Raw genomic sequence first — 72089 nt, 5'->3', positions numbered from 1 at the left:
ATATTGCTGAATACATTCTAATATTGTAATTCAGTTTTAACACATATTTGCAAATTTTTCCAATAACATTTAAACTTTGCAATATTATAAATTCTATAGATTAACATTATTAAAAATTGTATTTGCATTGATTTTAATATCACAATATTGTATATCCAGTAGTTATTCTGTAATATTTCTTGTCTCACCTGTTCTATTGTACTGAAACACTATAAATACTATCTGGAAAAATTGTGGTTTTGCATCGATTCTTATATACTATTTTAACGTTCAACATTCAATCGCAGCAAAAATTATATATAAAACTTCTGTCATTTCAGATCCATATTTTTTTTCATAATTATTCGTCAAATAACTTTAAATTAATATTAAGAAATAGTGTAGCCAAATGTGATATGTGTTGATAAATCAAGAATATATTTAACATTTTAAAAAATTTTTGTTGCGTTTCAACTATGTAAACTTTAAGCTCATAGTTGTTATACTTTTTGTATTAAACTGTTCAATGTACTGCAATACTACACGAAAATTACATAATTGTAAAAAACATCACATAATTCTAAAAAATTGATGTATAATTATATCAACAATTTAAGACTTTTATCATTAGTGGAAAAATTTGTAATGACAAATTATGAAAAAGTAGGAGCAACTCTGAAAAACTTAAAACTTTTTTATAATTTGTCATTGTATTTGATTCTTTTTTGCTGTGAATGGTTTTGTTATACGATTTTTTTTTAGTAAACATTTTATTTTTATAGCATTATTTGCATAAGTCGCCAAAATGTATTAGATATTTCTCTTATTAAATACAATATTTCTTCATAATATAATATTTCAGGAAATCGATTCTTCAGACAATAGAAATACCAACGAAAACATTACTCTAAAGATAAACGAAAATATGGAAACTGAACATGTTGACGAAAACATACTCGACATTATTAGAGAAAACAACAATACAGAAGTGGTTAATCGTATTGAAGAGGCATTTTTTAAGGAAACTGATACCACAGATAAAGACGAGGTGCGCAATATTTCATATATAAGAACATAATATTTTTTTTATTAAGATAGCATCTTAGATAGTAAGAGAGATCGTATGAGTTCTTATAAGAGATTTTTCATTAGGAAAGCTTCTGAATATTTCTATGTAGAATAAAATTGTTATGTTTAGCAAATATATAATATTTAGTATATCAATAAATTTCTAACAATAATTTTATTAATATTAATATACATATATGTATATACATGTACATATATATGGTAAAATTAAGAAATATTATTCTAGATTCACTGTACGAGAAATGAATTCATGGAATTGGATACAGATTTAATAAATGATTTAAGAGATGAGAGTAGTGAAAAAAATGTTAATCAATCACGTAATTTGCAAGATCTGGTGTTAAATAAAGATTTTCAAGATTGTATTGACATTTCTCCGAATAAATCACCAGGTGAATTATTTTTAATGATTGTTGAACACGCCTTAAAGTATAAGTCATCTTTAAGTGAAATTTCTGATCTATTCCGACTTATTAACATAATGTTTCCTCGTCCAATATTACCCGATACACGTTGGATACTGGACAATATTCTGAATCCAAAAAGTCGATCAGAGTTTCATGGAATTTGTCCGAAGTGCTGTACTTATGTAGGAAGAATACAAGATTTTAAATCCTTTATTACTTGCAGCGTGTGCTCTGAGATAATTGATCTGAATAATCCATCGTCCTCAAATATTTTTATAATTATTGATCCGACGGAAAATATCAAACTTTTAATAGAAGAAAATGAAAAATATTATGATCATATTGTAAAGGAAAGATTATTTAATGGAAAAATAAGAGATATTTTTGATGGTAAATGTTATAGAACATTTATAAGAAATTTACCTGCAAACGAAAGATACAGCTACGCTACAACAATTTTCAACACTGATGGTGCACCACGGTTTGAGAGTTCACGATATTCTATTTGGCCCATATACTTACAAGTAAATGAACTTCCTATTCAAGTAAGAATGAAAAGAATAATTACATGTGGCATGTGGTTTGGTAAAAACAAACCAGAAATGACATCATTTTTACAACCATTTACCGAAACCATGATTCGATTGTCGACAAAGGGGTTTAAATGCACTATTAACAATGAGATGTGTTTAATCAAAGTATATACTCTGACTTGTTGCGTTGACTCACAAGCGCGAGCACCTGTTCAAGGAATAAAATTATTTAACGGTAAATACGGTTGTAGTTGGTGCTTACATAACGGCGAGTGGTATGAAGGCAGTATGAGATATCCCATTCTTGAGTTTTCTCCACAACAAAGAACTAAAACAAATATGATTGAGTTTATGAAGAGACTTACTGATGAAAATAATCCCGTAGAAGATGTTTATGGAGTACAGTATGTGACACCTCTCATAAATTTACCTCATTTCGATATCGTACATGGAATTGTGCCTGATTACATGCATTGTTGTCTCGCTGGTGTTGGAAAGCAAATAACAATTAATTTCCTCAACTGTATACCAACATCAACAGTAGATAAACTGAACAAATTACTCTTAGAAATAAAAGTCCCTCACCAATTAGGACGTTTAACTAGATCTTTTGAAGACATACGTGATTGGAAAGCAAAGGAATGGGAAAATTTCATACTGTACTACAGCCTACCTCTATTTAAATTAGTTTTAAATAAAAAAATGGTTGAGTATTGGACTTTATTTGTTAATAGCCTCTACATATTACTGAAATGTGATATAAGTTTCGATGAATTAAACGAAGCCGACAAGGATTTACATAAATTCGTTTTTCAAACAGAACAGTTCTTTTCAAAAAAGGCGATGACATACAACGTTCACCAACTACTTCATATTGCGGAAAGTGTAATGAATTGGGGGCCTCTTTGGGCTCATTCCTCTTTCCCCTTTGAATCAGCCAATCACGAAGTACTCCAGGCTATTCATTGCGCAAACGGTGTAAATTTGCAAATTGTTCGATACATTAATATGCAACATAGTGTTCATACTTTACGTCATTATATATACCCGCATGCTTCACCCGTAGTACTAAACTATTGTCAAGAAATTTCTGTTAAAAGGATTAGAAAAAGTTTGAAATTATCATCAGTAACTTATTTTGGAGACGGAGTACTTATAGATAAGAAAGTTGCAGTAAAGTATGGTTTGTCTGTAAAATGTACACTAATTTATCAAAAAGCTGTAAAAGACGGTTGTCTCTTTACGTCTTCACAAAAGAAAAATACGCGTTCTGATAATAGTTTCGCACTGTTATCAGATGATACTTTTATTAAAATAATTTATTTTACAGTTGATCAAAAACATAAAAAAGAATTAACCCTTTGTAATGTTGTTAATACGTCAACTCCCGTGTGCAATTCTATTAATTTGATCCGTAGTATAGGAAATGAAATATATAGCGGTAGAAACTTATCAAATTGAACGTATTTGCGTTTTCATAAAAATAGAAAATGATTGTTATATAGCTGTATTGCCGAATTCTTATAATTACTAGATTAGACTTCCGATATGTATATAACATTAATATTTACTTTTTCATTCTTCCTATTTTTACTATAACTTTTTTACGTTTGTATTAAAAAAATACCAAATAATTAATAAAAACTATGTATAGTATTATGTATAACATTTAGAAAAATTTATTTCGGAAAATAAAATTTTTTTTATTGAATTAAAAACATTGTCTTTACTTCAGAAGATATACTTATATAAAATATTTCTTTCTGCAATTATTTATTTTCTACATGTTCTTTGTAATTTAAAAATTCAAAAATATTTATTGCTACTATCGTTTACGCATTTCTTTATGATTTACAACGCAATATTATAATCATTGAAAGAACTTTTGTATTGATTTTTCATATATCAATTTAAATTCTTTTGCTATATGAGATCTCACATGAGAATTCATGTGAGAACACATGTGATGTTTTGGTACGAGTGTTCACATAAGTTTTCACATGAGTTCTCACATTAGTTCTCACATGAATTGCCACCTATATTACCACATGAGTTTTCATGTGAGATTTTTCAATAGGGCGGCGTCCTCGCGCCGATTCCTCGACGCGCCGACGACGACGACGACGACGGCCATGACCACCACGACGACGACGGCCACGACCACCACAACGACGACGGCCACGACCACCACGACGACAACGGCCACGACCACCACGACGACGATGACCACCACGACGACGACGACGACGACGACGACGACGACGACGACGATGACCACCACCGACACCACCACCACTACAACGGCGGCGACAATGACGCCGAGACGATGCGGCGAACGCTGGACGATGCGGTCGCACGCGCGACTGTCACTGACACAACGACCAACAACGACGATTTACCGCGGCCGGGAGTCAGGACGATCTACAGCGCGCGCGGCATGTCAACTCTCGCGCGGAAATCGCGGGATCTCAGAGCCGTGCCGTGCCTCGCCGTACCTCGCCGACGTGCCGTGAGCGTGAGCGATCTCGAAAACAACGGTCCGCCATCTTTTTGGTCGGCCAAAACACCCGTTTTGCGACGATACGTGCGTACCATTTCCCTCCTACACAAACTGACGCACGTGCAAGGGAAGACAGAATCACGCTCGAGGGAAACCTAACCTGAAATCGCCGTGAGCTGAAGTCGTGCGCCCGGCGCGCCACAGTGACGAGACTGGCGGACCAGCCCCGGGTGCTTACTGGCGGATAAGCCCCAAACATAAGTTTCAGGTTTGATCGCCCACGAAATATTAGACATCAACGATAATGAAAAAACTACACTGAATTCGTGTTCAGCATGCATTACTCTTTATAATCACGTACCTCGAGATTTGGAGAGCAAACATTATTGCAGATATTACAATATTTCCACGCGCAGAAAATTTCACTTTCACCTTCCGAAAACACGTTTGCCCTCGTAAAAATCATAACACGGCAGGTAACCTGCCGAAACTCCGTTGGTCACATGGGTACCATAAGCAGCGTTTACAATGTTAATAGCGAGTCCGCACAATATACAGGTTCCGAGATATAATATATATATAAGGGCCGGACTCAAATAGTTTCGGAGATACAAGCTGAGAAAGGATAAAAATAATAAATACAAATATTTATGCATAAAAGGGGCCTGCTCTCCGATTTCAATGACTTCGATATATGTTGTGAAGGTCATGACCCCGAGTGACCTTCAGAAGGTTTTAGCCGTCGCTCGTTATTCGTTAAAAAGTTATTAACAAAAAAGTTTGGAAAATATAATAGCAGCTATTTTGAGTATTGGAAGGCATAAATGACTATAAATAGTGGTTCCAGAATCAGTGCGAGAAAGTGTTTTACGAGAACTACATGCATCACACTTTGGCATAGTAAAAATGAAAATGTTGGCGAGGTCTTACGTATAGTGGCCGAATATAGATAGTGATATCGAGAATGTATCGGCAGCATGTAAAGTGTGCGTGCAGGAACGGAAAAAAACCTCCGGGTGTTTCGTTAACACGGGTGGTGTTAACGGAACACCACGTATTCTGATAGATATTGGAGCAGAATCCATTCAGATTTTCTAGGTCCGTTTTATGGTCACATGTTCATGTTGATTATCGATGCTCATTCCAAGTGGCCCGAAATTATTAACATGCATAAATGTACTCAGGTGCCAAGAGTAATCGAAGAGTTCAAGAAAGTTTTAGTTCGTTTTGGTTTACCGAGACATTTAGTTACAGATAACGGTACTCAATACAAGTTTAGAGTTTCAAAAGTTTTGTAAAAATAACGGTATTAAACATAGCTTTACAGCACCGCATCACCCAGCGACAAATGGGCGGCGGAAAATTTCGTTGAAACGTTCAAGGATAAAGTTGATAAAATTATCAAAAGTGGTAAATCACTTGATTACGCGGTAAACCTTTTCTTGTTTGATTATAGATCGACTGAACACTGCACGAAAGGTAGAATGCCTGCATTTATGCGGTGTACAAGCGAGAATTAAGAACAAGATTTGACTTATTAAAGCCAGATGTAAACGACAATGTAATGGTAAAACAGTTGGCACAGGTAGCGAGTAGGAAAGGTAATCGAAATGTTGATTTTTAAATTGGCGACACGGTGATGATAGATGATTTTAGTGTACGTGGAAATAAACGTAGTCAAGGTACAATAATAAAGAAGTTGTCACCGGTAACGTTTAAAGTCGAGGTCGCACCTGGGAGAATTTGGAAACGACATGTCGATCAGATAATTCATTTTAAAAACAACGATAACCTGACCGCTGTAAGGAAAACGATAGTTAATCAACCAAGCACTGTATTGCGAAGATTTGAACGTTTAAAGAAATCTATGTAGTAGCGTTAATTGAACGGGGAGGAAGTTGTGATGTATTGGCGACAGTGTATATTCCGGTACAATCCCTCGAAACATATAGCGACACGAAGGTATATGTAAGCAGGAGCGTGAGATCGAGTCAGTCGTCCGGTAGTCGTCAAGCAGAGCGTATCAAGTCTCATTATACTTAAATAAACTATATCATTTAAGCTACATCAGTTGTTAAGAACCCACATACATAACAAAAATAATGTATGAATTAGCGATTTTTCTCTTTTCCATTTTGACCCAGAAAACAATTGTGCAGAACAACAACACAAATTTATTCTTTATGTTTTTTTGTACTTTTAAGTACCCTGCATTAAAAAACATAAAAAAATTACGTCTGGGAGTTTAAACGATTTCATGTCTTTCCGCATTTTCCCTCGTTTTCCATGTTTTCTCCGCTATAGACATAATTTTTATGGTCATTTTCGGATTCTACGACTCACAATACGTTTTGTTTTATTGTCCTGCACAATTGTTTTCTGGGTCAAAATGAAAAAGGGAAAAATCACTAATTTTTACATTATTTTCATCCATTTGTATCATGTCTACGTGTTATTTTAAAAAAATTGGCAATTATACCGTTCAATAAACCAAAGTTTCAGCTTTAAGAATCTGTTTTTTGAATTGCGATACAATGATTTTTTTAAGAGTTATGAGCAATCAAAGTCAAAATCCTCATTTATTATTCAGTCCACAATAACTCAGTAACAAAAAATCGTAGAAACATTTTTAAAAAAAGATTTTGCAAGGAAAACTTCAAGCTTTCACATTAGAAAGTCGAAAATTTTCGCATTTTTTTGTGCACGTGACAGGCCCACAAAGTGAGAGAAAAATTTTCTATTTTGTCCAGCTCGTAGTTTTCTATATGCAAAAGTTACCAAACTCACAGAAACTAAAAAATAATAATAACCTTTCGAAAGTAGAGGTTTTAAGTTTTAAATTTAAATTTCGTTCATTTTTAACAAAGTTACAGCTGCTTGAATTTTGTCTATTTTTAAAGTATATTTAGTGTTCTTTTAATTTTTGTGAGAAGTGTATAATTTACTTTTACTTAAATATTATTAATTTTTATGTAAATAGTAATTTTTTGTAACTAATTACTAATTTGCTAATTCAATAAAAATTTAATTTGTTATTATTGCTAATTTCGTGAATAATTAAAAAATAAAAAATAAAAATTTTTTGCAGATCTTTGCTTATTAACACTACAAAATGGGTGATATCAGTACAAAATTACCTTTTTCAAAAATATTTAATTAAAACAAAATAAATAAATTTTTCTTGTAAAAAAACTTGGCGTTGCTAGATTTTGAAATTTAAACATTAGTACTAAGATTTTTGATTGAATAAAAAAACAATAAACATAATTTAGGGAAGAATGCGACAGGAGTAAAAAAACACCGCCAAGTTTTTTTACAAAAAAATTTATTTATTTTGTTTTAATTAAATATTTTTATTTTGTACTGTTACTTCTTTAATTCTTTGTAATTAAAATGATTCTTTGTAATATTAAAAATTTGTTAAAGAGAATTAAGAAGCTATTACCACTTGGGTTGGAATAGGAAGACCCTTGAATAGGAACACAAAGATACCACTTGGGTTTTATTTTTTTAAAGTAGTTGCACAACAATTATCTTTTAAAGCAATATACATATTCTCTTTGCAATTGGCGCAATTTAATTTAAAGATTTCATATCTTTTTTTGAAATGCATGTCACTTGAGTTAAGTTAGGTAATATAATTTTGTGAAGGAGAAATTAAAGATTTTACATCTTTTTTTGAAATACATGTTACTTGAGTTAAGTTAGGTAATATAATTTTGTAAAGAAGAAATAAAGCTACCACTTAGGTTGGATTTTTGAATTTACAAAATATATTGCGTGTACTTGGCGCCTTTTTTTTTACCTTTTTTGATAATATATACATATGTGCAATTACAGCCTATATTTAATTATACAACAACAGTAGATCTGTTTAAATTGAAATGTAACAAAAAAATTTTGATTTATTGTCAAAATTAATGAAAAGACGCAAGTGAATGCACATTAGGAATGACACAGCTCACATTAGAATGTGAATGTGAGGTACATTACGAACAAATATTCTGTCTCTCGTGAAAAATATAATAAGCAAAAGTTATTGTATTATTTATATCGACATAGAATCTCTACAAATTTCCATGAAATTATGGATAAGCACAAAAATGAGTAGAAAAATATTGTTGCGCTCGCCGCATCACACTAACACACACTCGCACTCACGCACTCGCACTCCCGAAGCTCGCGGGAATTAGAGAAATACCGCGGTTATAAGGAAACAAACAATCTCAACGTTTATTATTATCTCGATACAGAAGAGCGCGGACACACGTCCGAACAGTCCAGCAACTCAAGACAAAATCTGACAGTTGACAGTAATTGATTCGCCGATCAATACATCCCGTCGTCAGGGAACGCGCTTCGGCTTGAAGCTACTCGGAAGCGAAGCAACGGGTGTCTCAGCGCGAAGGCGCAGTGCCGCAACACTGCCCTCCCTCCTTTCTAGGTTGTCGTCCCGACAACCAAGGAGTTGAGGCCTTGGTCCTACGGTTCATGCCGATTTATCCTTTCGCATTTTCTTGCTCTACCCTGGACTGCTGTCCAGGTTACCAAGCTGCGCGACGCTATACGACGAGGACTCCGTGGCTCTCTTCTCTCTTCGCCGCTGCTCACTCTCTTCAGAAGTTGACTTCTTCTTGAAGTCTTCGGATAGGGGGGGGGGGAGGGAACTACCGTGGACCCAACGTCATTTAAACTCCCCAAATCCCTGTCTCGGCATTCGCCCTTCATCCCACGGGAAACCACGGCTCGAAAACCGTGGGCGAGACAGTCTTCTATAAACTTTAATTTCTTTCCTTGTCAAATCCTCCTTCACGTTCTCCTCTCCAAAAAAAGATTTTTCATTCTATAACAGAAAAAATAATCTGGAACAGTAACCGCTTATTAAAAGAAAATTTAACATTAAACAGTTTTTTTTTTAAATAAACTTTGGGACTCTGATGTATACTTTTCCCTATAACCGCCTTTCGAAATAGGACGCCAATCTATCTAAGTGAACAATTTTATTTCTATGCCTATTTGAACGTCGAATACAATATACCACATCACTTAATTTCTTAACTACTTCATAAGGACCTTCCCAATTGTTCTGTAATTTCGGAGTTTTTCCTTTCTTTCTGCACGGATTAAATAACCAAACCTTTTGTCCCTGTTCAAAGAATAAATGTCTAGCTTTTTTATCATATCGCCCTTTTATCTTGTCCGACTTTAATTTCATTCGCTCTCTCACATCTTGATGAATTTCATCTAGTTTTCCTCGTAAATTTTGAACATATTCGTCAACAGTATCAGAATAACCAAAATTTGGTGGAGAACCTTGTAGTAAATCCAATGGAAGATTCAAATCTCGTCCGAAATATAACTCTGCGCGAGTCACATTAGTAGTCTCATGTTTCGAAGATCTGTAAGCTAGAAGAAACATTGGAATCCATCGATCCCAGTCCTTCTGATTTTCCTCAACAAACTTTGACAAATATTGTAAAATCGTCTGATGCTGTCGTTCTACCTGACCATCAGATTGCGGATGAAGAGCAGTAGTCCTAGTTTTCTTGATCCCTAGCAACCATGACAATTCCTGTAATAACCGAGACTCAAAATTTTTTCCCTGATCCGTATGTAGTTCCAGAGGAACTCCATACCTTGATACCACTTGATTAACAAATACTTCCGCTACTGTAGTGGCTCTGACATTTTTTAAAGGAAAAGCTTCCACCCATTTGGAAAAACAATCAACAACAACAAGAAGATATCTATTCCCGGAAGAAGAAGAAGGACCAAGGGGAGAAGGGAAGAAGAAGAAGGGGCCAAGAACGTCCATCTGTAATCTCTCAAAAGGAGCCCCAACATTAAAAATTTGTAAAGGAGATTTTCCTTTATCCGAAGGACCCTTTTTTGCCACACAAATTTTACAAGACCTAACCAGTTTTCGACGTCGCTCTTACAAGTTGCCCAATAGAAACGTTTACGAATCTTTTCCAAAGTTTTATTTATCCCAAAATGACCTCCAGAAGGTGTGTCATGAGCCTTTTTCAAAATCTGTCTAACATTTCCTTGGGGAACAATTATTTGTAAAAATTAGATTTCAAATTTGGAGCTTCCCATTTCTTATGTAAGACTCCGTTTTGAACAAACAAAGCATCCCAATGAAGCCAATAAACCCTCGAGGGCGTTCCCTTAGCAGCAATCTCCTCTCAAGAAGGACGAGTATCATTTTCTTTTCCTCGGAGAAAAACTGAAATAACTTGATCTTCTAATTGTTTTCTTAGCCACTCCTCTGATAAATCTTCTTTAAAAGTTATACGAGCTATTAATCCATTTTCTTTTAAACTATTTTGCAATTCTACTCTAGAACAATATTTGCAATTCTCTTCAGCACAAGGGCGTCTGGAAAGCCCATCGGCATTTCCATGTAACTGTCCCTTCCGATGACTGATTTCAAAGTCATATTGTTGTAGTCTTTCTGACCAACGTGCCAACTGTCCCTCCAACTCTCTGAAAGACATTAGCCATTTAAGCGAAGCATGATCCGTCTGAAAAATGTTTAATTGACTCCACCACTGCTAACAACTCCCTACGCGTCACACAATATTTTCTTTCAGTTTTACTCAAGACGCGACTGAAATAAGCGATGACTTTCTCAGTCCCTTCCTGCTCCTGAGATAAACTGCTCCAATCCCATGTCCAGAAGCATCTGTATCCAAGATAATCTTCCCATCTGCCCTTGGAAAAGAGAGTAAAGGACTTGTCGTTATTGCCTGCTTCAATTTGGCAAACGTCTCTTGACATTGTTCCGTCCAAACAAATTTCGATAGGTTCTCAGTTAAGGCATCGGTTTCGCGATTAAAGAGAAGCCCCTAACAAATTTACGATAATAAGAGCAGAATCCCAAGAAACTTCGAATCTGCTTTTTGTTTTGAGGAACAGGCCATTCTACTACTGCAGCAGTCTTTTCTGGGTCAGTAGAAACTCCCTCAGCTGAAACAACATGACCTAAATATTTCACCTGCCTCCTAAACAAATTACACTTCGTCGGATTAATCTTTAAATTGGCCGCCCGAAATCTAAGGAAAATCTTTCTCAAATTTTGTACCATCTCTTCGAAAGTTTTGCCAAAAACAATTACATCATCTAAATAGACTAGACAAATTCTCAATATCAATTGTTGGAGAACTCGTTCCATAAGACGTTCGAAAGTTGCCGGTGCATTACACAACCCAAAAGGCATGACAGTAAATTGCCAAAGTCCATTTCCTATCGAAAAAGCAGTTATCTCCCTATCTTCTGGACGGATTTTCAGTTGCCAATAGCCACTTTTCAAATCCAATGTCGAAAACCAAGTATTCCCTGACAATTGATCGAGAAGATCATCTATCCTGGGCATTGGAAAAGAATCTTTCTCAATTACATCATTTACTTTCCGATAATCTACACAAAATCTCAATGAGCCGTCTTTTTTCCTTACCAAGACTGCTGGCGAAACCCAAGGACTAAAAGATTTTTCAATAACTCCCTGATTCTTCATTTCTCTAATAATCTCTTTAACTTCTGCACGCATACGAATAGGAATTCTCCTCGGAGTTTGTTTAATTGGACGTGAATCTCGTAATTTAATTTTATGTTGAAGTACGTCACAATTTCCAGCTACGATCTGATCGGAGAACACATCCTGAAACTCCCTAAGAAGATCTGCGAAAACAGCTCTCTGTGATGCATTCAGTTCCTGACAATTCCGCTCAAAGAAATCTTTAAGATTTTCCGGAACTTCTTCCGTTTTATAACTAATTCGACGACAAAAAGAATTTTCCTGCTTCCCTTCCTGCAAAAATTCCTGGAAGAAAGATTCAAGAGTTCTGTCCATCCCTGTTCGCGCAAAGAAATCCGCTCCCAAGATGCAATCCTCAGCGATTTCAGCCACAAACATAGGCATCTCAAAAGAATACTTCCCTAATTCTACCCGAACTAAAGATTTAAATTTTATTGAGACCTTCTCTCCCGTAGGATATTCAAAACCAACGTCTACTAACGGGATACATTTTTCTTTTACCACCAATTCAGAATTGACGATCGACACATCAGAGCCCGTATCTAGCTTAAAAGAGCAAGCTTTTCCGTTCAAATTTCCACGAACAACAAAAGAACCTTTTTCTTTATAAATTCTTCTCATTTTAACGGAATGTGCCAGGGTCTTTTTCACCTTGGTCGAAACCACCCCCCCCCCCCCCGGAAAGTTCGACCATCCCTAATTTCCCTTCTGCTCGGCATAATTAGCCGGGCACTCCAAACGATAATGCCCCTTCGCCCCACATTGCCAGCACTCTTTATCTTTTTTTTCTATTCTTCCATCAGAGCGGGCCTGCGACTTCCCGTTTACCGCTGCATTACCTTCGTCTTTCCCCCCCTGTTTAAGTCAAATTTACTATTCCTTCCTAATTTGTCCTCGCGAAATTCCTTCTCTGCGCGAAATCTAAACCTTTCATCCCGCTTATCTTTTTCCCCTGAAAAACTTCCCTCTTGAATTATTTTAACAGCCATTGCCCTTTGAACGGATGCTTTCAACGTTGAAATATTTTCCAGCTGTAACGTGCGCTTAATAAAAACCATTCGTTAAGGCCGCGACAAACTGCGCACACGCGATGTTATCCCGCACTTCATGGGAGCACTCGGGGTACGCCAGTCGTGATAAACGCTCTATGTCCGCGCCCAGCGAAATAAGGTCTTCCCCAAACTTTTGTTTACGATTCGTGAACTGTGTAATAAGCCTGTGCAAAATGTTCTTCGCCAAAACGGAATTCGAGCTTTGATTTTAGCTCCCCATAACTCAGACTTCCTAATTCCGTTATCCGAGGTCAGATTCGAGGCCAACGCGACGGACTTCGAAAAATCATCCCACCTATTCGCGAGTGAAATCAACTCGAACTGCGCAAGGAATTCTCGCAACGGAACACTACCGTCGAAGGTATCGGGCTTTAGTTTATACCCTAATTCTCCGGAAAATGTGCCTGACAATTCGCGGACTTCACCTTCCCTATCTACATCCGCGTCCAAAACCGCCGTTCCCGATCCGCGAGCTCTATTATTGGAAGAACTTATATGGATTTCTCGTCGAAGCTGGAGTAGCTCCTCGTCTCGACGCAGCAGCTCCGCCGCGTGTATCGCCTCCCTCTGCTCCTGCTCCTCTCGCATCGCCCGCATCTCCAGGAGAACCGCCTGGAGAGTCTCCGCCTGCGACGTGGGCTGCGAAGCACTCGCTGCAGGAGTCGCGGCCCGAGTCCTCTTCCTCGAAGGGGCCGCCGTTGTGGCTATTCCGCCCGTTTCTTCGCCGCTCATCACGGTCGTCAACGTTCGTCCGATCCCGGACGAGCTCCCAAAATGTTGCGCTCGCCGCGTCGCACTAACACACACTCGCACTCACGCACTCGCACTCCCGAAGCTCCCGGGAATAAGAGAAACACCGCGGTTATAAGGAAACAAACAATCTCAACGTTTATTATTATCTCGATACAGAAGAGCGCGGACACACGTCCGAACAGTCCAGCAGCTCAAGACAAAATCTGACAGTTGACAGTAATTGATTCGCCGATCAATACATCCCGTCGTCAGGGAACGCGCTTCGGCTTGAAGCTTCTCGCGAGCGAAGCAACGGGTGTCTCAGCGCAAAGGCGCAGTGCCGCAACAATATTTACCACATGCATAACTAGAATGTGGAAGCCACCAGCCAATATGAGATTTAGATTTTGGAATATGGAATATATGCGATATATACCAAAGATTTCATATGTGACAGGAATCCTTGAATGATCTTTGACTGGATCAATATGTATTGTGATAAAAAGCTGTTTAAAATGTTCATTAACAAAATAAGAAAAATGTTATTTATATTAATATAATATATATAGAAAAATATGATATATATTTTCTACATGTTTTGAGTGCAAAATATATCTAATAAAATGATTATTCAATATTTATATTTGTCCCTTTCCTACGCTAAAACATGTATGTCTTTTGCACATACTAATTCCAGAAAAAGTTTTTAAATTAATTTCAAGCAAAAGCAAATAAAACAGTTTGTTTTCGCTTAGAATTAATTTAAAGACCTTTTCTGGAATTAGTATGTACATAAGGCAAATTATAAATTAATTAATATACAGTAAAATGTACGATAACAGTTACACTGCAGTTATATTACAATAATGCTTTAAATTATATTACTGCTATATAAATGTTATATTTATCGTTATATTTATATTGTATAACTGCAATAATCCATGATTGGGAAATTACCACTAACGTACAACTTACATGTAACAAATACGTTATATTATCTGTTACATTTTGTTATATAGTGGCAATATAATCGTTATATTTCTGTGTTTGCTGGGCGGACTGCCTGTATCGATTAACGCAACTAATTCACATTTAGTATTATTAATTTGTACAACATTAATGACTGTATCGTCAGTGACAATTGTCGTACCGCTGTTATCGCTTAGGGATTCCGTAGATGTCGCTCTCGCTATCCCTGTAGCAACCGCCGGTGGGGTCGTCGGAGACGTCGAGATCTTCGCTTGCTCCTTCTTCTTTAGTTTAATACAATCATCCCGAAGATGACCTCTATTACGGCAATATACGCAGAAAATTTCCTGTTTCTGTGAACTGCTGCTTCCCTCGGCATCATTCATATCCTTTGGTTTGACAGGTTTGACAGAAGATTCTTTGAGCTTATCAAATTTGACATTTTTAGGAACACCACAAACCGAGGTTAGGTGATGCATCTCTTCTGAGAAGTAATCCACTGAATCGGTGCGGATTGTGGCTGCTGCTGATTTCATGAAAAAATTGGTAATTCCACTTATCAGCAAATGGATGATGTCTCGCAATCTAAGTGGTTGTATTAACGCCAGTTTATCCATTGCGTAGTCTTGGAATGATTCTGCAGAAAAGTTCCATGTACGATTGTTGATTTTTTGCATCACCACATTAAATAAGACTCTTCTTTTAAATCTTCTGACGATGGCCTCCTTGAAGGCCTCTCAGGAGCCATTGACGTCCCCTGTACATGGATCGAACCATCGGCGCGCTGCCTTATTTAATTTGATCGTGGCCGCAGACAACCTGCATGGTCACTGGTGATAAGTTGTAATTCGCGGCAATGGCTTCAATTTTTTCCAACCACAGAGATACATCCTCTTCTTCCGTACCACCAAAAGAGGGAATTGCCAAAGACAAGAACTTGACTGAGTGGCCAATGGCTGCCACCGAAGGCTCTGCAGCATGTTGCGTATTAGAATTTCGACCATTTTGGATATCGAATTCGGCAGAAGAGAGTACATCTTGAGTTTGTAAAGGTCTCCCGCTCATATTCATCGCCATAAACATCTGCTGCATCATGACTTGTTGCTGGGCTAATTGCTGCAACAGCCCCTGCTGCTGTGCCATTTATTCCTTTTGCAAGCGCGTCTGTTCTTCTCTTTGCAAACGCATTTGCTCTATCAACAGCATGTAAGGCTGTGACGTTGATTTATCTGCAGATGAGGGCTGTAAACCGCTGTCAAATGTGTAAATTTCTGGGGCCGCCTCCGCTATGCCCTTATGGAAAAATACACTCAACTTTTGGTGTTAACCGTAAAAAAAACACCAAAGAAGAACCCTTAAAGTTGGGTGTAATTTCGGATGCCAATTAAAGGTTAACCATCATTTGAAGGTTAACCTTCAATTGGCGGTCCGAAATAACACTCAACTTTAAGGGTTTTTCTTTGGATGATGGTCCTTCAAGTGATAGTCAACCTTCAATTAATGATTAATCCTTAAAAATGACGGTATAAACTCTAAAAATATGAATCCTCAAATGAAAGTAACACCCAAAGAGAATAAACCCCATATTTAAATGTTTTCAATTTGCTTCCGCCGATAATACATACCCGCAAAAGAGAACATCACCACACACTATGTGTTCGAGAGCGCGCGGTAGCGCGAGGTAGCACGAGGTAGCGCGAGAAGGACTGGCACGAGGAAAAGCAGTTCAAACAAAACAGAATAAGTTCATGAATAGTGTTTTACAAAATAAAAGTGTCTATATTTACAATATGTACAGTGTTCGTTTATTTCCAGAATAGGATAGAAGCCGTGAAAGCGCGCACAGAAGCTAATACGGCAAGCAAGAAGCAAAGCGTGTTCGCGAAGCGCGATAGCGAGATTCAAGGCGGTGTACAAAGGCGGTTTTAACTTGCGGGTGAACTGCGAGCGAGAGAGCTTCCTCGGCGCAGCGGCGATCTTTTATTACCTCTCTCCGGGCTAATTACCAATAAATTCATCGCGTTTTAAAAACATTGAAGGATATTCGAGGACTCAGTGCGTGATTGGTGGCCAAGGGCAGAGATGGTAGATTCAAGCCGCTTACAGCATACGCACACAAGCGAGCAGCCGTGTACGTGTGCGCTCGGCGTTCGGCCGGCTTCGGAGCGCGCTCGGCCGGCTTCGGGCGCCGTCGCCAGCCGCCGCGGCCGCGCCGCCGCGCCGCGAGAATCATGCTTGTGCTGCGTTCGGAAACGTCACCTGAGTGCACACGAGTATACTCCCTTCTCTTTCTATCTCAGCGAGTTAGAAGGCGAAGGGAGTATACCCGTGTATACCCGGGTGACGTTTCCGAACGCAGCCCTATACGTGTATATTATATCTCGCCGCTTATATGTCCCTCTTCGTACTTAAAAATGAAATGGAAATATATTTTATACATAAAAGATATTAAGTTAAAGAAATGAAGAACAGAAAGAAATAAAAATAATAAATAATAATAGAAATCCACTCTTGGCCAACATGTACGCCTTTTTCTTAAAAATGTTCCGTTATATCAATTTGGAAAAATAACTTTTTGTTAGTGCAAGAAAAATGGAATTAGAAATTAAATTAAATGTTAAACTATGTTAAACTGTTAAACTTATACTTTGTAAACTCCATATAAGAATATAAACAAAATACTTTTACATATTGGCGTAGTAGGGGAGACCGGGGCCTAACCGTCGCCGGGGTTGAACCGTCAAATCAAATATCTCGGAACCTGTATATTGTGCGAACTCGCTATTAACATTGTAAACGCTGCTTATGGTACCCATGTGACCAACGGAGTTTCGGCAGGTTATCTGCCGTGTTATGATTTTTACGAGGGCAAACGTGTTTTCGGAAGGTGAAAGTGAAATTTTCTGCGCGTGGAAATTTTGTAATATCTGCAATAATATTTGCTCTCCAAATCTCAAAGTACGTGATTATAAAGAGTAATGCATGCTGAACACGAATCCAGTGTAGTTTTTTCATTATCGTTGATGTCTAATATTTCGTGGGCGATCAAACCTGAAACTTGTGCTTGGGGCTTATCCGTCAGTAGGCACCCGGGGTTTATCCGTCAGTCTCGTCACTGTGGCGCGCCGGGCGCACGACTTCGGCTCACGGCGATTTCAGGTTAGGTTTCCCTCGAGCGTGATTCTGTCTTCCCTTGCACGTGCGTCAGTTTGTATAGGAGGGAAATGGTACGCACGTATCGTCGCAAAACGGGTGTTTTGGCCGACCGAAAAGATGGCGGACCGTTGTTTTCGAGATCGCTCGCGCTCACAGCACGTCGCGGCGTCGGCGAGGTACGGCGAGGCACGGCACGGCTCTGAGATCCCGCGATTTCCGCGCGAGAGTTGACATGCCGCGCGCGCGGTAGATCGTCCCGACTCCCGGCCGCGGTAAATCGTCGTTGTTGGTCGTTGTGTCAGTGACAGTCGCGCGTGCGACCGCATCGTCCAGCGTTCGCCGCATCGTCTCGGCGTCATTGTCGTCGCCGTTGTAGTGGTGGTGGTGTCGGTGGTGGTCATTGTCGTCGTCGTCGTCGTCGTCGTCGTCGTCGTCGTCGTGGTGGTGGTGGTGGTGGTGGTGGTGGTGGTGGTGGTCGTGGCCGTCGTCGTCGTCGTCGTCGTCGTTGCTCCGTACAAAGCGACGTAAATCACAGAATCCCTGGGTCCTGACGGAGCGATTCCGACGACGTGTCGTCGTCGGCGCGTCGAGGAATCGGCACGAGGACGCCGTCGATTCCCGTCGACAAGGAGCAACTCAAGAAGGCAGTTCTTGCGGTGAGAAAAGATAAAATAAAAAAAATACCACACAGACAGAACCGCAGCCTTCGACGAGCAGTGGGCGTAAATCGAAATCAAGGAAGCAGCAGCGGTCGGATTCTGACGAAGACTTGGATAATACGTGCTGCGTGTGCTCAAAGAAGTTGACAATAAACAGAGCATATGGGAAACAGTGCATTGCGTGCGAGCGTAGGGCACACAACACATGCGTGCGCTTGTCAGGATCTGTATTCACGTGCCTAAAATGTTTTATGGAATAGGTAAAACAATTATTTTTTAATAAATTTTTATATTTTTCTCTTAAAAAACAATTATTAAAATGTATCCTATTATTTTTCAGGATTAGATGTATGTATATGTATTGAAAATGCAGTGTGACGGATAAACCCCGGGGGGGGGGGATGACGGTTAAACCCCGGCATTTTTGAGATTTCAATTTTTCCACCGTTGTCGTTTTTGCTCTATACCGGTTAAACAAAGCGACGTAGATAAAAATTTCCTATATAAATTTTGTAGCTAAAGGTTCACTCTTTACAGTGGTATACCACATTTAACTAAAATGATTTATTTTCTTGTTAAAAATTGGCACCGAAAAAAAACTGACGGTTAGGCCCCGGTCTCCCCTACATTGCTTTATTTATGTTATTAATTCTTTACACTTGTATAGCTTCTCATTAATTAATAAAAAAAAAGAAAAGCAATAGAACATTTAATTTTTGTAAGGTTCTCTTGTCAATCAGGTGTCCCCTTTGCCGTCTAATCTATCGACATGGCTCCATATATGGCAATCGAGTCGTGTGATTTTCCGTGAAAAACAACTTATTTGCTTAGGCTAATGTTTGTCGCTGAGCCACTGAGCCCTTCTTTCGTGTACTCATCCCTTTCATCTTCGTTTCGATTCGCGGCAGCGAATCCGCGAATCCGTGAAACGGTTTAATTTCTAAATAATTTCTAGACTCGCGTCGTCATCCAGACATCTGCATGACTGCATCTTATCCTTGGCGTAGAGAGCTCTTTCTAAATTTCACGATATTTCCAATCTTTCTAATTTCTATCTTTCAGATTTCTGTTTGTATTCTTATATATAGTTCTTTTTTCATTTTTCTTCGTCTTTTTCCTTAATATTTCTTATATTCGTATTTCTCTATTTTTTTCTTCTCCTTTCTTCGTTCTTTTTCACAGTTCTTTTTCTCTCCGTTTTTAAATCTTAACTTCTATCTTTCTTTCTGTTGCGTTTTTTCTATTACATTCTATTTTTCTTTCAACATGGAAACATGTGATAAATCGAAAACAATGTCTAAGCGAAAATTTGTAGAAGCTTGGCTTAGCGATGATGGCTACAAGCCTTGGATACGTCATTTGATAATACTTTGTATAATTGCATAATATGCAATAAAAATTTTTCGTGCAGCTCATCGCATGTTTCCAGACACGCGGATTCTGCGTGTCACAAAAATAATATTAAAGAAAATATTATTGTTGGAATATTTGAATTTTACGCCATTTATTATAAGCTCGCTTGACTCCAGTATTCTTCCTCCTTCTTCTTCTTCCGCTTTCTCTGCGGGGTATTCATTAGTTGTCTGATGGCTGACGAGGTGTACAGATCGAAGTGTGTGATCAATAAATCGAAACCTTTTCCAAAGACGAAATACCGAGTTTTGGGTTTTCTACTCCTTCACCAAACAATAATGTCAAGAGGTTATGGGCCAAGCACGTTTCCGCTGCGCTTAAATATAATTGTTTGGAAGGAATAAAGTAGGAAAAGGAGAAGGACTGGAATGTTCTGCTTGACGAGGCCTTGTGCCGGTTTTGGAAAGTAAGGTAATGTGAGAATGAGTTCTTGTTCATCGTGTATGTCTCCTGGAACGATGATGGTAGAGAGACTCTGATATTTTTGCTGTGTGCATAAAAGTGCTTTGTGAACAATGGCGGACATGGCGGCGTTTGTAGTGTTATGTGTATGATTGTTTGATCGATAAGCCTTGACGCCATGTTGAGTGCTTGAAAACGAAGTCGAAAACTCGCTGCTGATAGATGGCGTTACGAGTGGCATTAAACGATTACCGGTATAGTTGTATCGATGTGTTGCAGGTTACTCTAACCTCAAAAGACAGTTGTCAAATAACAAGAGGCTAATCTCTAATAAATTATGTCGACGGTTCAGAAAGTATTAGAGCGATGCAGACGTGCGTTGCTCATTGAGACGGTTGAAGATATGGAAGCGGAGGTCAAAATAGATGAAGCGTTTTTCACTGCGATTTTCTCGTCGGGTGAAACAATCAATTTAAGTACGTACTTTTCATTTTCAGTTTTTCCTTTTGCTTACGACTGTGTAACGACTGTTAACGAATGTTATTTTTACAATGTTAACGAGAGACTGGTAACGACGGTTTATGTTTGGAAAGGTTTAAAATGAAAGCCACACGAATCCGTTTGTCTGGGTTGTTCTAGTCGAATGAAATTGTGTTCATTTCTGAAGACTGGAGCAACTAGGTTTGTCTCGGAAACACACGGAAGTAACGGGTGTGAAAGAGCAAATCTGCTCTGAGTCACTCTGGCTTGTGTTCAGTCTGAGTGGCTTAAGAGCGGGCTTTTGTACACTTATGTGTCGAAATTATTAAACCGATACACAGTCATTATCTTTTCGATTCGGAAGATAAATGACAATTCTAAAACGAGAAGTTAACGAATGTAAATTTTATTTAAGGTAAAAAATCTCTGAAAGACGAGTGGGAGGATTTAAGAGCAGAGCTTGCAAGTGCAAAACAGAAACACAAACCAGACAGCGGCGATGCCAGAAGCAGTAAAAAGACTGAGGCTAAGGTGGATAGAGATAACATCACTGAGAGTGATGAAGAAAGACTTTTAGCTGATCCAGATGGTGGAACAACAGAGGAAGGTCCCGGAGAGAACGAGGATCGACGTAAAGACTCGAACGACAGTGTTGAACAGGAAAATAACCAGAGTAAGGAACAAGCCTTGGAAAAGCCAATGCAGACGGACAACGGTCAGAACGAAAAGATGGTTAACTTTGAAAGAAGGCTTGATAATAAAATTCAACATCTGGAGCGTATGATGAGCACAACGATAAACTTGCATTCCAAAATGCAAGATAATTTCAAGCTATGGCTTAGACAGCGCGAGCTAGATGACGAGAGGGCGAAGAAACCGAGAATAGAGTCTATTGTGACTCTTTCTCCTAATAGTAAAATTACGACTGAACCTCGGACACTCGCAAAGACGACGAGTACATTGAACGACGGTAATAAAAAAACTAGTAGATAATGGTCAATCTGAGCATGCTGAAGCAAAGACTGGTGTAACTAACAATACGACTGGCTCAAGTACTGCTTCAATTGATTCTCACGGTTTTGCGAATCAAGTAACAGAGGCGATCAAAATTCAATTGATTGGTAAAGACAGTGGTACGAAACATGATTATAAACTGGAACCGCGGGTAAAATATGAATACTTTTATGAGTTTTTGGCATCGGAGTTGCGTACTATTGATTTAATGTATGTTATTGATAAGACAGTTGCTCCGCCTGAAGGTTTGAATGATAATTTAAAAGAAAAACACAAGTTTAAAGTTTGCGACATTCTCATAAATAGAGTTGATAAATTTTATCATACAAAAACTCTGCAAATTAAAGATCCCGTTGAAATGTTAAATAAATTAAAAGAGTTTAAACGATGTGAAGTCAATGTAACGAGTGTAAGCGTTCGAAAACAATTATATTCAATTCAGTATAATGCGAATCGCGAAACTGCAATGCAATTCATGGATTGTTTCGAAGAAATAGTACACAATTATGAGTCAATTCAGGGTTCAACTCCTTTGTCCAATGATGAGAAACGTGATGCTCTGTATAATGCAATTATGAATCAGGTGCCGGAAGTTCAATCAGTCGAGTTTATAACAAAAAACCAAACTGGCAAGGGTTTGACCTATGATTTGCTAAAATCATTTATACTTCAGGCTGAAGCTAATCGTGTCCAAACAACGACAAGTAATCATCCAGGATACAAAAACCAGCACGATAGGTTCTGCCTCTCTAGTTAACACAAAACAGCAAACTAAGTGGGTTAACGAAAGGTGTTATGAATGTAATGACTACGGTCACATGAAGAACGAGTGCCCTCGAAAGGGTCAAGGATTGCGTAAATGTTATGAATGCCAACGATTTACTACCCACAAAGCATACGAGTGTTCTCAGCGAATGTCCAGGCAGGGAAATGGTTCAGGCAGAGGTGGTTATAAAGGTAAACGAAATGTAAATAATAATCAATACAATAAATTCGACAGTCGTCTGCATGCCAGAAACAAACGTTTCTTTAAGGCTAAAGGGAATAGATATAATCGCAACTCACAGTCATTTAAACAAGCTCGTGACGACGGTAAACGACAGTCGAATAAAGAGAACGACAGTAATGCTCCAAAACAATCTAAGAATAAGAAAGATAACACGAATAATCAGCAAAACCAATCTCGAACTGGAATAAGTGAAACCCCGACAATTCATTTTGCAAATCACCAACAAAATAATCCAGGTATGTGTGAATCGAATAACATTGCGTCTGTATATTGTTTTGAATGTCAATTTGATAATCAAATTAAGTCTCTTTCGCCCACTGGTTGTACTCACATTACAAAAGACATTAAAAATTCTCCGAAAGATGACGGTAATCAAAATGATAGCTACGTGTCATTTATCGTGGATTCTGGTGCAACCGAGCATCTTACGAATTCAAAGGAAATCTTTAGTTCTTTTAAAAATATAGGATCCGGTGTCATTAAATGTGCCAATAAAGATAGCATAGCAGATCTAATTGCTGAAGGCAAAGGCACTGTGAGTTTAATTGCCAATACGGACAGTAAGAAATCACTTAAACTGGATAATACTATTTATACGAAGTCACTTTCCGAAAATTTACTTTCATTACGACGCTTTGCAGAAGCGGGTTTGACAACCTATCTAGACGATAAGTGCGTGAATATTTTTGACCCTAAAACGAATAAAGTATTTGCTACGGGCGTGTACGAGAGTCCCTATTGGTTAATCGAGTTTCAGGTCGATAAGAAGCATTTAAAGAAACGACATGATTTGTTTGATGCGATTGCTTTTGACGCGAATACGGTGGAACGAGATTCGGATCAAAATAACGAGATAAAAATTACCGAGTCTAAAGAAACGACAGTCGATAATGAGTGCAAAAATTATGACTCTACAATTAATGATAAACGAATGAGCGAGGATAGCAAGTTGAAGACTGGTGATAATAATATCAGTAAAACTTCGGGTGAAGGGTCCGTAGGGATCACAAATGAAAATAATACAGTCGATAATTATATATTTTCAGATTTTGATACGTTAATTACGAAAAGAAAAATAACTAATTTGGACGATTTGCCGACGGTTGAATTGCTTGAAAGTGATTCCCCTTTAATTAAGTCATATAGCGATTTAATCAAAACAAATAAAGCGATGCTTTGGCACGTACGAATGGGCCACGCGTCAGTCAATTATTTGCGTAAGTTGCAAAATCTATGGAAAAATAACAAGGATCTGCAATCCGTAATTTTTGACGATAGTATACTCGAATGTGAAATATGCGCACTTACTAAATTATCAAAATTGCCTTTTCGAAGCGAAAGAAATAGAGCAATGCGACCGTTACAAATTATACATTCAGATGTGATGGGTAAAATCTCTCCGTCTACTCATCCACATGGGTTTCACTACATTTCTGTATTTATCGATGATTTTTCACGTATGGCTCTAGCGTACCCAATGAAAACGAAGGACGAAACTGGCCACTGTTTGGAACGGTTTATCAAGAGTTCGCGAAACTTACTTGGCAAAGACGAAAAAATCTGCTACCTAAGATCAGATCAAGGAACAGAATACATGGGAGGTTATACAAACAATGTGTTAATTCGCGAAGGAATAGAAAGCCAACCTGCTTGTCCAGATACTCAGGGGCGGATTTACCACTAGGCAGAGTAGGCAACTGCCTAGGGCGGCAAATTTTTGGGGGCGGCAAATTTTGGGGCGTGAAAAAATTTGAATTTAATAATTTATAATGACATTACATGACATTTCAACTGAAAACATTTTTTCTTCAAGATTTTTTCATAAATGTTGTTTATCATTGATAGAACACTTCTTGCTTCTTGGTACAAAAAGTTTCTAAATACATCTAAAAATATTCTATTCATATCTTCTTCTTTTTTAAGTAAACAAAAGAACTGCCAAGATTTGCTACCAAGATATATACAGAGAGAAAGATGAGAGTGGTCATGCCCGCGTTTTGATTGTACCCGAATCCTGTCGGTATGTGCACGTTTTTGTGGTTCTCTTCCGTGCTATGCTATGTCCACGATTTTTTGATTTGCTTTGGAAATAAAACCAAAAAATCGTAAATCTAACGGAAGAGAATAAAAAAATCATGAACATAACATGAAAGAGAACCCCAAAATCATTGACATTACCACAAAATAGTGGACATAGCACGGAAGAGAACCACAAAAACGTGCACATACCGACAGGATTCGGGTACAGCCAAAACGCGGGCATGACCACTCTCATCTTTCTCTCTGATATATATAAAACAGCGCGTTGCATTTGTTTAGCTCGACAACTCACTTGCGCTGTGTCGCACATCGATGCATCGTATCTTTTGTTTATATGGTATATACAGTAGCGTATACAGTAGGAAAGAATAAATTACTGGAGGAATGTACTAAAACGCGTGGTGGCAACTGTAAAAGCCCTGGCTTCACGTGGTCTTTCGTTTAGAGGACACGATGAAGTATTTGGATCTGTAAAAAACGGGAACTATCTAATGTCTTTGGAACTTATCGCAGAATTTGATCCGTTTTTAGCCGATCACATTTCACGATATGGTAATCCTGGCAGTGGTCACACTAGTTACCTCTCTTCTACTATTTGCGAAGAATTTATTCATCTAATGGCGGATAAAGTGACAAGTCTCATTATTGCTCAATTGAAATCGGGAAAATATTTTTCGATTATTGTCGATTCTACGCCAGACATATCCCACGTCGATCAACTAACTTTTATTGTCAGATACGTCCTTAATGATGGTTTACCTATTGAACGCTTCCTGGAATTTATTCCCAACATCGGCCACTCAGCAAAGGCAATGGAGAAAGCAGTAACTGGCATATTAAATAAATATGAAATTGACATCACGAACTGTCGAGGACAGTCTTACGACAACGCAGCTAATATGTCGGGTGCTTATAACGGGCTGCAGGCACAAATTAAAAAGCTATCGCCACAAGCGGAATATGTCCCTTGTTCAGCTCACTCGCTCAATTTAATTGGCGAATCCGCTGCAGAAAGCTGTGAAGAGGCATGTAGATTTTTTGCACTTGTACAAGAGATATTTAATTTCTTTGCTTCCTCGACTCAACGCTGGGAAATTCTCCAAAATGAGATCCAGCTAAACAAAAAATTAAAGGAAGACAAAAATGAAACGACTACCATAAAAAGTTTATCGGTGACTAGGTGGTCGGCACGCGCAGATGCTTGTCGAGGTTTGTACGAATCGTGGGACGACATTATACATGTACTAAAATTAATCGAAGATAATAAGCAACAGAAAGCTATCGTCAGATGTGAAGCGAAGGGCATTCGGCTTAAACTTGAACGACTAGAAACAGCTTTTATGACAGTTTTTTGGGGTTTCATTTTGAGCAGAATTAATGCAACCAATAAAAAACTGCAGAGTGTAGATATTGATATATTTACATATGTGAAGCTTTACGATTCATTAATTAATTTAATTACAAATATTCGCGAAGACTTCAACTATTATGAGGAGAAGGCACTGAGCTTTTCGGTAGTGCAAGAGTACGAGAAGGATACGAAACGACAGAAGAAGAGAAAGATACGTTCTGACGAATCTAGTAGCGATGGAGAAAGATTGACCGGACGAGAGGATTTACGAATTAATACGTTTTTAGTCATAATTGATAACCTCCTTATGGAGTTTAAAAAACGCCACATTGCTTATCAGCGATTTCACGAAAAATTCGCTTTCCTCATCAACCTACCATCCTTAAGTCCAGATGAAATACGAAAAAAAGCAATCAATTTGCAGAAGACATATCAGTCGGACCTTGAAGAAACTTTTGCAGATGAATGCCTTCATTTTGGTGCACACTGTTCCACGGGCCATGAAAAATCGGAAACTTCTTTGAAATTATTAAAATGGATTCGAGAAGAAGATCTGCAAACCGTGTATCCAAATGTCGATATCGCACTTCGCATATGTGCTTGTGTTCCAGTTACGAACTGTACGGGAGAACGTAGTTTTTCATGGTTGCGCCGTGTTAAAAACTATTTACGTTCTACGATGAATGAGGATAGACTCAACGCACTCGCCATACTCAGCATAGAATCACAATTATCGAGATCTTTAGATTATGACGATATAATTAATGAGTTTGCGAAAAAAAAATCGAGACGGGAAAATTTATAAGTACAATCAATATTTAAATAAAATTTCTTTTTTCACGCCTTACATGGGCGGCAAATATTTTAGTGCCTAGGGCGGCACAAGCCCAAAATCCGCCCCTGCAGATACTCCACAGCATAATGGAATTTCTGAGAGGTTTAATCAAACTTTACAGAAAAGGATAAGATCCATCATGTTTGATTCAAAGCTTCCATCAAATATGTGGGATTTAGCCTTGGGAGCAGCTATTTATGTGTATAATCGAACCCCTCACAAATCAATCGACTTTATAGCCCCTCTTGAAAAGTTTGCGCCAAACTTTCGTTATGATGTAAATCAAATCAAACGATTTGGCTGTTTGGCTTATTGGTCAGTTACGAGAAAACCAGACTCCAAGTTTTCGGCACGAGCAGTACGAGGAGTTCTAGTAGGGTATACTCCTTCCGGATATGTATTTTTGAACCCGGAATCGGGAAAATTTTTCGAATCGAGAAACGTCAGATTTAATGAAAAAATTGTATATGGAGATAAATATGAAAAGGATTCAATTCAAAACTGGCCATTTCCTGAAACAATTCAGTCGAAAAACGAAGAGTGTATGCGATTTGAAGAAAATGACGTAGTCAGAGTTGAGAAGAATGACAGTGTGACGTTGGAAACGGAGGGAGAACAAAGAAGGAAACGAGGCAGACCCCGGAAACGGCAGTTAAAACCAGAAGAAGAAAGTACTGATAAAACAATTAAGAAACAAAAAGTAGTACAATCAATGACACGAGAGCCTTATGCTACTCGAAGTCGGAAAATTATTGATACGAGTTTTATTAAGCTTACAGAAGCGACGACAGTTTCGAAGGAATATGAGTTTCCAACTCTAGAGGAAGAATTTGAGAAAACAAAGGACATCTCAGACGATGAAATATTACACTGCCTACACGCAAAAATCAATAACGACCCTCAAACATTTAAACAAGCCATACAGTCTGAAGAGAAAAACGAGTGGATTAAGGCAATTAACGATGAGTTGAAATTCATGGAGAAAAATGAAGTATGGTCTTTGGTAGATCGCCCAAAGGTCGGAAATGACGGTAAAAGGCCAAATATTATTGATTCAAAATGGGTGTTTAAACGAAAGAACGACAGTTTTGGAAATGTTAAATACAAAGCAAGGTTAGTAATACGAGGATTTAAAGATACAAACTCATATGACTTGAAAGAAACGTATGCACCAGTTTCTAGACTGACACTTGTACGAACGGTACTGGCATTAATAAATTTTCATGATCTCGATGTATGCCAATTAGACGTAAAGACTGCCTTTCTTAACGGAACGATAGAAGACAATGTGTACATGGAAATTCCAGACGGAATGGAAATTTCAGATGAAATACGAGGGTCTAAAGTGTGCAAACTTAACAAAGCTCTTTATGGGTTACGAATCAGTCCTAAAAGATGGAACAAGAAATTTACCGAGGAGGCAAATGCCTTAGGGTTGGTAAATGACGATTATGATCCTTGCTTGTTTACGTGGAGTTCGGGAAAATCCAGAGTCATTTTACTTATATACGTGGACGATATGTTATTGGCAAGTAACGACAGTAAGAAATTAGTGGAAGTAAAGAACGAATTAATGAAATCATTTGAAATGACTGACCTGGGAGAGCCAAAGAATTTTCTAGGTATGAACATCCAAAGAGATAGGGAAACAAGAGCCATGACGATCACTCAGGAAAAGTATATCGATAAAATCTTGACGAAGTTCGGCTTCGATAATGAGTTCCCACAAAACACTCCTATGATAACACGACAAGTCGCGAATCGTGAAAGACGACAGCGCGAACAAGACGAAGATAACGATTTTAAAGAAGATGCTCTTGATATTCCGGACAGAGAAGCTATTGGTAGCCTTTTATATTTGGCTGGTGCTACGCGCCCAGATATTGCTTATGCAGTGAACGTTCTGAGTAGACATCAAATCGACCCAACTGAAAACGAGTGGAACATGGTTAAAAGAGTATTTAGATATCTGAAAGGTACGAAAACTGTTGGTCTAAAATACTTAGGACGACGGAACGACTTGTTAGCTTATTCTGATGCTAGTTTTGCCGATTGCAAATCATCAATTTCTACTTGTGGCTTTATAATACGACTTTTTGGAGATACAATATCTTGGGCGCGCGAATAAACAAAGTTATGTTGCCCTTTCTACCTGTGAAGCTGAGTACGTGGCAATGAGCCAAGCTTGCCAGGAAATAATTGCCATTAACAAATCTATAATGCGCATATCTAATAGCAGTTTACTCCCTGCTATACTTCGATGCGACAATAAAGCGGCAACTATTTGTGCACAGACTAGTGGCGGAAATAGATTGAGACACATGACAGAGATACACCAGGACTATGTAAAAGAATGTGTTAAATACGACCGTATTGTTATTGAATGGGTTTCAACGAAAAATCAATGGGCTGACATAATGACGAAACCTTTGTGTTCTGAAATCCATATTCAATTACGAAATAAAATCTTAAATTACGATTGTTTTGAATAGACTGATTAATTATAAATTATGATTGTTCGATCAGATGAATTAAATATATGACTGTATAAATACTAAAGAAAAGGATGATATAATAACGACTGGTATTTGTAATTTTTGAAATTTTAGGAAGCCGATAAATCAAAGGTAACGACGGAATGAACGAGAAGAAGACAGTATGAACAAAGTAGTTTATAACAGCAAAATGACTGGAAATTTAAGGATAACGATAAAGTTCTAAGAAAAAACGTAGTTTAAGTTTACTCGAATGAAACAAGTTGATATCACATTATATAATTTTATATGTTAACGCCAAAGATTATATTGTTCTGTAACCTAGATTAAGAGTTTACATATTGATATATATATCTATATAGTTTTGTAGTAAAAGACGTTATGAGACCAAGTTTGAGTCATAAAGAACATACCAGAGTCAAACTCGGGAGGGAGTGTTGAAATATTTGAATTTTACGCCATTTATTATAAGCTCGCTTGACTCCAGTATTCTTCCTCCTTCTTCTTCTTCCGCTTTCTCTGCGGGGTATTCATTAGTTGTCTGATGGCTGACGAGGTGTACAGATCGAAGTGTGTGATCAATAAATCGAAACCTTTTCCAAAGACGAAATACCGAGTTTTGGGTTTTCTACTCCTTCACCAAACAATAATGTCAAGAATTATAAATGATGATAATAACAGCATAAATGTCACAGAACAACAAGGACATCATAAACAAAAATTCAGAAAACAATGGTTGTATAAAAAGGAATTTAGACCATAGTTACGCGAAATGCCAAATGATGTCAACTCAACATTTTGTTCAATTTGTGATTTATCAATTGCTTGCGGACTATCACATATATATCGACACGCAGAATCCAAAATGCATAGAGATAAGTTGGAAAAAAGTAATATAGAAGCGAACAAATCGAACGAAGGTTTGAATACCGATGAATCACATTTGTCGTTTGATGAGCGAATAAAATATTTAGATATTAGATTTGCTGCCTTTATTGCAGAAAAAAATATCCCTCATCAAACTGTAACAGAGATTCTCAGTTTTTTTCAACAGGTAAACGATCTGAATCTATTGAAAAGCATGATTATGGGTCGAACGAAATGTAAAAATATTATATCAAATGTTTTATGCCCGATAGAGACAGATCATGTCGTTAAGAACATTCAGCATACGAAATTTTCTATTTTTATAGATGAAACATCAGATATAATTAACAACAAATGGATGACGTTTTTTGTACGATACGTTGATTCCGAGACTTTAGACACTCGGTCGCAATTAGTAAAATTAATTGATATTGATGCAAGAGATTCTAGTGCAGAAAAATTATTTAATGCATTTAAATACAAAATGTATAAACTGCAGATTCCGTTTTCAAATATTCTTGCCCTGTCATGCGATAATGCGTCTGTGATGACAGGAAAACATTTATCTTTCAAAAAGAAACTGCAAGAAAAGTGCAAAAATTTATTAACATTTTCATGTCCATGCCATTCCGCTGCATTAGCTTCGCACGCTGCATGCGCTAAAATACCCCCATTCTGTGCAGAATTCCTCAAAAAAATTTCAAATTATATTAATGGCAGTCCGAAGCGTTCAGCTATTTTTGATGAATTTTGCGAATTTCCAAGAAAAAAATCGCAAAATTTTAAAGTTATGCGGTGGCTTTCACATTACTTATGTGTCGACAGACTACTCGAGTCGTGGGATACTATAAAATATTTTCTTAACGAAATGGTCATTAGCGATAAAACAAATAAGTCTGAAGTATTAAAAGACTTACTTACAAGTATAATATTTTCTGAGCAGGAAAATCATAAACCTATTAACAATGTTAATTTAAGATCAGAGTGCGAGAAATATTTTGATAAATTAATCACAGAAGGACATGCAGATGTAATTCCAAGTATTCGACAAAACTGTTTGCAATTTTATGTCGTTGCTGCCGAAGAAATTAAAAAAAAATTACCAATGCATGATATATTTTTATATAAATTACAAGTTTTTAAACCTTCTGTAGCTTTATTTGACAGCAACAGAGAAACATCTTTCAATGATATTTCTTTTATCACAAAAACCCTGAGTGGTTTTGATGAAAATAGTTTAAAGGAAGAATGGCTTGCATTATATCATGATTTTACTATTGAGGAAAAAAAGAATATTTCCACATTAAATTTTGATAACATGTGGAAAGAGATTCTAAAACATCAGTCTAATAATATTGCGAAGTATCCTAATTTAACATTACTTCTGAATGCGATATGTACGTATAGTCTATTAGTAATTATGAGAAACATAACATTTAATTTAATTTTGTTGTAGATAATACATTTAGCTGTACTATCTATTATAAATACTTAGGGCTCGGCATATTCCGTATACACCGAGCTAAACGAACGAGAAGTGGGAAGGACAAAAGGAAAGCCTCTCCCACCTCTCTACACGTGCGAGAGAGCTGAGCTCTCAAGAACAGGCGGGCATCGGTTGTAGGCAGAAGGAATATCAGCCTCGTTCGATAACGGTCAATATAGGCAAAGTGGGCCGGACTGTATCAAATAATATTAAACCAATTTTTCTCCATCAAACTGGTGTGTTTTCCTTTTATTTCAACATGGTAGCACAGCGTGGTTCCGCTCTAAAGTAAAAAGGTGAATTTCGCTCTTCAGGCTACGGGTTCAGTCACGAGGGAACGTCTGAGCACTGTTCAAAAAGGAATAAGATTGTGTTTTGAATACGAAGGAAAATTCAAACACTGTATACAAAATGGACAAGGAGATCAAGATTCCAGTATTTGATGGAGAAGATTACAGCGTGTGGAAAATAAGAATAAGGATGTTCTTGAAATTGAAGAAATGTGAGACAGTAATAACAAGAGAAAGAACAACAGCTGATACAGAAGAAGATTGGATCGAGCAAGATTTGAAGGCTATGAATATTATATACAGTGCAATCTCCAATAAGCAGTTGGAATTTGTGTGTAACGAAGATTCAGCTTATAAGGTGATCAAGAAATTAGATAATATGTATTTGAAGGAGTCAACAGCACTACAGATTGTCTGCAGAAACAAGTTAAAAAAATTGAGACTGAGTAATTTCAGTGACACTGCGACGTTTTTTAATGAATTTGAAAAATCAGTGAATGAGTTGAGAAGTGCTGGTGCAAAAATAGGTGAAAAAGACCCAGACAGCAAACTATATGCTAAATACGCTACCAGAATCATATAGTTACATTGGAGATCTAATCGATACACTGAGGGAAGAAGATCAGACTGCTGATTATATCAAAACTAAGATTAAATTGGCTGAAATGAAGAATAGAAGTGAAGATCAAGGGACGAAGACAAATGTATTTGCCGCTAAAAGGAATCAAAGAGGAAGGTGTCACAAGTGCAACAAGGAAGGGCATTTTGCAAGAGACTGCCCAGAAAATGATCAAGCCATGAAAAACAATGGAACGTGGAGAGGATCATCGCGTGGCCGAGGCAGAGGTCGAGGTGGTAGAGGCAACAATACGAAAGGACGTGGTTACTCAAATTATCAGCAACAAGGAGCCAGAAATGACGGTGAGAAGAATAACACGGGAGCGAGTGCTTGGGTAGCAAGAACGTGTTCAGCTCAAGGTGAGAAAATACATAAAAACGATATGTGCGCAGTGGAATGGCTACTTGACAGTGGATGTACAGACCACATCGTGAATAACGAACGTTATTTTGAAAGTTCAATTGTATTGAAGGAACCGGTAAAAATTTATTTAGGTGATAATCGCGTAGTTAAAGCAACGAAAATCGGAAATATTACGACTTATTTTAATGCGTTTGGTTGTGAAAATAGAGTAGATATTAAAAATGTATTTTACGTAAAAGAAATGAAAGTAAATTTAATAAGTTACGGAAAATTAACGGAAAAAAAATACAATTATATCGAAAGGTGATTTAACGAGAATTATAGATGGAAATAATAAAGTTATAGCGGTTGGATATAAGGAAAATCGTGTAATTAAATTGAGAGGTACGTTAAAAGAAAATTTAAATTTTGTAAACAATGCCGAGCGAGTAAATAGTATAAGTCAAAAGGAGAAATGGCATCGTACGTTAGGACACGTAAATTTTGGCTATCTAAATATACTGTGTAAACAACAGTTGCTAGAAGGTGTTCCGAAAGATCTAGAATTTGAATTTATGAAATGCCAGACGTGTATTGAAAATAAAATGACAAGTCTACCGTTTGAAAACAATAGAAAGAGAGCAAAAGAAATTCTAAAAATTATACACACTGATGTGTGTGGTAGCTTCAAAACCTCGGGGTTAAGTGGAGAGAAATATTTTGTTTCCTTTATTGATGATTACAGTAAGATAGCTAAAGTTTACTGCATTAAAGGTAAGGATGAAGTTTATGATTGTTTTGTGCGATTTATAAATGAAAACGAGAATATAACTGGCAAGAAAATTAAATACTTAAGGTGTGACAATGGCACTGAATATTTGAATAATCGTTTTTATAAGCTTGCAAAAGAGAAAGGTATAATTTTAAACAAATGTCCACCTTATGTACACGAACTAAACGGTACGGCAGAAAGGTTCAATAGAACTATAATGGATATGGCGCGTTGTTTATTAGCAGAGGCAAAAGTAGATAAGAAATATTGGCCAGAAATAATATGCGCTGCTACGTATCTGAAAAATCGAACATTAGCAAATACGATTGAGAAAAAGACGCCGTATGAAATATTCTTTAAGAAAAGGCCAAATGTAGAGCATTTATGTATTTATGGTAGTAAAGTATTTGTAAGAAAGCCAGAAACAAAGCGAACGTCTAAATGGGATAAAAAGGGAGATATGGGTATTTTACTGGGATATGATGAAGTAGGATATAGAATATTAATGAATAATAAGATTATTACGGCAAGACATGTAGAAGTAGTAAATGAGAATGTAAAATATATAAATTTTGATGAAAATGAATGTGAAAACGAAAGTACTGTTAGTGATGAGAATGATAGCGTTTTTGAAAGTGCGGATGAAAAAGATGAAGAAAATGTTAAAAATAAAATTAAAAATGATGAATTAAAAGTTCCTCGTAGATCAAACAGGGAAAGAAAAAGCCCAGTAAGATATCCAGACGTTGAAAGTAATAATGTTTATGTAAATTATTGCAGAGTAGAGAGTCCGTGTACATTTGAGGAGGCGATAAATAGCGAAGAGAGTGAAAATTGGCGTAATGCAATGAATCAAGAATTAGCATGTATAGAAAAAAATAAAACGTGGAAATTAGTTGATAAGCCTAAAGATAAAAGGGTATTAGATGTTAAGTGGGTGTATACGAGAAAATCAGATAACCGATATAAAGCTAGGTTAGTTGTGAAAGGTTTTCAACAAACAAATGTAATTGAGGACATATACGCTCCAGTGGCAAAAAGTCAAACATTAAAAACGTTATTTTCATATTGTTGTAAAAATGGTTTGAAAATTGAGCAAATGGATGTTGAAACAGCCTTCTTAAATGGCAAGGTCAACTCTGAGGTATATGTTGCTCAACCTCAAGGTTACGGTGATGGAACGAACAAAGTTTATAAAGTGTATAAAGCTCTGTACGGATTGAAAGAAAGTCCTAGAGACTGGTATGAATGTTTTGATAATTGTGTTACAAAACTCGGATTCGTAAGAAGTAACGTAGATCTTTGTTTGTATAAGAAAGGAAAAGGAAAAGATGAGATTTATTTGCTAATTTATGTAGATGATCTATTGATTTGCAGTAAAAAGAATAGAAATATAAAGAGAATTAAAGAATCGTTGTCAAAAGAATTTAATATGAAAGATTTGGGAGAAATAAATGAGTACCTGGGAATTAATATAAATTATGATTATAATGAAGGGAAAATGAAATTGAACCAAACTAAATACATAGAAACATTAGCAAATAAATATCAAATAGAAAATAGTAAGTTATACAATACTCCTATGGAAACAAATTTAAAAATAAAGTATAGTATAAAAGTATAGAAGATAGTATAAAAGTGTAAAGTATAGAAATTTAATAGGAGCATTATTGTATATAAGTGCGAATACAAGGCCAGATATAAGCTACAGCGTAAACTATTTGAGTAGATATCAAAACAGTTATAATGAGACACATTGGAAGTATGCTTTGCGAATTTTGAAGTATTTATATTTGACAAAAGAATTGAGTTTATACTTTGATAGGAATGAAAATTGCGAATTAGTAGAATGCTATGTTGATGCCGATTGGGCAGGAGATAATATCGATAGAAAATCCACATCAGGATATTTAATTAAATTATTTGGAAATGCAATCGATTGGAGATCTAGAAAGCAAAAATGTATAACAAAGGCATCAACATATGCAGAATACGTGGCCTTATCAGAGTTAGTAAGCGAATTAAAATATATTCGAGAATTGTTGAAGTTTTTCGAAATTAAAATTAATGTACCGATAAAAATTTATGAGGATAATTTAGGAGCATTGAATATTGCAAAAAATGGAAACTTTACCAAGAACTCGAAGCACATTGAAATACACTATCATTTCGTACATGAAAGCGTAAGAGAAAAATTAGTCGATGTATGTAAGATTGAAACGAATGATAATGTAGCGGATATATTTACGAAAGCGTTATGTAAAGAGAAATTTGTTAAATTTAGAGAGAGTTTGAATTTAAAGTAAATGAAGTAAAGATAAGAAAACAGTACAGCGTAAATGTAAGGAGGCGTGTTGTAGATAATACATTTAGCTGTACTATCTATTATAAATACTTAGGGCTCGGCATATTCCGTATACACCGAGCTAAACGAACGAGAAGTGGGAAGGACAAAAGGAAAGCCTCTCCCACCTCTCTACACGTGCGAGAGAGCTGAGCTCTCAAGAACAGGCGGGCATCGGTTGTAGGCAGAAGGAATATCAGCCTCGTTCGATAACGGTCAATATAGGCAAAGTGGGCCGGACTGTATCAAATAATATTAAACCAATTTTTCTCCATCAAACTGGTGTGTTTTCCTTTCATTTCAACAAATTTTAATTAATTTTTTTATGTAGGGGAGACCGGGGTTAAACCGCCAACGGGGTTGAACCGCCAAATCAAATATCTCGGAACCTGTATATTGTGCGAACTCGCTATTAACATTGTAAACGCTGCTTATGGTACCCATGTGACCAACGGAGTTTCGGCAGGTTACCTGCCGTGTTGTGATTTTTACGAGGGCAAACGTGTTTTCGGAAGGTGAAAGTGAAATTTTCTGCGCGTGGAAATATTGTAATATCTGCAATAATGTTTGCTCTCCAAATCTCGAGGTACGTGATTATAAAAAGTAATGCATGCTGAACACGAATCCAGTGTAGTTTTTTCATTATCGTTGATGTCTAATATTTCGTGGGCGATCAAACCTGAAACTTATGTTTGGGGCTTATCCGCCAGTAAGCACCCGGGGCTGGTCCGCCAGTCTCGTCACTGTGACGCGCCGGGCGCACGACTTCAGCTCACGGCGATTTCAGGTTAGGTTTCCCTCGAGCGTAATTCTGTCTTCCCTTGCACGTGCGTCAGTTTGTGTAGGAGGGAAATGGTACGCACGTATCGTCGCAAAACGGGTGTTTTGGCCGACCGAAAAGATGGCGGACCGTTGTTTTCGAGATCGCTCACGCTCACGGCACGTCGGCGAGGTACGGCGAGGCACGGCACGGCTCTGAGATCCCGCGATTTCCGCGCGAGAGTTGACATGCCGCGCGCGCTGTAGATCGTCCCGACTCCCGGCCGCGGTAAATCGTCGTTGTTGGTCGTTGTGTCAGTGACAGTCGCGCGTGCGACCGCATCGTCCAGCGTTCGCCGCATCGTCTCGGCGTCATTGTCGCCGCCGTTGTAGTGGTGGTGGTGTCGGTGGTGGTCATCGTCGTCGTCGTCGTCGTCGTCGTCGTCGTCGTCGTCGTCGTCGTCGTCGTCGTCGTCGTCGTCGTCGTCGTCGTCGTGGTGGTCATCGTCGTCGTCGTCGTCGTCGTCGTGGTGGTCGTGGCCGTTGTCGTCGTGGTGGTCGTGGCCGTCGTCGTCGTGGTGGTCGTGGCCGTCGTCGTCGTGGTGGTCATGGCCGTCGTCGTCGTCGTCGTCGGCGCGTCGAGGAATCGGCGCGAGGACGCCGTCGAATCGGTAAAATGGTCGCGCTCCACCGCGAGCTTTTCTAACCCCCCTGTCGCTATTTATCGCTCCCCCGCGAGAAACGCGGCTTGGTTAGGTTGCTCGAGGGTCCGCGCTGATCCTATGGCACCGGAACGCCGTCACGCGTATTCCCCGTGGTTGCCCGCGTTGACAATGTGACGTGCCGTTGGGGAGTTTACGATTTGGTTAACCTCTGTGTTCACGTGCCTAAATTGTTTTATGGAATAGGTAAAAAATTATTTTTTAATAATGTTTTGCATAAAAATTTTAAATAAATTTTTATATTTTTCTCTTAAAAAACAATTATTAAAATGTATCCTATCATTTTTCAGGATTAGATGTACGTATATGTATTGAAAATGCAGTGTGGCGGATTAGCCCCGGGGGGTGGCGGTTCAACCCCGGCATTTTTGAGATTTCAATTTTTCCACCGTTGTCGTTTTTGCTCTATACCGGTTAAACAAAGCAACATAGATAAAAATTTCCTATATAAATTTTGTAGCTAAAGGTTCACTCTTTACAGTGGTATACCACATTTAACTAAAATTATTTATTTTCTTGTTAAAAATCGGCACCGAAAAAAAACTGGCGGTTTAGCCCCGGTCTCCCCTACCTACTATCAATAAGTTATTTTTCAAAAATTAATAACGAAACTTAAAAAATTTTTACTTCTTTCTGTTCTTCATTTCTTTAACTTAATATCTTTTATGTATACAATATATTTTCATTTTATTTTTAAGCACTTGTAATGAGTTAATACAAAGAAAAGAAACCCAATTTGTAACGCTGATAAATTCCCTCAAAATCGTAATCTTTCTCTCCCAATTGACAATTTAACTGAATTTATAAAATTTAATGAGAGACTCAAAGATGATGATAAACTAAGAGAAGATATGGTGAGCAAAATAAAAAAATAATATTTATTAATTTGTAATTATTTATGGAAACATTATACATATACTATAATATAAAAATACACCTAATTATATTTTCAAATATTGTTTCCAGAATAACAATATTTGAAAATGCTCGGAATACGTATAGAAAAAGATAAAGTTGTTATACCAACAATAAGTTTTTAATGAATATATTAAAGAAGTTTATTACAGCAGAGATTGCAATAAAATTTACTGGCTCTTATATATTATATTTGAAGAAAATCATTTGTTCAAATGTATTTAAATAAATGTATTATAAATGTATTTATTTTATATCTTTTATGTACAGGATAAATTTCAATATAATTAAAAGATTTATTTAATTAATAATTTTCACGTTTTAATTGTGACATAATCAAGAGACACGATAATGTCTCGCGCCTAGTGCGGAAAGGGACACGCGAAGACGCGAGTAAGACGCGCGAGCCGAGTACGATAGGATTTTACGATTCTCGTGGCTGGCGACGCTAGCTCGAGCAAGAAAGAGACGGCAGATGTATGTCTGCGCTCTTCGGCCGCTCGAAGCTGGCCGAACGCCGAGCGCACAGCCGCCGCACACGTACACGGCTGCTCGCTTGTATGCGCTGTGCTGCTGCTTGCTGTAAGCTGCTTGAATCTACCATCTCTGTAGACAGGTGATGGAAAGAGAAGGAGAGAAACGACGGAGTGGTAGAACGAGGAAGGAGAAGAGGTGACGAGCGTGCGTGAGCTGGACTTTGGAGGCAAGGAGAAAGGAGCTAGGGGAGCAGATTAAGGGGGAAGATGGACGAGGATAAAGCGGTGGAGGCGAGGGTATGGATACGGGCGAGGACGAGGGACATAGGAAGAAAGGTGAGTAAGAGGTAGGCGGGAGGAGCGGGGACGGATCAGAAGGGAGGGAAGGCGGCGAGCGGGGGGAGGGAGAGAGAAGGAGGGAGGGGAGGAGAGCAGTGGCAGAAGGGAGGGAAGCGGAGAAAGGACAGAAGCAAGGGAGGCGGAGGGAGATGGTTGGAGTAAAGAGGAGGGGAGGGGAAAGGAAGTGGGTTTTTGTTTCAGAGCGAAGACAGAATAGGAAGGAGGGAAGGTGGCGAGCGGGAGGAGAGAGAGAGACAGGAAAGGAGGGGGAGAGAGCAGTGGCAGAAAAAAGGGAAGCGGAGAAATGGCTGAAGCAAAGAAGGCGGAAGGAGATGGAGGAATGAAGGACGAAGGGAGGGGAAATAATACATACAAGGTTGGCACCGCTTGTCATTGGGAAATAGGCGGGATCGATGGAGCGATAGATCGATAGTCGAAGGAGAGAGGGAAATGCGAGACGAAGGCACGTGGCAGGTAGTAAGATAGCAGTGCGAGCGAAGGTAAGTGAGAGGAGACGGAAAAGTAATCTGCAGCCAAGGAAAATAAGCGAAAAAAGAGAAAGAGGGGAAGGAAGGGAGAGAAGGAATTAGCGAGGAAAAGAGGAGAGAAGTAAGTAAGTAAGGGTGGAATTAGGCAGGTACACGTAAGGGGGGTAGAAGGAAGGAGAGAGAATAAGAGGGGGAGTCAAGAGATAGAAGTAAGGTAGTGAGAGTAAGAAAGGGTGTATAGGAGAATTGGTTATAGATCACCCAGGATTACCCAGGATGAAAGAAGAGGGGAAAATAATAGCCGAGGCGGTGGGAAGGATTGTGGAGGAGAAATCAAAGAAGATGGCGAAGGAAAAGAAGGAGGTGGAGAGAAGGAAGGAGGAGAGGATAGAGGAGTTGGAGGAGAAGGTAAGGAAGATGGTGAAGGAGAAAAAAGAGGTGGATAAAAAGAAGGAGGAGAGGATAGAGGGGCTTGAGGAGAAGGTAAGGAGAATGGAGAGAATGATAGAGAGAATGGTACAAAATGGAGGCAAAAGGAAGAGGGAGGACATCGAAGAGAGTGTGGGGGTGAAGAAGAAATGGTGGGCGGGGGTGGGCGAGAGAAACGAGGATAAACAGAGGAAAAGGAACGTAATCTTAAGGGTGGAGAAGGAGGTATGGGGAGATAAGGGCTCGCACTGGGAGAAGGTGAAGGAGGCATTTACGGAAGGATTAAAGATAAGGGTGACGGTAAGGGAGGTGTTTGTGGTAGGACAGAGAGGAGCTTGGTTAACGCTATTGGTGAAGCTGAAAGACGAAGAGGAGAAATGGCGGGTGATAGAGGCGAGGAGAAAGGCGGGAAATAGGGTAGGAGTGAAGATCGTTGAGGACAAGTCGGTGGAAAGGAGAGATAGAGAGAGAGAGAGGAGAGAGAGGAGAAAATGGCAGGGAGAATAAGCAGGAGTACAGGGAGATCTGAGGAGGATGAAATCTCCAAAGGTATGGAGGAGAAACTGCTAATGGAGTCGGACGATGATGGGGAGACCGGAGGGAAGAGGGACTGGGCCAATCGAGGGTAGGGCGAGTTGAGAAGAGGGGGGGCCAAAGGATGGGGCCGGTTCAAGAGCGGAGGAGAAGGAAGAGGAAGAGGAACACGAGGAAGAGATACTTTGATTTATGATTCGAGTTTTGACTTTGAGATTGTTGTTTGTAAGAGGCTTTTGACTCTAATGTTGAGATTGATTTGTATTCGTTTTGTTTATCTATTTTAGACTACAACGTGGATGGACATAAGATTCTTTGCCTTTTTAACTGCTGACTTGGTTCGTTTTCGCCAACCAACGAATAATAGATCATGGACTTATCACTGACTGCATACTTGCGAATTGACTCTAGACATTCTCATATTTATAATTTTACAATTTACAATAGATTTACAGATATTGATTTATATACAATTTTATTACTTATATACAATTTTACTTTTAATACTTAATGCTCACATGTTAGATGTGACTCCAGATGGCTTGGTCATTTGCTTTCGAGAAACGGCTACTTTTATTTATTTTTTACTGTATTACTTTTTAACATGTTAAATTTTCACTTTGCGCGACTCTATGTATTTTTGTAATTTATAACGGCTGAAGAAGACCCTGTGCGGTTGAAACGTTCCGTTGTATATAGGTATGTTTATTAAATTAACTTTATATTGACATCTTTGTTTTTGCTCGATTGTTGGCCCTTGTTTCTTATTTATTTGACATACGAGCGTTACTTTATTTATCTATCTATTTTAGACTTTATTTATCTATTGATTTGTATTCGTTTTGTTTTTGATGTCTGTGTAAGAGGTTTGGGAACGTTCCTCATAAAAAAATAAAACGCCTTGTAAACCCTGTGGGGAAACACAATAAATACATATACATACATATATTTTGCATATATAAAAAAATTATGGATTATGCGGAAATATTTATAAAACATTTGTAGATTATTCGAGAATATTTACAGAAATTTCTAAGGACATTCAAAGCGGGACATTACACGTTCTTTGCACATTTATAGATCATTCATAGAAAGTTCATGAATATTCTAAAGAATATTTATAGAACATTCATGGAATATTTCATGCTGTATGGGTATTATCCAATGTATTTTTAATATTTCCAAAAATAATACTACAATATTTGTCACAGAGATATATCTAATATCGAAATGTTTGCAGTAAATATTTATATTATATTGCCAAAATTGAGTGTTAAGTGTTAACACTCAAATTTGGGTGTTAACCATCAAAGTTGAGTGTACTTTTTCATAAAAGATTGCAACCACCGTGTGTCCGTTTCCTACTGTGTTCGATTATTATCACTGTGTCCGATTGGCAATGTGTCCGACTGTTACTGTGTCCGATTGTAACCACGGTGTGTCCGTTTTCTACTGTGTCCGATTGTCACTGTGTTCGATTTATTCAACCTGCTGTGTCAGATTTATTCTGTGCGCAACTGGGATCTTCCCACCGAAATTACAGGTTGTGATAATAATTAATATCAATAAAAATTAATGTCGGTATATTGCACATCACAAAAATGTTAAAAAATTATTTTTCCCAACTTTGAACGTAAGTTGTCCCATTGCGCGCCATATTAGGGGCCACTTCGACCAAACTCCGATTAACTTAATCATTGATTAGTTCATTGAAAATGACCAATCGCATTTGCTCATTAAGCAGATTGACAAATGCGATTGGTCATTTCCAGTAAACTAATCAACGATTAAGTTAATCGGAGTTTGGTTGAAGTGGTCCTAAGGCCGCCATTTTGTTTTTGAAAAATTACACACCGTGTTCGTAATCAGCAACCTCGAAAACATATATCTACCGATTTTTATGCAATTCAGGGGGTCGATTGCTATCTTGAAACAAGGTGAAAATTACAAAAGTGAGGACGTTCACTAAAGTATCTACGATTTTATTTGTCAAAATCTAGTAAATCTGTTCACTTTTGTAATTTTTATCTCGTTTCAAGATATACAATCAACCCCAAGTGCTGCGTTCCGATATTCACTGCCAGTAATAAAAATCTATAGTTTACGTCACATAGTACACTATAGATTTTCAGCTGTCAGTGAATAACGGAACACAGCTAAGATACGCATTCAAGCTCCTGATAATTCGTCAATTTATGGCCACGTTTTAGCCGAAATTCCCCACTGTGTGCCGTATGTACGACGATCGGTTAAAGACGCCCACGAAATTAATGTGATATATGAATCTTTTTAAGCTCAGCGTTTAAACAATACTAAACGCTGGACTCATAAACGACAATTTGTATGATCGGTTTCTTGGACGGCGGAGCCGTCGCTGATGCGGCGATGTCGCGCAACACTGCTTCGATAGCTTCCTCCCAGTCCCGATCCTTCATGACACTCCGGTCGATGGACGCAGACCATCTCAAACGCGGCATAGATATGACCGTCAGTACTTTCCTGAAATTGGCGTTTCATTGTTAATCTCCTCCAAACAACTTCTTTGAAATTACAGTGCAATAGAGAAAATTTAATAATGACATTTTATATAGCTATAATTATAGAGAAATTGATAAAGAGAGAGATACCGTAGATCAGAGTGCAGCGCCGACATGTCACCGCCCGCTTGTTCGCCAAGTTTCCTGAGAGTCTCAGCCAATGGGCCACTTAGTCTTTGCAACCTCCTCCAGGACTGAGTGTATTGTCGTCTGACAAGTTCGATGATAGTGCTAGTTAGCGCCAAGCCGACTAAGATGTATAAGGTACACAATAAAGTGTACTTTGGCTTCTCTAAATATGATTAACAGACACTATATAGTTAATACAGTAACATTAAATTTTTCACAGACAGATATTAATGAATTATCTACTTTTATCGAAACTAGCTCCTATCTTTATTCACAACTATCTACATTTACTATTGTCATTTAACAAAACTGCATTTTCGTATCTTTTCATGCTTTAAGGCTCCTGGGTACCCGGGAAAAAAAGATTATATATACTTAATTATACATAAATATATATGATTATATATATGATCATATATGATCATATATGTCACATATAATTATATATAATCATATATGAACATATATAATGAGATTATATATATATGTAAAAATATATATAATCATATATGATCGACCGTATATAGTCAATATATATTGAAAAAGAACTGTTAACTTCAACAATAAAGCATTGACCCAGATAGCAACGTGTCTGCATTATTGCTGGCATGTTGCCGACAACATAGTATGTGTTGCTACCAGAATTGTGGCAACTGAGTCCGCATTTGTCGGCAAGTTGATGCTTTCACGATATAACAATTTTGTATAGCAACTTGCTAGCAACTTGTTGGCAACTTATGCTACGGTCTAAAATCGTCTAATTCGAAATTCGAGCTGTTGCTGTCATGTTGCTGTAATAATTCATAAGATCACACAATGCTGTTATATTGTTAACAACGCGAAGTAAATTTGATGCTGCTCTCTTGCTGACAAATTGCTGGCAATACATATATCCATCAATGTTGCCTGCGTGTTGCTTCAAATATTAAATTACTCGAAATCAATTGAAGCAAATGTACGGCAAGTTGCCAGCATCATAAGCAATCATAGATTTGCGCGATTTTGCTCAGACACGCTTTGCTATCTGGGGATAAATTAAATGTATATTTTTTCAAAAGTTATAGAATTAAAAGTGAAATGATTTATCCCATATTATTATAACTTGGCGCTGTTTAGCGTGAGACACTGCCGTGTCTCTTGATACCGTCCTTATACCACTGTTCGTCAAATTTTAAATACGAGAAACAAATCCTATCGGATGCCATCCCTTATGAAAAAATACACTCAACTTTGATGGTTAACACTCAAATTTGGGCGTAAGTTTAGTGTTTGTCATCAAAGTTAAGTGTCAACACTTAAATTTAGGTGTAGATTGAGTGTTGACCATTAAAATTTAGGTAAATTGTGGGTTTAATCCTCAATGATGAGTGTATATTGGGAGTTTATTCTCAATGATGAGTGTAGGTTGGGAATTAAGCCTCAATGTTTAGTGTAGGTTGGAGATTGATCCTCATCGTTAGATGTACAACGCCCGATCGTTTCACATTAGATGGTGCGACGCGCGAGTCGCTACTCTCAAAGAGCCTCGTTACTTTCTCCAGTATTCCCCCCAGTACTCCCCCCAGTACTCCCACCAGTACTCCCTCCAGTACTCCCTCCAGTACTCTTTTAGTACTTATCGAATAATCGTGGGATACTAACGTGTGGTACAGGCGCAGTAGGGGAGAGTGGGCACCCTTAAACCACGTTTTTTCAAATCACATTAAAAATGTGAATTTAAAAATTTTAATAACTTTATTATAATATAAATGAGACTATTTGATGTTTAATATAATAAACTTTGTTTGTAAATGATTTAAGAAGTAAATTTTCAGAAATATTTTGCAAAAATAATGATATTTCGAAATGCTGCGTTTGTCACAGTGGACCCCACGCGTGGGGTCGATTGAGCCATAGCGTAGGGTACACTGTGACATGTAATGTGAAAGGTAGGGTACCCTGTGACACGTAGAAGAGATCTGTTTAAATCCTGTTTATTACAAATCTTTGGTCAATTGAAAAACCAAGACTGTGCTAGAGAACCAATTTATCAATAATCGTGTCATATTTGTTTCATCAGATGACCTAAGAAATTGAAAACTGAAAACAAAGTCCTATAACCTCACTTTTTGTCGTAACCTAGCAGAGATCAACGAATATTGCCTCACAGCGACTCGATTACATGTGATCTGTAACTAAAAGGTGAAAAAAAAAGAAAATGAAAGTGTGGATATGATTATCGATGGAAATTATTTCATTTTATAGGAAAATTTAGGCACTAACATTTAGTATTCCGCGATCGAAACACGTACTACGGAAACTCGCGCTGTCACGTAGGTAGGTTAGATAGTTCTGTAAGCGTGGCACAGAGGACCCCATCAACCTGCGTCACATTGGACCCCACTGAACATCGATATTATTTATCGTAAATATTTCAGATACAGAACAATTAAACGTTTTTGTGCGCACGTTGGTATTGAACCTAGATCCCGACGAACGTCTTATGAATTTTTTTTTAACTGTAGAATCCCTAGAAATCCATACATATCAAAAAGTTATGACAAGTAAAAATTTACTTTGCAAGGCTCCAATTACATATCTGGCTTTAACTAAAGTATATATGCTTATTTCGGCATAATTTTTTGATGGAAGTTATATATTTTGAAAACGAAAGTTTTCATACCCACCGTCACTATTTTGCAGAACGTTAAAACAGAAAACTCGCACTGTCACATTGGACCCCGTGGCTCAAGGGAGCCCACTCTCCCCTACTTACGCAGTACTATCCAAGTAGAACAAAAAGTCAAGATGATATCAAAATAACGTCATATTGATAGTTTAGTGTGTTAATTTAGTATTTCCAAGGTACGTTACGAAAAAGTAGTACTGGCAATCAGTACTCAGTACTGAGTGATCAGTACTCGTAGTATTGACAGTATTAGTATGTTAATACTCATGAATATTGCAGAATGGTCAGTACTGTGCCTATTAGTTTCTTACAGTACTGGCAGTACTATCATGATAGTACTCCGAATATTAATCTGATAAAGTATTGACCATTTCAATACTTTGAAGTACTAATGAGTATTATTGCTTGTAGCACTGACAGACACAGTACTGACCATTCTGCAGTATTCATGAGTATTAACATACTAATACTCTCAGTACTATGAGTACTGATTGCTAGTACTATTTTTTCGTAAGGGGTTATAGTACAAGTACACAGCGTATAATAAGGAAATTCCACGCACGACAAAATAGCTTGTCACAACAGAGGACAGAATTCTCCATTAAACAGAGTTCTTATTTCTACCGCTACAGTACGTCGCTACCGTCAACACGTCAGTTATCGGCTCAGGGACCAGGACTTAATCGTTCTAGAAATACTAAATTTCTGATCAAGATTAGTAGTCGAGATATTAGAATATAATAGAAGATAAGATATGAGTCTAAAAATTTCTTATTGGAATTAATAAATTAATAATATTTTGTATTATCGTCCTATTTTATTTCTATCACTTATTAGAGCAAATTTACTTCAATAATCGTCTAACTGATGAGTCTAATCTTTGGTTTATTATCGTGAGAATTCGACTATTCTCGAAATATGCAATGTCGCTATATTGATGATCTATCCCACTCGACATGTAATATTTCAGAAACATTTCTGCAAAATTCCATTTGAAATATTACACCTTTCATCAATATTTCAGAAATATTTCACGACCGTTTCTGCAACATTTCTGCAATGTTTCAATCGGCACAATTATTTTAAATGCAACTTTGCTGAAAGATTTCGGCAATATTTCGGTAATATTATTGAAATATTTCTGAAATATATCTACGAAATATTGCAGAAACACTTCAGAGATATTTCAAATACATTTTACACTGAGAAAAATGTTTTGTATTAGCAAACAAAATTTTGTTACTGACGCAAAAACTATTTGTTGATATGTGAAAAATGAAATATTTTGTTACCGGAACAAAAAAAATATATTAAGCCATGTGCGTATAGCCGCCGCGCGTTTGTCCGAAGTCCGGTCTCTCAGCCGGTCACCCATCCAAGTAGTATACCGGCACCTTGTTGCTTGACATCGATGATTGAACAGGGTAGTGGTGATCCTTTGACTCTGACGCTTCTTTCTTTCTTATACTTGCTTATTTTGATGAGCATAACAATATTAACAATACAGATATACGAATAAATCTTTTTTGCCAGTCAACGTCGAATATTATTTTATATTAAATATTATTAAATATTTTATATTAAAAATGCCATATGACAAAATTTGGAATATCAGAAAATTCTTAATAAAAGAGAAAAAATGCAATAAAATGCAATAATTATATAATAATAAATTTAATTTTATATAAGTTCTAAAGTCTGTCAGCAACTTTTCGGAAATATTACAGTTGCAATGTTGTATGTGAAACATTCAAAAATATAACACGTGCAATGTAAATGTAAATAATAATTTTATCATGTATCAGAAATGTTTCTAAACCATTACATCTGCAATATTTCTTCTGCAATATTGTAGAAATTCACTGCCTGCAATTCAATTTTTCATTACCTACGCAATCTTTCAGAAATTTTTCAGAAATATTTTAAATGCAATGTTGCGTTTGATATGTTATAGAAATATTACTCGTGCAATGCAAACGTAATATTACTTTTATAATGTTTCAGAAATATTTCTGAAATATTGCATCTGCTACATTTTTTTGCAATATTACAGAAACTTACAAATATTGTAAACAACTTTCTGAAATATTTCAGAAATATTGTTAATGCAATATTATAAAAAACATGATGCAGGTACATTTCTGAAATATTTCCGATGCATAGTTACAAATGAAATGTTAACGAAATATTTCTGCACCATTTCCGAATATTTCAATATTTCAGCAACATAACATGCCGAGTGGGTATTTAACTGTTTAATGATTTTCGTTAAAGCAGGGCACACACACACGTGTGTATGTCCTGCTTTATAGAAGTTGTGATTTTTGTTAAAGCAGGGCACACACACACGTGTGTATGCCCTGCTTTATAGAAGTTGTGATTTTCGTTAAAGCAGGGCACACACACACGTGTGTATGCCCTGCTTTATAATTGTAAGTGATATGTAAGTGATTTATTATTCTAATAAAATAGAATTAATAGATTATTTAATTCAGCATGGAGTATTAGCAAATACAATTAAGTGTAGTCAGTGCGATAACGATATAAACATTAATAAAGATACATTAACATATCGATGTAGAAGACGATATTACATAAAAAATATACATAAAAAACGTGTCTGCAAACGGTGCGATTTTTACAAAAGTGCGAAAACTGGTACTTGGTTCCACAAAAGTCATCTAGACATTGCTACTATTTGCAAAATAGTAGCATGTTTTTTGATGTTCCGACATCCGCGTCACGATGACACAATGGATGAAACTGGCGTAGCGTCAGCCACGATTACAGATTGGTTCAATTTTTGCCGAGAGGTAATTATGTCTTAATTTATCTTAATAATTGCACTGTATAGTAAAGAAAAATATATAATAATTAATGTCAGAAACTAAATGTTAATATTATTTTTTTACTTGCAGGTCTGTGTGTTCTGGGCAGATATACATAGTGTAAAGCTTGGTGGCCCAGGACGCACAGTTGAAATCGATGAAGCAAAAATTGGAAAGCGTAAATACAATCGTGGCCGACTTGTAAAAGGTAATTGGATTTTTGGAGGATACGAGCGAGATTCGAAAAAGGTCTTCATTGTTCCAGTCGAGGATCGAACAGAAAAGACACTCCTGGCATGCATCAAGGAATGGATTCTGCCAGGAACCACGATCGTGTCAGATTGTTGGAAGTCTTACAATTGCTTAAGCAATGAAGACTTCCAACATCAGACAGTGAACCATTCCTACAATTTTGTCGATCCTGAGAGTGGTAAAAAATGTTAAATATATATATAGATAGCTAATTATATTATTAATGTTGCACTGTATTCCAATACATTTTTTCAATTTACAGGTGCACACACTCAACATATAGAGCGCGTTTGGAGAGAGGTTCGGGCAAATATTCCAAGATACGGAACTAAATCCGAGCACTTTCTTGGATATTTGTCCGAATATCTTTTCAAACGCGCCTATAAACAACTGGAACGTATCGAAGCCTTTTTCGAGATTATCGCGGAAATGTATCCTCCAATGTCCACTACCGAGGACCAGCCAGTATCATCCAATCCGGGACCAAGTACAGCACCTTAAAAATATGTTTATCGCACTTTTTGGAGACACGTTTTTTATGTATATTTTTTATGTAATATCGTCTTCTACATCGATATGTTAATGTATCTTTATTAATGTTTATATCGTTATCGCACTGACTACACTTAATTGTATTTGCTAATACTCCATGCTGAATTAAATAATCTATTAATTCTATTTTATTAGAATAATAAATCACTTACATATCACTTACAATTATAAAGCAGAGCATACACACGTGTGTGTGTGCCCTGCTTTAACAAAAATCACAACTTCTATAAAGCAGGGCATACACACGTGTGTGTGTGCCCTGCTTTAACGAAAATCACAACTTCTATAAAGCAGGACATACACACGTGTGTGTGTGCCCTGCTTTAACGAAAATCATTAAACAGTTAAATACTTTTAAAGCGCGTCAACTAACCTATGTAGGTTAGTGACGCGCTTTAAACAGTTAAATATTTTTAAAGCGTGTCACTAACCTACATAGGTTAGTTGACGCGCTTTAAACACTTAAATATTTTTAAAGCGTGTCACTAACCTACATAGGTTAGTTGACGCGCTTTAAACACTTAAATACTTTTAAAGCGCGTCAACTAACCTATGTAGGTTAGTGACGCGCTTTAAATAGTTAAATACAAAATATCTGCTTTAATGAAAATCACAACTTCAAAATAATACATTCAATTTTATTTATTTATTGGATCATAACCTGATTCCTGTCAACTTTAACGATTAATATCTCGCTTCGCGGGGCAGAGCGACACTTTTTTCTGCCAGATTCTTTCGTTTCGTGCAAAAACGCGTCGAATAAGCCTAATTTCATCGATTTTTGTGCTGAGGTAGCTAAACTGAAGAATTACCGATGTTATATGTCCACTTCACATAATATCCTTTAGTATACTATTTTAATATCAGTGGTATTAAGGATCGAACATATATATTCTCGATGTAATCGGGCCGCGAGACTGACTGCTACGTGCCTGCTGTCAGTCTCGTGGCACGGATTCGATCCGCACGGGGTTGTCGATCACGCCGTCCCGCGTGGTCGATCACGCGTCGATGTCGCCCCACGTACAGATGCGCGCATTCCGGCATTGTTGAGAATCGGAGCACGGGACAACTCCTGACACGCGCAGTGTCTTTGTTCGCGAAAATTGTGCCCACAGCGCAACTCCGTCAATCGTCGGATCAATCAGAGAGCGCCGCGTTCCGGATCTCGCCTTCGTTTCCGTCCCTCGAGAACCCTTCCGGCGGAAGAGAACGATCGCAAGTCAGATTCATTTCGCACGTCTCTGAATTCAGTTATCTCGGCATAACGGTAAACATTCTTTGTGCGTGGTTTCTCCACCGATTCGTGCGCGGCATCGCCGCCCAACCATCTCAGCAAAGTGCGTGAGTGTCAAGAGACTTTACATTCTCTCCGAGAGTGATCATCGAACTCATCAAAGGAGCTCGCCCCGGATTACTGTCGTCGTGTCGCGTTCGCGCTCGGAGTCTGCCTCGCGGACAAGATTTCCTCCGTTCGACTTCAAGATTTCCGTCGTAAGGGCATCAAGTCGATGCTCAGCAAGATCTCCGTCTCGCGTTTGCGGCAGACTACCGACGCCTCAAGATTTCCGAGCGATTCGAACCACGACAGTGTCTGTGAAATTCACCACGAATTCCCGGCGCAAATCAATCCCGGTAGCAAAAGTCGTTCTCTCATCCGCAGCCCTCCCCTCGTTTCGCACTCTTTCTGAGTGGTGCCGGCATAAATCGCGCTCCGCGGAATCTCCGGTCGAGCACGAAACAGTGGAATATTATAAAAAAGTTCTTAGAAAATTATTCTGGCCAACAAATTAACGTTCATATAATATTCCTTGGATATTATTATAATATTCAAATATTTATACAAAATTATAAACAAAGATTTTATTTAATAAAAATAATAAAATTTATAATTTTTTTCATATTCTCACATATCCCTCACACTGATTAATAGACAATATTTATAACCATTCGTAATATTAATTATAGACCAATTAAGATTGATTGATTGATAACGTGTACTTTATTACCCACATGGGGTCCAAAAGGGCGTTTTGTAGGGACGTACCCAACCCTTTACAATAATTCCCGTCACCCATTACATATAATACATACAATACATTAGTTTGGCGTTTTATAGGGACGTACCCAACCCTTTACAATTTTTGCATTTTGTTATCCCCCTCCCTACCACTTCCAGCTCCTTCCCTCCGATCCCTCCTCTTCCTCGTCGGAAATCATTAGAAGATTTTCTTCCATCTTTTTTGAAATTTATCCTCTGCTGACCTGCTTGACTTTCTGTTTTGCTTCTCCTTCCATTCCTTTCTCTTTTCTCTCTCTTTTCTTTCTTTGATCCTATCCTCCAGTGACTTGTCTTCGTCCATTTTTACTCTCATTCTGCTTCCTTCTCTTCTTCTTGCATCTAACACTTTCCATTTGTCATCCTCGTTTCCCAACTTTAGCAGCATCGTGAGCCATTCCCCTCTCTGCCCTAGCACGCTCACCTCCTTCAATTCCACCTCCATCTTCAATCTTTTCGATATCAGCTTCTGCACTTTGCTCAGGTTTGTGCCGCCTTCCCCCCATATCACTTTCTCGACTCTAATTATAATGTTTTTCTTTCTTTTTTCTTCCTCGCTCTCCTCATTGTCTTTGAAACACCATTTTCTCTTGTATGTGTTATCCCCTCTCTCTTCGCTCTCGTCCCTCTTCCTTTTGCCTTGGTCTTGTTCCATTCTGTTCATCCTTCTATCCATCGCGTCCCTCTCCTTCTTCAGCTCCTTTATTTCTCTCTTGAGATCTTTCAGTCGTTCGTCTATTATCGCCTCTATCACCTCCCTGTCGACTGTTAACGCCACTTTTCTGCTCATCATTCCTCTACTTCCTTCCTGCGGTATCTGTGGATAGTAGAAAATGTCTGATTAATACCTCTGCTTATATGTACCTTTCTCCTCCTCCTGTCCTCTGCCCGTCTCTCTCATTCAATTCCTTAGATAACTCTTTCTGCCGCTCTTTACCTTTACTCCTCCGTCGTCAACTCTTTCTGCTGTTCCTGCCTTGCTTCTTTTACTGTCGCTTTCTTATCACCTTTATTCTCGCCACGTGCACTTCTCGCCTGTTTCCCTCGATCTGTTACTCTCTTCCATCGCACTCTCGACCTTGCCGCCGATCCATTTTACCCGTTGTGGCGGCGTGCATTGTGTACCCGCCTTGCCATTTCCGCTATTCTCACCTCTAGTACCACTTTCTCTTTCTCCCGGGTTAAAGGAGTATTGTATCGGCTCATTCTGCTCCGTTCATTCAATCTAATAGAATACATTCTTTTATACCTCCCTCATCTTCCTTTTCACTTCCTCCTCTCTTGTTGTTCCCCTACCTGCTTATCTACCCTTTATGTTCCCCTGCTTATCTACCTCGACGTAGGTTCCCTTCATTCCTTTTCGATGTCTCGTCCTGCTTAGTCCTCTTTCGGGAGGTTATTGGCTCTTCCCCCTGCACTTTCCGTTCTTCTCCCTCTCTCCTCTTGTCTCATTTCCTCTACTGCTTTCATCCATTTCTCTCCCTCCCCCTTCTCTCCCAGCAGTCTACCCACCACGTCTTGCCATCCCTCTCCGTCCCACTCCTCCCATCTGGCACACTCCTCCCATATGTGTTCCCATGTTTCCTCCTCCCTCCCACACATCCTGCACCTTCTATCCTCCTCTTCACCCCAGTATAGTCCCTCCCTCACTTCATTACCAAGTCTGAATCTTGCCACCCTGCTCCATCTCGCTTCCTCCCATCCTTTCTTTAAATAGTCCGGGATCCCTTCCTTCCTTATATTCTTATACCACCTGTTGTACTTCGATTTCGTGATCTTTTCCATCCTTTCTTGTCTATCCTTCTCTTTCTCCTTCTTTTCCAATTCCTCCTCCTCAAGCTCTTCTTCTTCTTCCGTTTCTACTCCGATCCCTTCCAAGTAGTCTTTTCTCTCATGCTCCCATTTTCCTATTATCCTTCCTCTCTTCCATCTCTCTTTCATTTCTTCCATACACTTTCTCGCTATTTCTCCTCCTCTACCTTCTCCAGTTTTCTTTCAAACCTCCATGCTCTTTTGCTTGCTCTAGCTCTCATTTTCTCTCTTTCTAGCTCGTCTCTGACCATATATCCCGGCGTCCTCCAGTTTACTCCGAGTACCCATCTTAGATATCTCTCTTGAATACCTTCAACCTCTCTCCTTTCCTTCCATCCCCATATTTCTGCTCCGTATCCCATCACCGTCCATATCAGGGTGTCATATAGCCAGATTCTTCTTTTGCAGTCCTTTTTCCACATCCTCTTTCCTATCCCCCACACTTCCCTCATTACTCTTGCTGCCTTTCTTCTTCTCTCTCTAATGTGCGCCTCCTGTCCTCCATTCTCCTTCAGCGTGTACCCCAGGTACTTGAATTCTTTAACCTCCTCTAATTTTTTTCCCTTCCATCTCCAGTCGCACTTCTTCTTCCTTCCTCCTCCCTTTCTGAACCTCATTATCTTTGATTTCTCTATACTCAGAGTTAAACCTTTTCTGTCTAGATATCCTTCCAGCCTGCTTATCATTGCTCTCATGTCCTGCTCCTCCTCCGCTAGCAGTGCTATATCATCTGCATACATTAGCGTGTATATCTTCTCTCCTCCTAGTTTCACGCCTCCCCATCCACCCTTCTTTATGTATTCCTCTATGTCTGCGATTAGTAGATTGAATAGTATTGGGCTTAGTGGGCATCCCTGTCTCAAGCCTTTCGCTGTCCAGAATTGTCCTCCACTCTCTTTTCCTCTCCCTACTCTGCTCTTTGTTTCCCTCAGTACTTCCTCCACCCTGTCTATCAGTCCTTGTCTCACTCCTCTTTCTCTCATTGTTTTGATTAACACTCTTTTATCCACTGAGTCGAAGGCCGCCTTCAAGTCCACAAAAAATACAGTCATTTTTCCTTTCTTTTTTCCTATTTGTCTGTTCACCAGGTAGTTCAAAGCGAATATTTGATCCATTGTTCCCATTCCTTTCCTGAATCCTGCTTGATTATCGGGGATCAGCTTCTTCATTTCTACTTCCTCTCTTATTCTTTCCGCTAGTATCGCCGTGTAGATTTTGTACATCGATGACATAATGGTTATTCCTCTATAGTCCTTCACCTCTCGCCCTTCTCCTTTCTTAACTAGTGGGATTATCTCACCTTCCTTCCATTGTTCCGGCCAACCTTCCCCTCTCCAGACCCGTTTGCATACTTCCCATATCCAATTCACCATTTCTTCTCCTCCATATTTCCATGCCTCGTTTGGTATCCCGTCATTGCCTATTGCTTTTCCTGTCTTCAGTTTCTTTATTACGTTTCTTACCTCTTCTAATTCTATCTCTTCTTCCTCCTGTCTATTTCCGTCCCCCTCTCCCTTCACCACCCTGTTCTCCATTCCGCCCATCAGTTCCATGAAGTACTCCTTCCATTCTTCCTGTTTTATCTCTTCGTTCACTCTTTTTCTTCTCTTCCTCGCTCTGCCTATCAACTTCCATACCTCTCCCTCCGTTCTCGCTTCTCCGATCTCTCTAATCATCCTTTCTTTCTCCTCTTTCTTCTTCCTTTCACACATATCCCTATATTCCTTCTTTCTTTCTCTATATCTTTCTACCTCACCTTTTCCTTTTCTCCATTTCCTCAATTCTCTTCTCACTCCCCTCTTACCTTCCGTACATTCCTCGTCCCACCACCCTCTTCTGTTCTTAATAGCTCCTTTTTCACTCTTATCCTCATTTTCTTCAATCACTTTTCTTATCTTCATTGTTCCTTCCTCTATTTCCTCTTGCAGATCTCTATTTCCTCCAATCGCGCCTAGCCTCTCTCTAAATTGTGTTCTTCCTTCTTCATTCCATATTCCTCTTCTTCTTATTCTTTCTGCTCCTCTCCTCTTTTGTTTTCTCTTTGGGCTACCTCTCACCCAAAGTATTATTGGGTGATGGTCCGAATCTATCCTTTCTCTTATTTCCAGTCTTACCACTTTTTCTCTGACTTCCTCCTCCCCTATTACGTAGTCTATGACCGTCTCGCCTCTCCCTCCCGTATATGTATACTCTCCCTCCTCATCCCCCTTCGTGCCTCCGTTTAATATCATCCATCCTCTCTCCTCGATGAACTCCAGTAATTTCCTGCCTTCCTTATTTATCTTCTTGTCTTTAGACCTCCTCCCTCTATCCTCATCTCTTCGCTCGATTTCCTCTTCCCATCCTCCTTCCTCTCCTGTTCTCGCATTAAAGTCCCCACCTATTATGGTTCTTACTCCCTTTTCCCCCTCCTCCGTCCATTCTTTCAATCCTTCTAATTTTTTGTCTATATCGTTGTTTACATAGATTCCTATTATCCTCCATATTTCCTCTCCTTATCTTACCTTCGATTTTTCCTTCTATCTCCGTCTCCCTTCCTTCCTTTATCTCTTCTATACTTTTCCTTATTCCTAGCAGCATTCCTCCGCACGCTCTGCCCTTTCTGTTCCTCCTGGTCGCTTTCTGTACTCTCCATCTATATTCCCTCGGCAGTTTCTCTTTTACTTTTTCCCATCCTTTCTCGTCGGTCCAAGTCTCCATCATCACAATAACATCCCATTCCTTTATCCCTTCCCAGAAGTCCTTATCCTTGTTTGATATACCCGCTACGTTCCAGAAGGCCACTTTCCACGTCTCTTCGCTCCCCCTATCGTTTCTTATCACTTCCCCCACGTGACCCTCCTCCTGCCCCTCGACTTCCACTATATCGTTCCCTCTCATGTCCTCCTCTTCTTCCTTATACATTTTGACGTCTTCTGAAACGCTCAGCTCTTCTTCTATCTTCTTAAACCTATCATGTCTCCTTTTTTGTATCTCTTCCTTCTTTCTCTCGTTTGTCACTCTTAGCCCTTCCTTATCCTTCTTCCTCTCAATGTGATCTGCGAAAGTCATTTCTCTCTTCTAGCACACCTTTGCTTTCGCTCCATCTCCACTCCTTGTTATCCTCCCATATTTTTTGGTAACCGACCGTTACTCTTCTTCCTGCCTCCCTTTTCTCCCTTGCTATCTTTCTTATCTCTTTCTGTATCCGTCTTTCCTCCTTAGTGAGGTCGTCATCCAGGAAGCAACCATATTTCCTTCCTAGCTCTTTCTTTCTCCCCATTATCTCCCATTTGCTTTCCCAGTTTCTGCATCTCAATACCTTCATTTTAAACTCTCTATGTCCTATCTCTCGTACTTCCTCGACGGCCACTTTCGCTTTGTTTATTTCTTCTATCATCTTCTCGATTTTTTCTTCTCTTTCCTTTTCACTTCTTGTTTTCTCTTCTCTTATGATTATGTTGACTTTCCTCATTCTTCTCTCTGCCATCTCCATATTTCTTTCTATATCTTTCATTTTCCTCATTATTTCTCCTCCCTCCAGCACTACCGTATTATCATCTTTCTTCTCCATCTTCTCTTCTAAACTCTTAATTCTTCCTTCCATATTCTTCCTTTGTTTCTCCCATATCTCCTCGCTTCTCTTCAGTTCTTCCTTTAGTCCCTTGATTTCGTTTTTTATTTCCTCTTTATCTCTCTTTCTTTCTTTCTCTTGTTCCTCCTTATCCTTCTTTCTTTCTCTCTCTTGTTCCTTTATTTTCTCTAAAATTTCTTTTAATAAATCTTCAGTCGCCATGTTTTCTTTTCCCTCCTCTTCTTTTTTGATTTTGGTTGGTGGCGATCTGTTGACCCTCCTTTGTGTGTTGAATTCTTCCAAAAACTCTTTCTCTGCTTTAGCTGTCTCTTCCACTTCTTCTTCCCTCTTCCTCTTTTGAAGAAAATCCTTAACCGATCCTGGGCTGTCTGCACTTCCTCTCAGTTTGGCTAGCTCCTCCGCCTTCGTGGGCCTACCTCTTGTTTTCTTCTCACCTTCGACTTCCCCCTTCTTTCCTTTACCTCTCTGTTGTTCACTTTCTGTTCCTACCTCCTTCTTTTTCTCCATCCGCTGCTTTTACTTTGCCTATCACTCTTCCTCGTTATCTATCCTATGGCTGATTGCCCGTTTTGTAGTTATCCCTACTTTACACGAGTTAGTCTGTGCCCGCTTCTGCGCCAATGTCTTACATTCTGTCTGCCCTCTATATTACTTACCGTCTATGCCTCAACTGTCACTTTGCTCCTGCCACTTTCTTTGTCTTTTCTCTTTTTAACCGATTTCACACCCACTCGAATTTTTCACCTCCGCTGCAAAACACCTCCGCCCTGCTGCTCTGCCACTCTCACACTCCGCAAACCTTTCTTAGTCCAGTTTTCTCTTCCACTTTATCTCCGCTACTCTCGCACCTGTCACTTTCTTTGTCCCGGAACCGGAAGTCCTATAGACCAATTAAGAATTTCAATTGATTATATACTGGCAATGATTATAATCGTGGCAACGATTATAATCGTCGTGACAAATCGTCACCGCATTTCGACCAAGGATTCTGGTCATTCTTTTTATATTTAGAATGACCAGAATCCTTGGTCGAAATGCGGTGACGATTTGTCACGACGATTATATAATCGTTGACACGATTATAATCATTGCCAGTATATAGTCAATTGAAATTTTTAATTGGGTTAATTATTCTCTGGTGAAGTAAAAATTACTTATTCTGATTAATTTTAGAACTATTATTCATTAAATATTTATAAATTTTTTAATTATTGAATTAAAAATAGTTTATTTATTTGATAGTTTATTCCCGAAAATTTAAAATATTTTTATAACATTAAATAATATTATTTTATATAATATTTATATAATATTATCAGGAGCGGACATATAACCATCTATTAATATTACTAGAATATTGTATTTAATGTTCTAAGATTACGCCTAGAATATTACTTAATATTAAATAATATTACGCGCTTATAGGGTCTGGCCATGTTTAACTATAATAAATTTAATGTTCGATGATCGATATACGTCTAATGTGATATTTAAATATATAAATATGAATTTATTTAGATATACATAGCAAATTAAAGATATTCAATTAAATATCTTTGATATAATTATATAAAAATAATTTATGATAAAGATATAATTTGCAGAAGACAAGTATTTTTTTATGAACAAAAAAATTTTAGTTATTTGTTATATAGTATATTGTGCACCAAGGGGAGAAAGTAGCGTGTTTCAGACCAATGTGAAGTTTGCCGCCCGAGCCTTCGGCTCGGGCGGCAAATCACACGAGTCCGAAAAAGCTTTCGACCCGAGGTGTACACGATATTTTTCACAACACATTTATAGTCTAAGAGCTGACGACACTTTTGGCCAAGTGATTTTGTAAAATACGATTTTCCGTTTTAACCTGCGTGGACGACTCTCCTTCGATAATCCGAACATCTGGCTGGCCGTACCTGGGGGGTTTAGAAGTACGCAGGTGAGAAAAAAAACGGATTTTCAAGTCATAGTATAAGTCTTAATTTTTATCGGATATTGATAATTGATCACTCAGGAACATGCAAATAAATTGCCAGTTCGATTGCTCGGGGGAATTAGTCGCCAGGCTTAATTATAAATAATTAAAAATAATTATTTTCAAGTCATACTATAAAAGCTGGGTTTTTTTTACTAACAAGTATAGTGCTAACACATACCACCCAAAAAAAGCTAAATGAAAATTTTGGTGGCAACATCTCTAAAAAAATTATTGAAAATGCACAAAGCCGGCGGAGGGGTCTGACGATGGCCGAGTAGAGGGGATAGCGTGCTATTCAGTAAGTTCGTTCCAATTCGTCATTATCGATGTCACTATCAATGTCACTCTCACATAAACCAGGGCCATCTTCTGAAAAATGAAAATTGAAATTAATAAATTGTATCCTAATCATGAGATGCCATTATAAAAACAATTGAGGCCATCGTCAGACCCCTCCGCCGCGCGCCGGCTTTGTGCATTTTCAATAATTTTTTTAGAGATGTTGCCACCAAAATTTTTATTTGGCTTTTTTTGGTGGCACTTGGCCAAAAGTGTCGTCAGCTCTCCGATTACAGAATTGTTCGACTTCCATGCCTAGAGAGGGGCGAGAGTGGCCAATTTCACGCCAGGGAAGAAAGTAAGCCCTGGCGTGAAATTGGCCACTTTCGCCCCTCTCTACAGGCATGGAAAGTCGAACTTTCTGTGGAGGTGTTGTGAAAAAAGCATTTTCATCAATTTGCCTTATATCTAAAATACAAAACACAATCACAGAAATATAAGTTATTTCGTACATTGTGAGCTTACAGATGATGGATAAACAAAAGTGAAAAAATCATTAATTTGATTATTATTTAATAGCTAGATTATATTAAAAATTTGTGTTGAAGTTATTTGGAAACTTACATAAATAATTACCAACCCGAATAAGAATTATTAGAGACTTTATAATTTTTACTTTAATTAATAAGAATTATTTACTGGTTAGGTATAACAAAGAGGTCGGGATTTTTACATTTGCAATTTTGCAAAATTGAATGCGTCTACAAAATGCAATTAAATTTTTTAAAATAATTTTTTCTGTTTTTTTTACAACAATCGATTTTTTTCATTATTCTACGTATAAAAGTATGAAGGTAAAGTTGTCGAAAAGTGAATCCTTTACGAGATATTTTATATTTTATATTAAAAACGTCATGAAAATTTGAAATATCTCAGAAAATATTCTTATCGAAAGAGAGTTTTATTGTAGTGTTTTGAAAACGTCTCGACAAGGGCTACAAGAATCCTGTCTAAAAAAAGGCATGTTAAGTCGATAGTCGAATTTATTGTTGCCGCTTTTCCGCGATGCTGATTGGTTTTCTCGCTGCGCTTACTTCATTTGCAGCTGTCATTTGCAGCTGTCATCGTATATTTTGACAGTTGTGTGTATCAAGAAATTAATAGTGTAATAGTAATAGCATAATGTTAAAGCTAAATAGCGCGCGCGAAGCGCGCGTCTGTGGTGCTAGTATGACAAAAAATAGGGGTCCCTGTTTAAAAAACTCAATGTGACCTTGATATGACTTTCCCAAGATTATTCAAGGTTAAACCACACACACACACACACACACGCACACACACACACACACACACACACACACACACACAAACACACACACGCACGCACACGCACGCGCACGCGCACGCGCACGCGCACGCACACGCGCACGCACACGCACACGCACACGCACACGCACACACACACACACACACAATATCACCACATAATGGACAACTTGGTACCCTACAACTTTTGTACAAAACATTTCTTCCGAAAACATCATCTTTCTGAGATAATCCAATGTCCCGACCTTTTTGTTACACTCTTTATGCAAATGTCGGATCGTCCGATAGATGGCATCCGATGAGATCCGTTTCTCGTATTTAAAATATAACAAACGATGGTATAAGAACGGTATATAAATCAAGTGTACGGTACAACTTATTGAATATCAGTTGTATCAGAGTCCACGCTTATAATAAAGTGGCACACAATTTTGAATTAAATTGATATATTTATGGTTTTATAGCATTTTACATCCCTTTATGATTTTTCATTATATCTGAGCAGATCTGGATACATTCGGTAAATAATTATATCTCGGCAGATCAAATTATATCTGGTCAGATCTGGCCAGATAGAGACAATTTACAGATCAAATTATATCTGGCCAGATCTGATAAACCAGATCTGGTCATATCTCGGCAGATCTAATTCTTTTTTCCCGGGCAGAGTACAGAATCTGTACCTCATTGGCATCTCTTGTCAAATTCCCAAGATTTACACGCAAAATACGCAACGAATTAATCATTTTTATGCATTTTTTTGGGGAGAAAGATTTTTCACTTACTCGGGACGAGATCACCGAAACCTATGGTGGTCATGGTTACAAAACAGAAGTAAAATCCGTCGAAAAAATCCCAATCGTCCTCCCACAACATAAACATACCAGCGCCGCAGGCGAGATATAGAAAGAGCAGCACGATGGCGGCGCAGGCACCTGTAAAGGAGATTATCAGATCCAGAAAGCAACTACACTGTTAAATTCATAGGGTTAAATATTAAACTCAATTTTGAGTAATTTTTAACTATTCACCACTGCTCCTACTCAATATGTAGTTAATTTAACTAAAACAATGTTAATTTGACTAAATTAATGGAGTTAAAATAATCCTATTTTGTTTTAAACTAATAAATTTTGACGCACATGGTAGTTAAAAATAACAAAATAAATCTAACTCATAGTATTGGTTTAAATTTCATCTTCTAACCTTTAACAGTGTAAATTAATTAAATTTATTAAACTCACCAAGCGACCGTCGACCGGTTGCATTCGTCGGGATACACGGAAGCTTTGCACAAAACGGAAGTTTTGACTTCATCGTCAACACAATGTGCACCACTGCACTCGCGAATAGCTTTCCCCAGTCGGCGATCACTATCAGAGTAAGAGGTATACCGATGAAAGCGAAGAGGATGCAAAAGATTCTTCCCCAGTTGGTCGAGGGCACAACATTGCCATATCCTATTAAATACAAATTTTCATCGAGTGAACTAAAAAACTTATTGCATAGAAAGTTTCCAACTTTGGAGATGACAAAATTTTAATATAAAGTGATTTTTTTGGAGATAGAAAATCAATTTCACATAATCGACAAATTCTTTGATAATTATAATGATTAAGATATCAATTACTCTTGACTAATAATTAGTACCGATTGTCGTGAGGACGGTGCTGGCGAAGAAAACCGCTTGGAGAACGTTCCACCTCTCCGTTACGACGGGTGGCAATTCCGATTCGCTGCAATCATCTTGATCAATGATATCTGTCACGAAGCTGATCAGGAGACCCGCCTCCGCCGCTTCCTGAACTACTTCTTCATAATCGCGCAATTTTACGCTTACCTGGAAGACGCCGAGTGTCATGGATGAGTGTCACGGTGATGAGGGGAAATTACTCACGTTTCGATGTCGCTAATTTCTCACCAAAGTATGTAGATTGAACACGTCCGTGTTGTTCGAAACTGACTCCACAAAACGATACCGTTGCGCACGTAATTTCGCGCGCAAACGCTCCAGGCGTTTGAGTTCTGCTGGCAGTTCAATCTGTCGAAAAATCTGGAAACGCATTCAGAGTTAAAAATTTTGCGAAACAATTTTAAATTAATTAGAGAGAAAAATGCCATTTACGGTCCTTGGTGGCCTAATAATAATAATAATAACAACAACAACAACAACAACAATAACAACAACAACAACCAACAACAACAACAATAATAATAATGATAATAATAATAATAATAATGATAATAATGATGATGACGACGATGATGATGGTGACGATAATGATAGTGACAATAATAATAGTCAAATGCTAGCAGAATTATACCGGCAATATCATGCCAGCAGATTCTTGTCCACTGCGTTCTCATTAAGCTTAATTATTTTCTAGCAGCACGATCGGCTGCCACAATATATGTAATCGCAGAAACGCAGCAGAAACCGTGCACAACATGCCGTTTCGATCTGCTATCATATCATGATGTCAGATTCTGTTAGATTTCTGTTTCATTTCTATGCATATATCTGACATGGCAGATCATGCTTTGCTATTGCCAAAATTATGCCAGCATGGCATGCGGCATACAGTTTGAAAAGCCTGCTTTTAGCAATGTGGCTATATATCTAGGTTACAAGGAAAAGTTATTCAGGGTCATGTCTTTGACAACATATGTCAAGGTCAAAGTCATTGGTGTGGTGTTCCCTAAAGTAAATAATTACTGAATTTTTATTGTCATGAACATATTATGAAAAAATATTATTTAATATGATTAAATAAAATATTTTATTTTCTTATGGCTCACCCTTTACTTTACATTGGATACATATTAAAGCTTCAATATTTTATAATAGCAATATCGTGTCAACCACATAACAATCGAAGTTACTGGATGGATCGATAAATTTTTTAAACCGTACGGAGGTTTATTGCTCTCGAGTCTCGAATCGAGTGCTATTTCAGGATAACCAGCCGATGCATATTTGTCGAGCAAATGCACATCCATCTGCACTGTTTACAAGGATCACGCTGTCGTTCATGCTGATGTTTACTGACCAGAGTTGTTATGTTTAAAACATTTACATTTAAAACATGTTTAAATATTATACTGTTTTTAACATTTGTTTTAAACATGTTTTAAACAAATGTTAAAAACATGTTTTTTTTATAAATAAGTTCAACACAGATTTTGGGGAAATAATATTTATATGTTTATTTTTATTCGTATATAACGTTTATTTCTTGTAGATTTTATTTAAAAAATTATCTTATTTATGAAATAGTCTTATTACAATATTCAAAACTTGAATAAAATACAAAAACATAAACAAAAATTATATTTTCAGTTCTATTATTTAGATTTTAATATTTATATTATCTTAGTATCTAATAAATCTCAATCAAGTTCATCACTCAATCAAGTAATAATGATTATATCAATTATTTTTGTGTAATACACATAATTACAAAGAACTTTCGCGCATTATTCACCGCGTCTGGCTCTCAATTAGCCTATTTCTCTTATATTTGTGGATTTCCAACAGAGGCTCCCATACAGCACAAAATGTTTTCAAAAAATATTTCTAAATATTTCTATAAAAATATTGCGAGAAACATTTTAAAATGGTTTTAGGAATATTTTAAAATGGTTTAAAAACCTTTTGTAGTAACATTTTTAAGAATATTTTAAGAATCTTTTAAAAATATTTTTAAAAACGTTCTTTTTTATCACCCAGACAAAATTTTCTTAAATATTTGAAATGTATTTTTGAAATATTAATTCGAATCTACATATTTATTGTATCATAATCTTGTTTCAAAATATTTAAAAAATATTTTTATTTCTTATTGGTTTTATAATCTTTTTTCAAAAATATTTTTGAAATATTATGAAATATTTTTAATTAAAGATGTATGTCGCTTATGTCAAAATAAAGGGATAAAGCTGAAATTTACAGAGATTGTGCATTTATATATCCGAAAAACCTGTGTTAAATTTGCGATCGATTGTTCGACCCGTTTCTGAGATATTTACTTTAAAAGTTATAGAAATTGTACATATATATATATATATATATATATGTACAATATATATATATACTTCCCATGTAAATATCCCAGGTAGCACACATGGTCTTATTGACGTCAATTTAAGGTCATATTTCGTCCTCGACGTCATATGTCCTTTATATGACGTGTATTTGGCGTCCTATTATGGACAAAAGTATGACGTCATGAAAAGGACATGAATTAGACGTCATTTTAAAACCAAATTTGGTACACGACAGTTTTATTTTCATTTTTTGAGTTTTTCTTAATTAAAACAGACCCATACAGCATAGAAGCTTGCAAGACATTGCAGGAACGTTACAAGTTGCAATGTAATGTTGTAAAGACAATTGCAACATTTCGTTGAAATATTAGAACAACATTGCAGAAATATTATAAGAATAATTGAAAATATAGTACTATAACTTACTCCGTGAACATATATGCACACACATACATAAAGAATATATTTTTTTTAGATTTATGTTTCTTTAAATTTGATTCCTAATTATTTTTCAACTTTGATTCAATTCATTAAATAAATTCTTTATTTTGTCAGGTAGCGTCTTTAGGCGTTATCATGCATGTTGTTAACGTTATTATATTAATATTATATTATTTTAAATATACGAATTTCATATTAATAATTATTGTACATTAATTGTAATTGCGTTATTATTTTTAATATTTACCGGTTATTATCATTATACGATTTTTGAACACCATAAAGATATGTTATATAGGAGTATAAGCAACAAGGAAGCGTCAGAATCAAAGGATCACCACTAGTCCGTTCGATCATCGATGTCAAGCGACGTTAGGTGCGGTACTGACTCGGATGGGTGACCGCGCGGCTGTATGCACACACGACATATACATAATAAATGTATTTTCTTTTTTTTTGTTTTTCTAAAATTCTTAATTCACAAAAGCATAACGGCATATACATACCTTTAAATGACTCATATTTATGTCATTTTTAAAGCATTTTTAAAATTATTATGAACATATTTTATTTTTTAAAACAATATTTCTAAAAGATTTTACAAATATTATTGAATATATTTATTTGCAATCTTTTAAAAATATTTTTGAAAATATTTTTCTGACATGATCTGACGAACATAGAAACATTCTAAAAATATTTTTGTAAATTATTTTAAATTATTTTAATCTTCCTAAAAAATATTTTAAAAATATTTAAAAAACATTTTGTGCTGTATGGGCTATACATTCAATTTTAATTTATTTTATTCGAGAAGATAGCTGAAATCATTTATTAGTTAAATATTTGTCAGTAAAAAGAAGTCACTTTTTTACCTCTACTTTCACAATCTTTATATTTTTTTTTTTTTCAAATATCCCACTCTAACGCCAAATAAATTTCCTTTTCGGAAAGGGCAACTCTTTTTACTCGTAAATACTAATTGTGATTTAAAAGTTGGATTAAGATTTTATATTAAAACTCCGAGTTACAAAGATTTAAAATAGAAAAGTGCACAGAAGTCACCTAGGACTTAATGAGATAATTATAGGATAAAATGAAATTGATAGATTATACAAGATATTTATTCTATATATTATATTATAAAAATTTGAAACATGTTTAAGCCATTCTTGTTTTAAACATGTTTTTTTAAAACTGTTTAAAACATGTTTTAAACAAAAAATACAATGTCTTTTTTAAACATAATTTTTACCAATTTTACTGACAACGATTTACTATAATGTATGTGTCAACACGTGCTGGAATTAATTTCTGATCAGTTGCATATGGGGCATTTTCGTTAAACTGTTCGCATTTTACCCTGACTTATTACAATAATTTTGACAATTTTTTTCTGAGAAAAATTCTGAAAAAGAGCGTATTTTTTTAGTTTGGACGTACGGTCAATATTTCCAACAGTAATTTTTGTAAAAATTGAATTTTTCGGTAACTCTGCTTTTTAAAACGTTAATATCTTGGAAATGTTCAATCCTATAAAAAAACGACTCGGATGAAATTTGTTCAGTTTAAAGTGAATTACATGATGTATATATTCTTTTTAATTTTTAGACAGTCTAAAGTTGTGTTATACAGTGTTAGAGGAAAAAATTGTTTTTTATAAAATTCGCCATTTTTTTAAATTAAAAAACAAAAAAAACAAAATTTAAAAAAAATTTATAAAAATTTTATTGGAAATTACGAAAATTTTTGAGACCTCTTGGAGTATGGCAAGATTTTTTTTTAAGAAGTTCAACCTATTAAAGTTTTTGTAATAACCTGAATTCGGCATTATTCAAACTAAAATAGTCAAAATGCATCCGTTAGTAGCAGATTAAAAAACTTCAATTAGATAGAACTTCTTGAAAAAAACTTGCTTCAAGAGGTCTCAAAAATTTCGTAATTTTCAATAGAATTTTTATAATTTTTGTATGGGTTTTTTTAAATTTATTATTCATTTATTTTACATTACGTTGCATTTATTGCCTTCCGAGTTGTTCCCACGTGAGAAATTCACGGTCGCAAATGAATTGGGTTCATTGAGAAGCACCGTTTGGAAATACGTACATATTATAGCTATTTTCGCGTTTTATGGCGCACTTAAAAAATCATGACCATCGTGAATTTCAATGCACTAGTATTTTTACCGGACTTCATTGAAGGCGTCAGTAGTAATATACTTCCTATGAAACCGCGCCGATTGGCCTGCCGCTAAAAATAAAGGTACGATTCGGCAGGCTATAAGTCCGTTCGTTATTGTACAGAATGTAAATATTTATGGAACATCGAATACATTTAACTCCACGCTGGAAATCTCGACGTTTTCCAAACGAGAATCCGTGCGTACGACGGTGGATTCGTAAATTCGAAATACCGTCGGGACCTTGTTCTCTTCTTCGGTTCGTCGCGCGACTTATGTAATTCGACGAATTTTCCCCAAAATTAAAATCAATCATCGAAATAGAATGTCGATTACACGCCTGCAATTCGCGTCAGTCAAACGCGAATAGATGGCAAACTCGAAAAGCGGAGAAGAAATGAATTGAAGAAATGGATCACGCGGTTATTGATTCCCCTTGAACCCCACTTGTTATAGAAGAGACATCTGAAAATCAATTCCCAGCTTCGTAGATACTGCAATTTTACGGAAAACTCGTTGCTGAGAGAAATGATGGGAACATCTTTGAATCCATTTATTATTTTTGTCTTATTACTGAAGAAAATAGATTTCAATCATTCTTGAGACGATGCCGTCTTCATCTCGAGACTCACCAGCCCGCCAATAGCGGTGTAAAGCATCAGGGTGATCAGCAGACCCACATGACCGCCGATTGACTTGATTTTCCGCACCGTTTCTTTCTTGATAAATCGCCTTGCGTTACCACCAGACGATTTTGTCGTGGCGCCGATCTCGACTGAGGAATTGTACTTGTTGTCGTTCGTCATCACGACCGTGCTTTCCACGAGAGACGTATAAGCGCGCCGACCACTCGGAGAGAACTAATCGGCATGCTCTGTCCCGTGATCTCTCCCTCGAGTAAAGAACCATGCTGCATCTCAAACTGCAATTGAAATGCAGCAAAAGCTGATAATAATAAAATGTGATAATAATACACAATAATAAATTTGTGAAAGCGTTCTGAAGAGAAGAATAAAAAGCGAGAGAAACGGAAATAGATTCTGGCGAATATACAATTTCTAATGCTCAAAGTCTTGTATGTAATTATAGAAAATTATGTGTGACTGTTCGAAAAGTATTTTATTTAATACATATTTTTGTAAATACGTATTAAATAAAATACTTTTCGAACAATCACACATAATTTTCTGTAATTACATACACGATTTTTGTATTGCTAAAGTATAAAGTAAGATATTAGATTTTAAAACTACATTATATGTATATTATTTAATAATCAATATTAAATCAATATTGATAATTAATGTTAAAACTTAAAACTCTGAACTAATCTCTATATAGCAAGCTTTTCTTCATATTAAACTTTTTAAATAATTTTTCTGATTTTTTATATTAATATTATTACTTTTTAGTATACTATAGACATCACAGACGCGCGCTACGCACGCGCTATTTAGCTTTAATATTTCACTGTTACTATTAAGGCTGGTCGTGGTCGTCCTCTTCGGCCGCCATTCAACGCTCAGCTCAGAACTGGCACGGACTAGGGGAATCCGACTGTCTAATTAAAACAAAGCATTGCGATGGCCCTCGCGGGTGTTGACGCAATGTGATTTCTGCCCAGTGCTCTGAATGTCAACGTGAAGAAATTCAAGCAAGCGCGGGTAAACGCACAATACAAAGGTACAGGCAATACGAACAGAGAATAGGAACAGAATGCATTGATACACGGCTTCCGATAGGTTGAAAATCTACATTCTGTTGCTATTCCCTGTTTCTATTGCCTGTACCTTCGTTATTGTGTTCCGGCTTTTACACTATTAACCATGATGTAAGAAGACAGGTGTAGCATTTCCAAGGATGCGCAGTCGTCATTTTCTTTGACCAATCAGAAATTGGTCCGAGATGCAAAAAGGAACATGGCTCCTCCTCTGTATGCTATCTTCATGATGTAATTTATTACCCAGATAGCCAAGCGTGATATAGCATATATATACTGAGCAAACTAATGCATTGCATGTGTTGTTACATATTTGCTGTAAATTTGCTGACATTGAAATAGAACACGTTACAATAAATACAGCTACATGACTGCTTATACATGCAACCAGTTGACGCAATTTCAAGAGCAAGCGGTCCGCAATACTGATACGTTATGTTGTCTGCAACATGACAGCAATAAATGATTTGTCGTTCCATCTTGAGCATCATGATGCAAACATGATGGCAACAACACATATATGTATAATGATTTCCATCCATTATTGCGTATATGTCTTCAAGCTATGAAGTTTTTTAATTGTAAGTCATTTGCTAAGTGTTGACAATATAAAATTGTCACACGTTTATAAAAAATGTGCAAATGTCGGATCCGATAGATGGCATTTGATGGGATCTTCTCGTATTTAAAATATGACGAACGATAGTATATGAACGATACATAAATGACGGAATTGCACAGCTTGTATCAGTTGTATTGTAGAGTCCACTTTTATAATAATGTGTGACACACTTTTGAATTAATGTAATCTTATTTTAGTTATCATACCTTTATTTTTGAAGATTGATAATAATTAAATAAACACAAAACATAAAATGTATGTATTTTATAACAAATCTGGTTTCTTAATTAATTATTGTATATAATTTGTATATAATTTTGATTTTTATAATTCTCTTATTAAAACGTCATTAAAAGGCATAAAAAGATCATAAAGGTCACGTTTTTAACGCTTTGAAATGTCGCCATCGGTCTGTGACTTATTCCTGTCATTTTTACGTCATTATTACGTGATTATAAAAGGATAATTGACATAACGATTGATCAAAAACTGACGTGAAAATCACGTGACGCTGGTGCCTGGGAAGTTGCCCTCAAATTGCAATCAATACGTTGTTAATCGTAGATGACAACGAGTTGTCATCAAGTTGCAGTCACAAATCATCTTTTCATGGATAATGAATCTGTGTGAACATGTTGCTCTCAATTTGCCGTGAATAAAATTAGAATTCATGTGAGTTCAACCCAACAGACATAATGCTCCCACTCGGCATGTTATGTTGCTGAAATATTAAAATATTCGGAAATAATGCAGAAATATTTCGTTAACATTTCATTTGTAACTATGCATCGGAAATATTTCAAAAATGTACCTGAATCATGTTTTTTATAATATTGCATTAACAATATTTCTGAAATCTTTCAGAAAGTTGCTTACAATATTTGTAAGTTTCTGTAATATTGCAAAAAAATGTAGCAGATGCAATATTTTAGAAATATTTTTGAAACATTATAAAAGTAATATTACGTTTGCATTGCACGAATAATATTTCTATAACATATCAAACGCAACATTGCATTTAAAATATTTCTGAAAATTTTCTGAAAGATTGCGTAGGTAATGAAAAATTGAATTACAGGCAGTGAATTTCTACAATATTGCAAAAGAAATATTGCAGAGGTAATGGTTTAGAAACATTTCTGATACATGATAAAACTATTATTTCCCACTCGGCATGTAATATTTCAAAGGCATTTCTGCAAAATTCCATTTGAAATATTACATCTTTCATTAATATTTCAGAAATTTTTCACGACCGTTTCTACATTATTTCGGCAATGTTTCAATGTTCGCAATTATTTCAAATGCGACCATGCTGAAACATTTCGGCAATATTATAAAGTATTTCTCAAATATATCTACGAAATATTGCGAAAACACTTCAGAGATGTTTCAAATACATTTTACACCAAAAAAATGTTTCGTATTAGCAAACAAAATTTTCTTACTGACGCAAAAACTATTTGTTGATATGTGAAAAATAAAATATTTTATTACCGGAACAAAAAAAATATATTAAGCCGTGTATATGTGCGTATAGCCGTCGCGCGTTAGTAGGTAAGCTATGGGCGTCCCAACTATGGAGCTCCGTGGGGGGGGGGGGGTGAGGGGCGGGGGGTTACCGCGGGGGGGACCGCGTTTTCGGGCGCCGCGGGGGGAGGGGAGGGGGGAATTGCGTTTCGGGGGCCGCGAGGAGGGGGAGGGGGGAACCGCGTTTTCGGGCGCCGCGAGGAGGGGGAGGGGGGAACCGCGTTTCCGGCGCCGCAAGGAGGGGGAGGGGAGAACCGCGTTTCCGGCGCCGCGGGAGAGGGGTCCGCGGGGCGAGGGGCGATCGCGTTCGCGTTTTCGCCGCGCCGCGGGGGGAGGGGGGTACCGCGTTTTGGGCGCCGCGGGGGAGGGGCGACCGCGTTCGCGTTTTCGCCGCGCCGCGGAGTCCGCGTGCAATGGCCGCGTCGGTCCGCGTGACGTCACACGGCACGCTCCCGCTCGCGTTATCTCCCCCTCGTAGATGTTCTCTCGCGCCCCCGTCCCCCGTTCGCGCGCGTCTTCTCG

General features: G+C 37.5%; 2 protein-coding genes and 1 pseudogene across 7 annotated transcripts in view; 2 read left to right on the top strand and 1 right to left on the bottom strand.

The window, feature by feature from the left end:
• Nucleotides 1-3674, top strand: part of LOC139782953 (uncharacterized) — a 5145-nt gene extending 1471 nt beyond the window's left edge. For 2 of the 5 annotated variants that reach the window (XM_071722038.1, XM_071722037.1), the window contains exons 3-4: nt 842-1027; nt 1295-3674. In XM_071722038.1, the coding sequence (XP_071578139.1) occupies nt 842-1027; nt 1295-3469 (2361 nt within the window). In that variant the 3' untranslated portion in view covers nt 3470-3674. The remainder of the gene's footprint in view (nt 1-841; nt 1028-1294) is intronic. The other 3 variants (XM_071722039.1, XM_071722040.1, XM_071722042.1) reach the window with 3 other exon arrangements.
• A 14763-nt stretch (nt 3675-18437) lies between these two features.
• LOC139782951 (uncharacterized) lies at nt 18438-22784 on the top strand. 2 transcript variants are annotated; one of them, XR_011721071.1, is made up of 5 exons: nt 18438-18876; nt 18957-20440; nt 20711-20907; nt 21327-22044; nt 22599-22784. XR_011721071.1 is itself a non-coding variant. In XM_071722035.1 (5 exons), the coding sequence occupies exons 3-5, from the start codon at nt 20769-20771 to the stop codon at nt 22601-22603; spliced, it is 699 nt and encodes a 232-aa protein (XP_071578136.1). In that variant the 5' UTR covers nt 18438-18876; nt 18957-20440; nt 20711-20768; the 3' UTR covers nt 22604-22784. The 2 variants fall into 2 exon arrangements, 1 of the variants encoding a protein (XP_071578136.1); XM_071722035.1 differs by having other exon boundaries at nt 21327-21881.
• An 18711-nt stretch (nt 22785-41495) lies between these two features.
• On the bottom strand, nt 41496-68611 carry LOC139782950 (potassium channel subfamily K member 15-like; annotated as a pseudogene).
• Nucleotides 68612-72089: the final 3478 nt, after the last annotated feature.

This window comes from Temnothorax nylanderi, unplaced genomic scaffold (genome assembly GCF_030848795.1).
Source record: "Temnothorax nylanderi isolate EJ_2023f unplaced genomic scaffold, tnyl_v1.0 TNYL_tig0455_pilon, whole genome shotgun sequence".
Taxonomy (NCBI): domain Eukaryota; kingdom Metazoa; phylum Arthropoda; class Insecta; order Hymenoptera; family Formicidae; genus Temnothorax; species Temnothorax nylanderi.
Note: the sequence above shows the minus strand (reverse complement) of the source record. Positions and strands in the feature narration are given on the sequence as shown.

Bases quoted from the DNA above. Each gene is read 5' to 3' on its own strand.
- LOC139782951 (XM_071722035.1), top strand. From the start codon at position 20,769: ATGTCGACGGTTCAGAAAGTATTAGAGCGATGCAGACGTGCGTTGCTC. The intron at 20,908-21,326 runs GTACGTACTTTT...ATTTTATTTAAG, and splicing joins GGGTGAAACAATCAATTTAA to GTAAAAAATCTCTGAAAGAC.